Genomic DNA, 72,089 nt, shown 5'->3' on the forward strand with positions numbered 1-72,089 from the left:
TGTTCAACAACTTTAAAAAATTATGAAGTATAGACTCCCTATTTTTCATACAAAATAAATATTATCTTCAATGGACGCGATCGTCACGCCACATCATTGTGATTGACGTTGCTTGTCACACCTTAAACATAACAAAATTCGCAATACATTGCGTCTTAGAATAAACTTTAAAGTGTATTAAAAATCAAACCACAAGTTATTTTTGCAAGTCGCTGAACAAATGTTGGTCAATATGAGGAATACAGCCTACAGTTTAATTTTTTTGCTCATATTACCTACAGGTCACACCCGGTATATAACACTTGACGTAACGTACACTTTACTGTCACTCAAAATAAGTGGTCGTTATCACTTATCAGTTATCATTAGAGGGCGGAGTACCGGTGGCAAATTTCACACTAAATGTATGGAGTCGCCTAAGTATTCTTATGATTAAATAAATGATTAATTTTGCATAATAATTTTTAGGAACTTATATAAATTATCTTACGAGCATACAAATATAATGTAATATGTTGTTAATATCTATAATACATAATAATATGTTTTCTTATCAAAACATTATCATTAGGTACTAAATACTAGACTAAAAAGTTGTACCTGCCAAACGATATATATTATTTTCAAGACCATTCAATTACAATTGAGGACTGGAATTATGTGTTCGAGGTCCTCCTCGAAATCTACACTTAAGTGCGTATCCATGTTATAAAATGACTGGACTATGGCCACATGTTCCTGGTTTTTCGGAGTGAATCGGTTTCTTAATTTATTGAAGATCCATTTATGAGTGGAAAACGATCGCTCTACATCTACCGATGTCATGGTTGCATGTTAAAGGACTTGTTTATAATTTTCCATTGTAATCATATTCCTTAATTCGTCAGCATCTGGGTTTCTATCTAGAACTAATTCGAGTTTATTACCTACGCTACCTCATTGCAGTTCCTCTATGCAGAGAGTTGCTATACATCAAAAAGAGGTACGCCGAGCTCTGCTGAATCTTGACGTGAATAAGGCCAATGGACCAGACGGTATACCTGCACGTGTACTAAAGCAGTGTGCGCCTGAGTTGTCTCCTGTACTGACACGCCTGTACCGCCTCTCTCTCCAAACAAGAACGGTGCCGAAATCCTGGAAGCTTGCAAACGTGCAGCCAGTACCCAAGAAGGGTAGTCGTGCTGATCCCTGCAATTACCGACCAATCGCCATTACCTCCATGCTCTGTAAAGTCATGGAAAGGGTACTTAACGGCAAACTGCTGGCATACCTCGAAGCAAATGATCTGCTCAGTGACCGTCAATATGGCTTTCGCCGAGGTCGGTCTACTGGGGATCTTTTAGCGTATGTCACGCACTGCTGCGGCGAGGCCATCGAGAGGAACGGTGAAGCGCTTGCTGTTTCACTGGACATCTCGAAGGCCTTTGACAGGGTTTGGCACGCAAGTCTCCTTAGCAAGCTTCCTGCTTACGGTATCCCTGCTGATTTTTGTAGCTGGCTATCTGATTTCTTGAGTGAACGGTCGATCAGAGTAGTTATTGATGGCTGCTCTTCGGACCTCATGGCCATTGACGCCGGTGTTCCTCAGGGGTCTGTTCTCTCCGCAACCCTTTTCCTGCTCCACATTAACGACATGCTGCAACCCAGCATTGTAGGTTATGCAGATGACAGTACGGTTGTTGAGAGATATTTGGCTAGTGCAAGGGACAGCAGGGAGGATATACGTTCACAGAGAGAGGCCATGGTTGAGCGAATGAACTTGACCCTTAGTCTCGTTTCCCAGTGGGGTGATGACAATCTGGTCACGTTCAATGCCTCCAAAACGCAGGCGTGTCTATTTTCCGCTAAACGGAGTCCATTCGACCTAACTCCTTCTTTCCGGGGTGCATCTGTACCTATTACCGACAGCCTGGAACTCCTCGGCATGGAGCTGAGTTCAGTCCTCGGCTTCGGCAGCTTCATTGAGTCTAAAGCACAAACTGCGGCCAGAAAGCTGGGCGTCCTAAATAAGGTGAAGCGATACTTCACACCTGGACAGCTTCTAACACTTTACAAAGCTCAAGTCCGGTCGTGTATGGAGTATTGCAGCCACCTGTGGGATGGCTCAGCTAAATACCAACTCGCCGCTTTGGACTCAGTGGAGCGCAGAGCCAGGAGGATGATTGGCGACAAGAAGCTAACGGCTAAGCTTCAGACTTTGGCCCATCGGCGGAAAGTCGCCAGCCTGTCGGTATTCTACAGGTTGCACTTCGGGGAGTGTGCCCAAGAGCTACACGAGCTCATTCCACCGTCCCCATTCTACCATCGGACTTTTAGACGCACGGCCGGTTTCCATCCTTACTTGGTAGATATTCCGCCAATTCGCACTAAGCGCTTTGCTTCTACTTTCCTTATGCGCACTGCCAAGGAATGGAATTCCTTGCCGGCGTCTATATTTCCGTGCTCTTATAACCCGGCAACCTTCAAATCAAGAGTGAACAGGCACCTTCTGGGCGAGCTCGCTCCATCGTAGGCCACGTCTACGCCTCGGCTAGTCTGTGGCCATGAGTAAACCCATGCATAATAAAAAAAAAAAAAAAAAAAAAATATTTCGCACGGTTTCACTTCCTTGGAGGCTTAAAATACTCCTAACTATATCTATTACCAGAAAACTTTCTTCTATCGGAATTTTAGTGCATAGTGTTAAGTACTTACTTCCAATTTACGAGTAGGTACCATACTAAGTACATTAGGTAAATGAATAATTTTATTATTCAAGCCTAAAATAATAATTATAAAAACGACTCCATACCTTTTGTGTGAAATTTGCCACCGGTACTCCGCCCTCTAGTTATCATACATGGCTGGGAAATTACTGAAAATTGCTTGGCATTTGCTGGCGCCTGTTTTAGGAATCGAATTGAACTAGGTGTGGAGACTGGTTGGAATAAGGAGAATAACTTCAACTTCAAGTTACCATCTGTAAATCAGCTAGGCATAATTGACTTCGAGCGTAAATATTTTGGCTGTTTAGACGGCGCCTATATAGGACTTTTAAACACGAGGCAATTCAAAAAAGACTAGGGGCCCGATTCGGATTTTGAAATAGACATCTATTAGATATCTTTTAGACATCACCAAGATGCGATAACGATATGTTTAAGATCTAACCTGTCAAATTTGTCATTAGCGCGATTCTGGAGATACCCTTGAACGATTTCCACAGGATATGACTAAAAGATCCCATTCACATTTAATAGATATCTTACTCTATCTAACGTAAAAGTGACACATGGTTGCCCAAATTGCGCTGCAAAAGAGAACTAGTTGATATCCAAACTATAACGTATCTAGAATGGATCTAGTACGTGTCGTCTCTTGTGAATATCTTGAAGTTCGAATACGGCAGTAGTTGTCAACAGTTAGTGTAGTCAAGTGTAATGGATAACGCTCATTTTGAGCCTTAAAGACTCAAGGCTTAACGCCTCAAAGGCAGCAAAGACGATTTCTTACATCCATACGCGAAAAATAAATACAATTATCAAATATACGGCTCGATTCTGAAAATGAATTAGATCTCTACTAGACCTCAACAAGTTACGATATTAGGTCAGTAAATGAATGCTCAAAAAACGTTGTAGAGGGAAATGCTAGGAACACAATTTTTGACTCCGTAACTTTGTTTAGACTAGTTAGGAGGTGAACATATCAAAAGTCCCCGGCTGTAGCCCCGGTGCTGCGGGGTAGAGAGGGGTAAGAAGGTCGAATTTTTCGGTTTTTCATTGATATCTTGGAAACTTTGCATCTTAGCGACATGACTACTAAGACAAACCGAAAGCTCATAAAATTAGTTACAAGTTTTATCTAGTCAAGTTTTTCGATATCTTAAGTAGTTTTTGAGATACCCGCTCTTGAAAGTTTATTTAGGGATTTTAATTTTATCTTAATATCTACATCAGTGATGCTGTTAGGCCATGTTTGGTATCATTTTCGTATAAATCGGGGGTGCTGAATTCATTTATGGTATCACATTGACACTATTCCGAAAAAAAACCAAAATTAAAAAATATATATTTTTAAAAATCCCTCTTCACGCTTAAACCGCTGAACCAATTTCGTTGAAATTTTGTATAGAAATAGTTTCAGTCTCGACACAGGACATAGGATGGTTTTTATAACCAAAAGCATCTTTTGAGGATGTGAAAAGTGGGGTGGAAGTTTGTATGAGGAGTCAATAACCGCTGAACCGGTTTAGGTGAAATTTAGGATGGTATACATCTGTGATTTAGATGAAAATGATACCTAACATGACTTCAAACTTTACCTTAAGCAGTATTTACCTCAGGAATTCAGTTTCGTCGACGAAGTTGAATTCCCCCCATACTCCATTTCACAACTTTAAAGGATGATTATTGAGATAAAAAGTATCTTATGTCCTGTCTTGGGACTCGAAATATCTGTATACCAAATTACAATTAAATCGGTTGAGCGGTTTAAGCGTGAAGAGGAATTTAAAAAAAAAGGTATTTGTTTAAAGTTTATATGTTTTTTCTAAGGAATGGTGTCAATGTGATACCAAAAATGAATTCAGCACCCCCGATTTATACGAAAATGATACCAAACACGGCCTAGCAGCTTCACTAATGTAGATATCAAGATAAAATTGAAAGCCCTAAATAAACTTTCAAGGGCGAATATCTCAAAAACTATTCAAGATATCGAAAAACTTGACTAAATAAAACTTGTAACAAATTTTATCAGCTTTTGGTTTGTCTCAGTAGTCATGTCGCTAAGACGCAAAGTTTCCAAGATATTAGTGAAAAACCGAAAAATGAGACCTTCTTTCCCCCCTCTCCCCCCCAGCACCGGGGCTACGGCCGGGGACTTTTGATATGTTCACCTCCTAACTAGTCCAAACAAAGTTACGGAGTCAAAAATTATGTTCCTAGCATTTCCCTCTATAACTACTTCTTATTTCTTGGCATATATGGATAATTTAAAGATATTTGTAAGATAGATATGTCAAATTTGACGTTTCCGCGATTCTGGAGGTCCTCTTGAACGATTTCGACAAGATAGATATGTCAAATTTGACGTTTACGCGATTCTGGAGGTCCTCTTGAACGATTTCGACAAGTTATGACTTAGATATCCAAGTCACATCTAGTCGATATCTAATGTAAATCTAGTTGATCTCTATATCGTCTCCAGATCTTGTGATTATCTCGTTTCCCGAATACGCGTGGTAGTCGAGTCTTCAATAGTTACGAGTCTTGAGAGCTCGGCTCGAGTCTTTTCGCCTAAAAACAAGCGTTATTCACAAACAACTGCAACGCAACCGGACGCGTTTGTACCTTTTGCCGTGGAACGTCACATATCTTTACTATTTCATATCTAGTGAATCTCTAATTCATTTCGCGAATCGCGCCGAATGTATTTAAATGACGGCTCTGACAGGACGCAACACGCGACAATTTATCGAAAACTGATTTTCAAGTTGCGTTGGGTTGCCCCGTGTGAAAAGGCCTCAAGTAACCTTTCTCCTACCGCTCTGTAATTTCTTCAATTGAAGATTTCTCGTGAGTTTCATATTGAAGTGCGAACTTGTGAAGATATCGTGTTAAATCGCTAGTCTAGATGACGGTGCGTAATAGTACATTATTGCAGAGGCCGGGAAAGGGCAATTCGTGGATGAGTTTCGATTTTGTCGGACGACGCGAAGCGGAGTCCGACAAAGAAGACGAATCCACGAATTGCTATTCCTGCCGAGGCATATATAGTGCTTTTCTCCAAACATGCGAGGAAATAAACTAAAATAATTATTATTTAAGCATCAAGCATCACTCAAATCAAACCTTCACATCCAAAATGTCAAAAACAATTTCCCTCTTTAATTAATTTTTAAAAGTTAAAGGCACAAACTTATTCTGCCATTCAGTACCATTCAATATTCGTTCATTCAATATAATTGCGCAATATAGTTTGTCAAACCAACTTTTCAGTCAGTAAGAACCAGGAAAACTACACCCATCCTTTTCTTTTGGGTGCTAGTACTAGTGTAAGACAAAGATAGTATGATTCTCTTTGTCTATGTTTGAAATGAGAAAGTCCTTTTACAAACTACGAGTATGTAAGCTTTATGAACACGGATGAGATTTAAAAAAAATATAAAAATAATCTTTGATTTTATTAAGCAGTATTCGCACGATCATACACGTGAAATGATAGCTGATCGGATCGTGTAGAAGCGGCTCGCGGCAATAATAATTGGCTGTTTGCGTTTTTTATTATTAAAAAGTAAAAAACAATACAGTAATAAGTTATTACTGTAGTGTTTTTTTACTTCCCGTCCCCTAGAACAGGACAGCGATAGTTTGATGTTTTTTAGTTAGAGTTTGACATTAACGAAAAACTTCCCGTACTATTTTTGCTACAGTAAGGTGAACATTTCCGAGCATATTGGAGAAAACACTATTATTAACCTCTGGCACACTGTCTGCCTGTCTGGGTCGGGACGGTTTGACTCATCATGATCATAGTGACAGTAACTGATGTTATTCTACTGATAGGTATGTTTTTCAGGAGATATAAGAGTTAATGTATGAAAATTTTAATTTCGCTGTTTTTCTTTAACTATGGTATCTGAAGCTACATAAACAATATAATTTACATGAGGGCGCCGAGGCTTTGGAACGCGTACAGCGAGCCACATACGTCGGATTACACCCGACGCTTTGTTAACCGACTTCCAAATCCCAAAGGAGGAGGTTATCAATTCGGTTGTATGTTTTTTTTTATTTTTATTTTTTTTATTTTTTTTATTTTTATTTTTTTTTATGTTTGTTACTCCATATCTCCGTCATTACTGGACCGATTTTGAAAATTATTTTTTTGGTTGTATGTATATGCATACAGATTGGTCCCGTTTTTGTCAAAATCCAGTTCTGATGATGGGATCTATGAGGAATCGACGGAACTCCTCAAATCTTAAAGGCATACATATGGTGATTTTTGTGTTTTTATCAACAAATCAAGCATATACATTCAAAAACGTGACATTTGATGAAGTGGAACTGCTGATGATGATGAGAACGGAACTCTTCAACGACGCATAGTTCACCTTTGGCGATTTGTCCTCTTCGTTATGTTTGCTAAGCAAGTTAGGTTTTTAAGCCACAATTTTGTCAAGCTTGAGTTCTGATGATGGGACCCATGAGAAATCGAGGGAACTCCTCAAATTTTAAAGGCATGCGTATAGAGATTTTTGTATTTTCATCAGAAAATCAAGCATTTTCATTAAAAACTGTCGCAGTTGATGAAGTGGAACTGCTGATGATGATCAGAACGGAACTCTTCAACGACGCATAGTTCACGTTTGGCGATTTGTCCTTCTCGTTATGTTTGTTAAGCAAGTTTAGTTTTTAAGCCACATTTCTGTCAAGCTCGAGTTCTGATGATGGGATCCATAAGGAATCGAGGGAACTCCTCAAATCTTAAAGGCATACGTATAGAATTTTTTGTGTTTTCATCATAAAATCAAGGATTTACATTAAAAACTGTCGCATTTGATGAAGTAGAACTGCTGATGATGATCAGAACAGAACTCTTCAACGACGCATAGTACATGTTTGGTGATTTCGAATTTCGATTTTGACTTGGACTGGGACCCGGACTCATACCCGGTTCCGGTTCGGACCCGGACTCGGACTCGGACTCGGACTTGGACCCGGACCCGGACTCGGACCCGGACTCGGACCCGGACTCGGACCCGGACTCGGACCCGGACCCGGACCCGGACTCGGACCGGGACTCGGACCCGGACTCTCACTCAGAAACCCGGACCTTGACCCGGAAAACCACTATGATACCTAAACTAAATAAACCACTATGATTACCTACCATAAAATGTGGGTATGATGATGCCAAACCCCTCCCGCTCAAACTCCCGTACACCGCACCGCATGCGCCGTTAAGTGGGTTAGGTTAGGTTTGAACTGCGATCCTCACAGAACCGAACAAAAGTGGGTTAGGTTTGGTTAGAACTGCGAGTCTTACAGAAACGAAATGCTACTAGAAAAGTGGGTTTGATTAGGTTCGAACTGCGATCCTCACAGAACCGAACTGCTATCAGAGAAGTGGGTTAGGTTAGGCTAGAACTACGACCCTTACGGAAACGAAATGCTACTAGAAAGTACTGGTTTTACCTCCTTTTCTACATAGTGCACCATCTACCATAATCTTTCACCGGGCCCCATAGAAGTCGGTTTTTTTTTCTTAAAAATTATTTGAGTATGAGAAGGCGCCCGGCTTTGGTAGGCGTTCAGCGTGGCACGTACGTCGGTCTACTCCCGACTCTTTTAGTATGATACAATTATGTTTTATCTTCCTCTATCCTTTCTTACAAATATATTAGTCAAAATGACATAAGGACAAACGATTATTAGCTAATAATTATTGCGGTTTTTAGCGCGGAATAAGTGATTATGAATAAGGGGGCTAGATTTTAACCTGCAACCGTCCACGGAAGAAATAATAATTAATACCTACTATTTATACGGTACAGAAAGGACCCTTCCTACAAAATCGAAGTTTGACAGCGGTTCAGGGTCGAATCATGCTATCCCTTTCTAATATATGGCACTATCCCTTTCGGCTATTTAGGGTTGTAAAAATTCAAGCGATTATCTTATCTGTGGTCGTGCACGCACAAGGAAATGAAGTGGTGCCAACGCTAATAATTGCTCGGAGCAATGCTGAGCCGAATGGAGCCGAGTTCGGCCGAAGTCAGGAGTGTCTTCCCACTGCTCGCACTGCCTAAAGTTCTTCCACAATACCTATTTACGCAATGTCTAACCACCATACATGTCACCTGCATGAATCACCGCACGTGCCTCGATAAGATACCCGATACGTGTGACTCATCAAATTGCAGATCCGCGAGCCCTGAGGGCACTGAATGCCAGTTTTTGTGCCTGCATTCCTGAGGGCTTACCGCAAACGTTCGACGTGTTACCTCTCTGTCGCACTTGTAAATTGGTAAGTAAGCGTGTCAGGGAGGCAACACGTCGAACGTAGTTCGCGGTAGGCCCTCTGTTGCTAATGCTGCTGTTTCACACGATTCCGTAAGGAGGAAAGTGAGGTATGTGTGTGTACACATATTTTATGTAAGTACACACATGCCTCACTTTCCATGCATACAAATGTACCTATATACGTATGTAGGGGTGCAAAGCTAATATAGTCGCACCAATAATAGTCTGCAGCGGATTTGATAGCCCACGCAGCGTAAGTGTTATTTATACGTCATAATTTCATAGAAGTTTGACGTTTAAAATGACACTTGCACTGCGTGGGCTATCAAAATCGCTGCAGACTTTTACGGTCTGACTCTAGTTTTGCTGATTGTACGTATGAACCATTTGGTTGCCCACATTTGGTTGCGTAAGTATACATATTTTTAAATATGGCACTTTTATAAATTGTAATTAATTAGTTTAGATAAGATATGGTAACGGATGTTTGTATTAGAAACATCCGTATCTGTATCTCAAACAGGATATTTACAAGTTGACTCAGAAGTATATCTTATACCTTTAAACGACCAATTCTTGTATACATATATATTTATTTATTTATAGGTATATATATTTCGGGGATCTCGGAAACGGCTTTAACGATTTCGATGTAATTTCTATATGGGGGTTTTCGGGGGCGAAAATTCGATCTAGCTTAGTCTTATTCTGGGAAGACGTGCATTTTTTAGTTTTTATGTTTTCCGACCCCCAGATATTCTTTAATTAACCTTAAATTTTGAATTACAAGTTAGCTCTAACGTGTCCAAGGGGTTTATTTGTTTTATTTATGTTTATATTAAGTTGATATCACGATTTTTCAAACGATGTTTTTAAGATAACTTCCAGTAAATCTATCTTATCAGAGCGACACGTAGCTGAAACTGAAATTGTATCTAATCTTCTTTTGGCCTCTATCAAAAATAGACCTTACTCACTATAATATAAGGTCTCATTTCCTTTTCGTACAACGAACTGCTATTTGCGTGATATACCTACGCTTAGTTTGAATTTAGATAAGTCACTTATTGTCATTTTTGAGACAATATTAATTTTGTTGTAGTTTCCAAAAACTAAATGATAAGGGATTAAAGGGACCACTGATTAACAGTCCGCCGGACGGCATCGGCCTGTCAGTTAGAACAAAATTTTGACAGTTCCGAACAACTGACAAGCCGATACCGTCCGGCGGACTGTTAATCAGTGGGCCCCTTAATATCTTGATAATCTATAATAAAATAAGGAAAATATAAATAATAATACGATTTGTAGGTATGCAATAAAAAATATATTTCACTCAATCGGATATCTGACTAGATCGCAACAATCCGAATTTACAAATAGGTACAGACTATAATGATTACAATAACACAATTTAATGATAAAAACTGATGACATGTATAATAAAAATAATAATTACAAAATGTATATCCTATCTATGATATGAGTATGTCTAAAATCAGACCTTCGACTTGTCACATCTCTGGAATTGAATTAAAAAAATTAAAATTATGTTAGAAGACTAGCCCCCTTTTTCATAATCGTTTTTCTTTATCTATCATGTTGAGTTATGTATTTGTAAGAAAGGGACAAAACATAATTTAGCTAAAACTGTCCCGTAAAGTTTTATGAATAAGGGGTTAGGTATCTACGACAGAAAGAGCTACACAGAAAAAAATATTGTACAAAAATCATATCAAATCGCCTATAAAAATAAGAAAGAGGTTTAACCTACTTACTTCTTCATAAAAAACATGATACTTAGTGCTCTAGATAGGTATAAAACAATAGAAAAATTGAGTTTCACTCCTCAGTGGCGATATTGTTAAAAAATATTCATATCATGTATACTACTATAGTTAGTAGTAGGTATTTAAAACATATTCTACCAAAAACACACACACATACACACACACATGCATATTCGAATAATGATTTTTATAAAATCAAACATCACTAGGTATAATATTAGTATTGCAGACGTATAAAATAATAATAATTATTATTGCGTACATTAACTAATTGATTTAAATGGGTTCCTAGTTCTCAGATGAGTTGATTATAAAATATCAAAAAATATCAAATATACCAGAATGCACGCTTACATCCTAAAATTGAGCTATTATTTGGTAAAAAGCCAAAATACTTGGGTGAGAGTATTCAAAACATTAAATCCCTCTTAGTAATACAATTCTACTATCTAATTCTAAATTACAGCCGAATCCAATTCAACGATATTATAATTTATAATTGTAAGGCGTGAAAAAAATATGGCTGATTTTTGTACGATAATAAAACATTTGTACAGTTCGTTCAGATCTAGAATTTACAAAAATATAATTTAGACTGCAATTTACAAGCTATTCATAAGAATTTATCACAGAGACATCTATTGACGTGATGTGATACTAATACGTGGCGCCACTACGTTTGTACGGGAAAAAGACTAACTAAAGTATTCAATTTTGATTTAAGCGCCATCTACTGACTTACCGCGGAACTTTTAGCAGCGCCACGGACAAACACGGAATTAAATAAAATTGCCTCGGCTTACGGCGTAATAAAATGAAATCCTAATTAAATTAATCCAAATATGGTAGTAAATAATCGTCAACTATACTAACATTCATGTGCCAGTTGAAATGGTTGATTCCTGGTACAGTGACGACGTGAAGTCTTCCTTTCTTGTCCAGCTCTTTAAGGCCGATTTTGTCCTCTTTGTAGATTGGCTGGTCTCTCATTGTGATCACAGTTTCGTTGGCGTCGTAGTAACCGAATTGACTGTAAAAGTATGAAAATATAATTGAAATAGAAATATGTAACGTTATCTATGAAAAGGGACCTTATTGTCGATGGCGCTTACGCCATTATTAACGATGCTTCGATATAAATTCAATGCCGCGCGACGCTGTGCGATGTAAGCGCCATCGACAATAAGGTCCCTTTTCATAGATAATGCCCCGTATTATCTGTAGGGACGCTTATGTGGGTCAAAATTATTATAGTTGTCTTGTTTCTGACCACTCTGTCACGCTTGTATTTTTGTCTATTATCAAATAAATACATAACGTTGAGTGCTATTGCACGTCTTTCTAGCTGTAGATTATAATTCACATGAGAATAATTAAAAACTAAATTTCACTCCACACAAAAGCTCCACTCCGTCACATTTTATGGGAAAAAAAACTAATTTTGACCCACATACTGACTAAAAAAACTAAGACAAAACGTTTTAAAAAAAGTAACAAAAATATATAATAAGTGTGCATGAATGTGTAGCGAATTGTATCTAATAAAAAAAATAGTAAAATTACCTGCTTTGCCAAGGAGTAATAACATTATCATCAGGTCCTCCGATCAGAACAAATCGTTTTAGCCTCAGCAAATTGTTCTTGAAATCAGTCGTCTTCGCTGACCTAGAATAATAATAAACAAATAATAACTTTGACCTAAATCGTAATTACGCAAAGTATTGAATTGATAAGCTTGTAACTGCGTAGGCAATGGTAAATTGAATATAAGAGAGAAATAAAATTGATTTTTTTTAATTAATATAAAGAAATAAATATTTAACAACCTTAAAAAAACATAAATTCTAAGTAATAGAAAATATAAAAAATACAAAAAGTCAGGTTCCACCGAGATTTGAACTCGGATCGCTGGATTCAGAGTCCAGAGTGCTAACCATTACACCATGGAACCGGCTGACTTGATCGACGAATTTACTCATCACAAGCTCTTACTAGTGAACGTTACCGATTCGCATCTGCAAGTGTAATTTGACCACATTTTACGTCATATTGACTAAATGCCTAAAATATGAAATGCGTGGTGGCGCAACAAAAAATCGTTGATAATGATAACAATGATAACAGCGCGAATCGTGGCAAAATATGACTACAAAACAAAATATTAATCAAAAATCAACTCTATTCTGATACTAATACGGTTCACTATAAATACTATGGCTATGAATTTGTGGTAATTAGTGAGTTTTGGTTGTCTCCTGAACGATTTGTTGACCCAATTTTTTTAGTAACCGTAAATATAAATACTTATGAGGCACGAAGCCACCAGACGAGAGCCTCATTTGCGCACATAGCCAATATGCATAATTAATTTGTTTATAAAACAAATACGTTACTGAAGGCGCATAACCTATTAACGAGATTACCACCAACTAAATTAAATAATACCTACTAAAAATACTAAATATAGCACTAAACAGAGACGAGTGGAAGAAGAGGGGGGAGGCCTTTGCCCAACAGTGGGACACAGTTGCGCCCGGAGGAGTTAAAGTCTCTCAAGATCAAAAAGATCCTGCAGCTGCTTGAAGTTGCAGGTTTGGATCGAGGGTTGTAGTAAGTGGCGATCACAATAGATCAGGCCCCTGTTTCACCAACGTGACAGGTGCGACGAATTGTAAAATCACTGTTGCTGACGTCACAGGCATCCATGGGCTACGGTTACCGCTTACCATCGGGCGGGCCGTATTCCTGTTAGCCACCATCAATTGTATTATTTAAAAAAACTTTATGATATCGGAAAAAAACAGATATTTCTCTTGGCAAGTTTATGACAATTGTCACAAGAAACACTACAATTGTCACGAAATTCCGACATATAACTCATTACCTGTCAAGAATTACCTACAATTCTTCTAAATCTTTGACAATTGTCAGAAACTTCGCAGGAGAAATATCTGTTTTTTTCCGATATAATAAAGTTTTTTTAAATAATACAATGATGGTGGCAAACAGGAATACGGCCCGCCCGATGGTAAGTGGTAATCGTAGCCCATGGTTGCCCGTGACGTCAGCAACAGTGATTTTACAATTCGTCGCACCTGTCACCGATGTGAAATTGGGGCGAGGGATGGTCGCAGTGATACATAGCTTTTGGAGCCTTATATAGCCCCTAACAAGAAGAAGAAAGTAACACAGTGGGCTCTGAATAATAATAAAAAACTCACGCAAGATGGTTGTTGATATAAGGCAGGTACACGCTGTACGTCTCGTACAAGGTCTGGTGGTAGGGGTCGTTCCAATAGTTTCCCACTGACGTGTGCTGGCCCACTCGGGAGTAGAACAGCTCATATGCACTCTCCTTTACCAGGCCGGGGAATACTAGGTGGAGGAAACCGGCTGGAAATGAATATGTAAAAGGTGAATAAAAATTTGTTTGATTTACGATACTTGAAATTACAAGCGTCCATAGGCTGCAGTGTAGGCTTATATCAATAGGGCTGTATACTTGTATGTCACTGTCATGTAAATATTTGTAGGTATATTTTAGTACTAATAAATATACATATAAATTATGAAGAATTGCGTTTTATTGGCAATCAATGAAAATAATAGTAGGCTTAGTCTTTTATAACTATAAAAAGATAACTTTAATAAATATAAAATTGGTACAAAAAATAAAAAGGATTCACTGTACACGTACAGTCGCTATCAGATAGCACTGTACAGTCGATATCAGAGCAGCCAGCACGCTCACAAGTATCTAAACACGCCTCTATTGTCAAGGCGCTAAAGTGCGTGTTCAGATATTTTAAACTTTCAGGATTTGCGCATTGTTATTTACATTAACACATTGAATGGGTAAAATCATACATTTACTTGGGCCAACTCATCTCTATGTCTGATCAAATGCAACAAGAAATGAACAGAAGGGTCACAAATGCATGGAACAGGTTCTGGTCCCTAAAAACCATCATGAAAAATAAAGATTACCGCATCTCAATAAAAAGAAAAGTTTTCAATATGTGTATATTGCCTATACTAACATACGGATGCCAAACCTGGGCCGCAACAGAAAAAATGACACAAAAACTAATAACATGCCAGAGGGGAATGGAGAGAAGCATGTTAGGGTACACAAAAAGAGACAGAAAACGGGCGACGGAAATAAGAGAGATCACAAAATTAGAAGATGTTACTCTAAAATCAAAAACTCTAAAATGGAAGTGGGCGGGCCACATGCTCAGGGAAAAGCAGAAGTGGTCAAACATACTGACTGTGTGGACCCCACGAGACAACACAAAAAGGAAAAGAGGCAGACAATACAAAAGATGGTCAGATGATCTAAGGAAAACTGCGGGTCCACTATGGACACGACTAGCTAGAGACAGAGAGGCATGGAAGGCATTGGAGGAGGCCTTTGTGTCAAAAGGACACGTCGAGCCGACGGTTGCTGCAAACACATGAACAAATAACGAAAACTGTACTAAATATTATTATTAACTGTATGCTCGAAATTAAAGGCTTTGAAATTGAAATTGAAATTGAATTTACATTAACATGTTATTATTTACTAGATTACTAGTGTGCGAAACGTTCAAGTTCATAAATGATAAACAAGTACAAGTGCTATTAGTGCCTACTCGTATGAAGTACGGAAAATACGTGAAGATGTCAACTTTACCCAGTTTATCTCTCCGAGACCACGGGGGAAAAATCGTAATAATAATGTGGCTTGACCGGTAGCTCGGGCCTTGCCCCACTGCTGACGGCACTCTAGGTTAGGTTTTTTATAATGTTTATATGTATTTTACTTTTATATTCATATTATAAATAACCTAATCTAAGAAATTAAATGAATAAAGTAAGAACAATGTGGCTTACCTCCATATTGTCCCGCCTGCGGTGAGCTCAGAGATATGAAGGTGCTGACAGAGACGTTAGGGAATGTCTGGACGATGCCTCGGGCTATCAGGCCGCCTTGGGAATACCCTGTTCAATACGATAGGAAGAAATGTTACACATGCTTAATGCTTTCTGAAATAAAACTTGGTCAACTCATGCAAATAATAATTAATAATAAGACTCTCTCGTTATCACGGCATTTTGCCACGGCTCGTGGAGGCGTGGCGGGTGGGGGCCGCACGACAACTAATCCCAAGAATTGACGTAGGCACTAGTTTTTAGTCCGATTTCCTTACGATGTTTTCCTTCACCGAAAAGCAACTGGTAAATATCAAATGATATTTCGTACACAAATTCCGAAAAACTCAAATAATAATAAGACTATTGAGAAAAAGTGGTCTAACTGTGAGGAGTTATTGACCAAGCGTTGATGAAGGTCTCCATTTCAGCTTAGGGCAAAAATTGTTTCGTATGTCCAGATGTTCTCCTCTACAGTTTCTGATCTGATTATAAAATGAACTAGAAAGTGACTGACCTATAAGGTTAATGCCCTCCGGATGCCACGCCGAGATGTTGGCTACATCCTGGCCTATCTCCAGCACCTGGTGCCACATGTTCTCCAGGCTGGACCAGCTTTCAAACCGGTTGCAGTTGTACACGGTTGTGTTTGGATGTTTCTGAAGGAAAAGGAAAGAAAGCTTGAATACACGGGTTAATATCTAATATCCTCTATAATCAGTCTATTGATAGGTGAAAACTGCATGAAAATCCGTTCAGTAGTTTTTGAATTTAATGCAAAATGTCGCGAACACACACACACTGCAGGGGACTTTGTTTAATAAGGTGTAGTGCCTACCTGAACTGCTCGGTAATGCAGGGCTATAACCGCAAAAACCGAAGTTCGCAAATTGCGGGGATTTTTCTCTGTCACTCTAATTACGCCTTCATTGGAGTAAAAGAGGAACATCTCCGCAATTTGCGAATTTCGGTTTTCGCGGTAGCCGCCCAGGTCACAGAACCATATGCGGCGGTATTTATTGCAGTTTATTATATTATTGTATAAATAATTTCAGTATGTTTCATATTAGACAAGACAGGATTACAAAAATATAAATAAATATTTATTTATTTAATATTTTAAATCAGGCAACAAGGCCCATAAGGATTTACATCTTCATGAACAAGAATTCACTTTTACATGTTAAATTACACATTTTTACGGTTTTGGATATATTTTCGAAAATAAGTGTAAGTAAATAAATATTTTTAATAATATAGTATTTATTATCAGTACCCTATTATATGACTACTATATACCTCATCCTCATGTATCGAATGCTTCAGGTAGCAGAATATGTAAACATTTGCTTGTTTACCTCTTGGATTCTGTGCGCAATCATTTCCATGCTGGCACCGCCCGTCATCACTCCATGTATTAGAACCACCGGCTTATAACTTAAGCATGGGCTTATGAACAAAAACACACCGTATATCCACAAAGCCATTGCTCAGTTTTATAAAAGAACAAAGAACACGAATCGACGCAACTAACGCGAACAAAGTTATGACTGAGACTGAGTATAGTGAGTATGTGTGTAGTATGATATCGTACGACATGTGGTTTACATTCGTCAGCTGCTGTTTATATGTTTTGCTGATAGCGCAGAAGGACGATTATTACGCAAATAAGAACAGAAAATTTAGAGTTCAAAGGCGAATGACGAAATGAAATTATTGACAGTTAAGAGATTTGATAGTTATTGTCAATGTATACTATATGCATTATTATTATATTATTATTTGCGTTATTTGACATCTGTCACTCGCAACAGCAATACAACGTAAAATGTCTTGCACATCGAAATCACAAAGGAAAACAATTGCACTGCGAACGTTTACGTTCTACGTCTTTTTTTTTTAATTTTAGGGTTGGCCGGACACCACTGTTATGAATCGGTAGTTGTCTAAGTAAATCGATATGAATTTTTCATTTTTCTTTTAATAAAAGTAAGGAAAAGGTGGATAATTAACTGTAAATATGGATCCCACCAAAAACATTCTGTAAAAAACTAGCCAAGTCTCGATGGAGCTGCTTGTTTATCTCTAAAAAGTAATGAAATCTAGACAAAGTCGTGCCAAGTCTAAGGTTCCTTACTGCGATTTCTTTATTATTATAGTTAATGTTGTGTGACTTGGCCGTTGAAGGGTACACAAGGGTACAAAACCAGGTGCTCCATGACACCATTGCACCAATCTGTCGCCAGAACCGCTACCCATTGACGATGGAAAATTGCCACTTGGAAAACGTTGATTCAATAACCAGTCAATTGTAGGCTTGATAAAGCTGCGTATTTCAATAATACTTATGTATGGGCGAGCCTAAAACAAACACTTCTTTTTGGTGCAATGGCAGATTGGTGCAATGGTGTCATGGAGCACCTGGTTTTGTACCCTTGTGTACCCTTCAACGGCCAAGTCACACAACATTAACCTATAATAATAAAGAAATCGCAGTAAGGAACCTTAGACTTGGCACGACTTTGTCTAGATTTCATTACTTTTTAGAGATAAACAAGCAGCTCCATCGAGACTTGGCTAGTTTTTTACAGAATGTTTTTGGTGGGATTTCACTTCTTTTTGTAGAAACGTGGGCATATTGATTTATTTTATTAGATTTTCTTATTTAACACATTTTTTTCTTTTTAGGAGTAGTTTTTTTATTATTACAAATATTTCTTTTCTTTTTTTCCGGTTCTGATTCTTGTACAGTAGCAACAGTTTTTCGTATTGCCCATTCATTAAATCTAATAATTAAATAATAATCAGTAATCCGTCACTAATCATCATATAATGACTTGGCAATCGCACATAATGCTTTACTCGTACCGTACTCGTAAATATGTGTAATAGCGGAAGCAGTTATAAAGTTGACCCAAAAAAAATGTATTAAGCTATGAGCTTCATCACATATGTTCCTTGAGTAATTCTAAGCATTTCAAGCCTGGGAGGCAATAAGAAATGTGTGTCTACTCGGATTTGTAATGGATTCAAACTTTCAACCCCTGTTAGGGGATGAATTTTACAAAACGCTGAAATTACTTTTCCTGTCTTTTAATAATATCCCCAAATACAAAGATTCAAGTCCCGCGTTCGAAAAAATTTTTGATATCCATACAAACTTTCAACCCCTTTTTTACCATCTTAGGGGATGAATTTTCAAAAACGCTGAAATTAGTTTTCTTGTATTTTAATAATATATCGTTTTACGAAGTTTCAAATTCCTAGCTTAAAATAAAACTTGAACCCCATACAAACTTTCATCCCCTTTTTAACCCCTTTAGGGGTTGAATTTCTCAAAATCGCTTCTTATCTCTTGTACACTTTATAAATGTAATCTAGTGTGCAAATTTCAACTTTCTATCTTTTGTAGTTTCGGCTCCACGTAGCAAAAATCTCCAACCAAATTTTTCACCTTTTTACGTTTATCTTGTAAAATTACTATGAAACTGAAAAAAACAAATATCAGCAATAAATTCTACGTCTTTGGTTTATACGAAAATGATACCAAACTTGCCCCAGTACCCACCAGGATCAGAATAGATTTTTTTTAAAGATGACGGGTGGCGGTCGTCCTTTTGTCATTATGCAGGGTTTTAACACCCCCTGGCACTGATTAAAATAACCGACTTGGTTTCACATTACATCTAAAAACTTTTTTGTAGTAAAAGCGTTGCGAGACTTGCACCTTTTTACATGTAATGTTTTTGATGGGATCTCATCTCTTTTTGTAGGCAGTCCTTCTTTTCGGGTACTCATACCCATACTATGTATACACATATCATAACTAAACATATCTTCATTCATACTCACATCGTACATCGTATAGTGTACCTTTACTTTACCTACTATTTGTAGGAACTGCAACAGTAACTTTGTAATATCATATATTTATATGGGATTACAAACTTACTTATGCAGTTCTTAGATCTTTAAAACGTGACTGATATTGCAATATTTTTAGGTTTTCCCTTTATGTGGCCATTAAACCCTAACTCTGTACCAAATTTCAGCTCTCTGAGTTTATGGGAAGTACTAACTCTATTCTGATGATCATGAGTGAGTTTCATAAATGCGAAACTTTGCTTTCGCTTAACTTCGGCACTAAATGACCTACAGACTTGAAATTTTGGATTTTAAGTATGTGATTATAGCTTACTGGATGACCAAAATTTCTGCGTTCTGGTCTTATCCAGAGGTTCTCAAATAGGGGCCTGAAAATGAGGCGAAATGGTTCCAGTAAAGGATGGTACGGCAGTGTTTGCTTCGCGCTCGACTTGGCGGGGGCACTGCCGTGCCCCCCGATATATTTATCGTCACCTAACAGACAACAAATTTGACACAGAAATAACATAAATAAACTTTAAAATAGATCCCCAGTTAGTTTAGATTGTGACGATGGGTGCGACCTACTCGGTCGGTGTATTAAATGCATCTACCTTGCGGGAAAACCATATAATTCTAGCTTTATTTAAATCACAAATAAAAATTCATTATACGTCACAATTCGATACCTCAGTCTACGTGCCATCCAATCGTAATCGCTTGCTGTGACAATCGATTTGGGTTAGTTACATCTCTATATACGTCAATCACAATGTGTCAAATAACGCAAATAATAATGCATACAGTTATAATTGTTTCTGTCAACAAAACAACAATAATATTGAAAATATTGAAATTCTAATATTTTGGAACAGTCCCCTATCCAAGTTTAAGGCCAAGCGCGCACCACGACTTTTTGTCGCGCGATAATTTAGTCGCAGAAATGGTAAGCCCCCTCCAGACTATGCGCGTGAATCGCGGGCGAAGCCGCGAACGCGAGTGTGGAGTCGATTTCGCTGTCTGCGAAAATCGACTCCACACTCGCGTTCGCGGCTTCGCCCGCGATTCACGCGCATAGTCTGAAGGGGGCTTAACGTATGTGTTTATATGGCAGTGCGCGCATATTTGACAAAAAAATCGCAGCGATTTTAAAATTGTGATTTGTCACATTTTTCCGCGACTGCTCGCGACGCGATTGTCGCAAAAGTGAATTGCAGCATACGGAGTTGTATGGCCCCGCGCGCACTGCGATAATAAAATCGCACCCGGACCTCAGTCGGCATTTCAAGCGTCAACATATCAGAACCTGCTTCTCCAATGGAGTTACAAGATGAGACGCTAGATGTTGACCGTTAAATTATAGAAATAGAAGGAGATCACCTTTGTGGTATAAATACTCAAAGTCATACAGCGATTGCATATTGCTTCACGACAAGCGACTGGTACGAAATCCAAGTCAAGAATGAACAAATCGTCGACTTTTCATCGCAGTGCGCGCAGTGAATTTTCTGCGATAAATTACAGCGCGATTCTAAAATCGTGTCGCAAAAATTAAAATCGTGGTGCGCGCTTAGCCTAATAGTGTAGTGTAGCGAGTTCGATTCCCGATTCAACCATGTAATTATTTAAAAATCTATGAATGCAGTTTAAATTGTTTTTTAAATTAAAATAATGTCTTCTCTCAGCAAAATATCCTATCTACGCTATTTAAGGTACTTTCCCTTCATGTCCCATAGTCTTGGGACACCCTGTATAGACACTGTGCCTTAAACTGTTTTTTTTTTCAAGTTTTAAGTCCTATCGGGAAACGCGAAATTCGAAATTTAGTTATCTGCCTCTATATCGCTCGAATACGCAAGAGCGATAGAGAAGTTAGATAATGAAGTGAATGATTGATTGATTTTCCTGTTTCGCGGTACACCCCCAGATTGTGACGGATAGTGCTAGTGGCACCTCCTACGCAGAGTTTCGCGTAATATTCCCTATTACCCTATTTCAATAAAATCTGCGAAGCCTGTGTTTTTCATTGTTTCTATATTAACAATCGTACGCGGCGGTGGGTAGTGCAGGTTTTGCAGAACCCAAGAGGCTACTTGGGTGTTGCAGAAAGCCACGCAGTCTGCGACCATTAAATTTACGTATAGAGTCAGACCAAGAAAAGTTTGCAGCGGATTTGATAGCCCACGCAGTGCAAGTGTCATTTCAAACGTTAAACTTCTATGAAATTATGTCGTATAAATAACACTTACACTGCGTGGGCTATCAAATCCGCTGCAGACTTTTCCTGGTCCGACTCTATTAATGAGGCTGTCGGCGAGGCGGACTGCAATGTAGAAGTGTGAAAAAAGCTTTCGCTCTAAGTAGAGATCAGTATCATTTTGGAACATACCTTTTACTTCTGTTTGTCAAAACTGACATTGACAACTTTGACAATTTACATGAGCCAAGGGCCCTGGGCCCTGAGCATGATTGAGATTTTTTCACATCACATGCGTTTCTGCATTGCACGTGTTTAATATTATTACTAAAGTTTTTCTATTTTACTAGCCAAACTGTGGCGTGTCTTTGATTACACTAGTATTTATAACCAATGAATCCTTGGTAAGTTGAATTTGAACTTTTGTTATAGCGCTGCGAAAAAATATTCACTTGTAACTCAAGGTTATGAAACGCCGACTCGACCCTTTTAAGTATTAATTTAAATTGTACTTTGTCAACAGAATAATAACACAATGGCGACAACCTCGCTAGCTGAACAGCTTCAGAAATTAGTAGCTCCTCAAACTGAGATTTACAAAGACGATAAAAAGAAGGCATCTTTACTATTCGACCCTAGAGAAGCCGCGTTAAAGGACCGAAACACTTTCTACGAACTCGGACGCAGTGGTCTGCAGGAACTCATAACATTGGACTCAAAATTTGAGACCTTCGAGGAGACACTATTCAATAAGTCATCAATAGATTTTGAAAGAGCTGTAGAGACTAAAGAAGTTAACAAAGTTTTGAATGTTAATATTGACAAGTTTCTCATAAATTTATCGCCATATTTACAATTGCAGTCGGCTCATAAAGCTCTAGAGTGGCTGGTGAATAGATACAGTATACATTACTATAATGCAAAAGCTTTAGTAGCTTTGATTTTGCCATATCATGAGACATTAATATTTGTCCGTATCGTCCAGATTTTGGATTTGAAAGGACCTGCAGTCCAATGGCTCTTGCCCGTGCAGAAGACCGGAGCACCACTCTCAAAACAGGCTTTACATAATCAGTGTGTTTCTAACCATGCAGTGTTAGAGTTCATATCTACGAACACCTTGAAAGCCGTTGAAGAATTTGGTGAAAGAGCTACACAACTAAATACTGTCTTCGCCTTTTGGTGTTCAACTGTCATTGGCACCCTTAACTCCTCAAAAAAAGTTAAAGAAGAACTTATCGCTCCGATTATGAAAACTATGGTTGTAGGTTTCGTTTCCCCTATACCCGATTTTAAAGCCTCATCTTTGGTGGCTCTTGGCTACATGTCTACCAAAACTACTTTCAAAAATAAAGTACTGGTAAATATTGTGGATAGATTATTAAACTTTGATTTGACATATGATGTGGTTCTGCTTATAAACTTGATTTATAATAATCAGCAGGGTTTATTAAAATTGTTAGATCCTATACTGTACAATATATCAAATGATATTATGAGCACACTCTGCACACATTTGAAGAAGCTTATTGAGAGCAAGATAAAAGTACACAAATTTGTTTGTGCGTTCTTGAGGACCATTCTGGAACATTTGCTGAAGAACTCAGAGGAGTTTATGCTATATAGTGACATGCCACTGATATTATTTGACAGCGTTGATCTGACGAACCAGAATCCGGCAAAAATAATTGAGTAAGTGAATAATTCTATATTTTATTTTGGCAAAACTATGTTGCACATAAAATGATGTTTTGTAACCAAAAGGATTTTAAGGCTTCATTTACTGGTTGGTTTTTTTATATTAATTTATGTTCCACAATAGCTTCAAAATGACTGAGCTAATTTTGATGTATGTGAAGTATAAAGTTGGTTTATATTTGTTGCCCACATGTAAGCTATAGTTAGCTATAGTGATAGTGTAACATAAAATACTAGAAATAAAATAAAATTCCATACTAAATTGTTGCCATATTTAAGCATCTTACGTCAAAAATGTGACAGTTACGTAGGCAGTGGCACCCTTAATAATTTTCTACAATTTCATATCGGACTATATGTTTTTAACGTTAAACAAATAAAATGCAGTCGTGTTACATTTTAAAGTTTTTTTAAATATGAAATTTGTTACATAATATTTAAGGTAGACTTTAATTTCTTCATTGATAGTTTTCTGTACATTTTCTTACTATATTACTTTTGTCTTTCAGAGTTGTAATCACATCTTACAAGGAACCAAAACAAGAAAAAATGAAAGTTGATGACGACATCACCATGGTTGATGAAAGCTCATTTTCATTTAAATTACTCAACTGGTATTCACATTTCCTGAAAAGCATTGAAAGGAAATATCCAGAAGACTTTGATAAAGTGGTGAAAAAACAACTAAGTTTGCCTGAAACTAAGCTTAATAAAAAAATGAATTGGGGTCTTATAAAAGCTCTAGGATTTAATCCTGCTGTAGCTCATCAAGTTGGAGGAGTGTTTCTTTTCCAAAACCTTACTAATGTCAACCCACTATTAAGAGTCCAAGCTGTAGAATATATAGCTAAGGAATTCAAGCGTTTGAAAACAGAAAGCAAAGAGTTTGTCAAAGATGCTCTGTTGGATAGACTTCACGACGGAAATGCTAAAGTAGTTGCCGCTGTTTTGAACATCTCAACTGCCAATTTGAATGAAGTATTTGATAATGCAGAACTTACTGACGCATTTAAATCAATTCTGGAACAAAAACACCGTAATGATTGGAAATCTGTTATAAGTCAAGCTATCAACAAATTATGCGAATTAGATGCATTACCCGTGAATCAGGCTACCATTCTCGCCCTGACGCCATACTTATTTCCGTTTGACGAAGCATCAGCCAAAGTAACCTGGCAAATATTGACTTCAAGGTGGGGAAAGAGGTTCGAGTTAACGAAAAATCTTGACCTGAATGAATCATACAGTGACAATCATGGAGTATTAATACAGATGGTGTACAATGAGTTGTTTGTAAAAAGATCAATGAAATTTGACTTCCTGGATCCATTGCAACTGAAGGAAAGAAACATACTTGACATTTCTATGTATCTGCTGCTAAAATCTTGCTCCTTTGAGACAATGCCTGTCCAAGAGTTGACAGATATCCTAGGCTTAATTCTAGAACCTATTGAGGGCAGAGAAATAGTTCCAGTGACTAAAGGAGAATCTTTTTCAGTGGAAATGATGCCAAGTTTTATAAAAATGTCACGGGAGGATAAAATTGTCTTTGAAGTTATGGAGTACATTTTTAGCAGAATGATTGAAGGCATGCAGATCAAAATACTGACCAAGCCGTGGTGTGATCTTTGCAAAGACGCAGAAACAATCCTTATTAGAAGGTTATACGAGATTTTTATCACTGGATGTTCTCTCGAAGGCTACAGCCAGAATTACTCAAAGTTGCTTCAAAAGCTGCTTGATAAATCCTTTTCTGATGCAAAAGAAAAATTCGAATTTATTGTAAACTTCGGTTGTGGGCATATTCTGTATGCAAATGATCCCAATGATGTGATCAACCCAGAACTTCAGCTGAAAAGTCTCAAACTGCTTTACACCTTCATAGAGATGCAGCAAAACGAGAAATGGCTGTACGATTCTGATGTCATCATGCTCATGATTATTTTTAATCTGAACAACCCCATTTCTGTGATTAGATCTTACACAGTTGACATGATTGAGCTGTTATTGAAAAATAAGTCCAACAAAAACCAAATATATGTCCAGCTTATGAAAGGATTATTTGACCATAGAGAAGAACTAGTAATGGACCCTGAACAAATATCACAAGTTCTTGATACACTCCTAACTGACTCTGCAGATAAAGTTTTCAGGAAGAAGTGCGTGGAAAAACTCCTAGGCATTGTTGTTAAAGACACACCCGCTCATGTATCCAGCGAACTTCTCAAGATCATGGCAAATATCAACAATGTCCAAGCTTTCTCTATAATCATTCCATCCTTCAATATGTTTGAACTAATTCTCAAATTGAACAAAGATAATCCGAAATTCACGTTCGATGTCTATGAATCTAAGATCTTTAGGAACATCTGCAGTCGAATCAATTCTGTCACGATTTCGACATTGACTAAGCAAACTATCTGGGATCCTATAGCATTTGCTTTGAGAGAGTACAGGGAATGCATTATGGAGGAGGATCAGACGTTCAAGAGCCCATCTGTTTTGATAATGAAACAAATTGACGAGGAAGTGTTTAAGAAAGTTCCAGAAGAGAAAACCAAGGATTTGGTCCATCTGATTGCTACTGCTGGTGCTTTCAGTAATAATCCACTCATTTCAAGCGCCGCTTCTAAGGTAATGCGAAAGATCCATTTGAATTTTACCGATTTCCAACCAATACTAGAAAAAATGCTGAATGCGGCTGATCCTGGTGCTCTCAGTCAGAAGAAGAAGACTGTTTCCGTCTCCATGATTTCTTATCAACTGACAGAGACAGACGAATGGCGTTTAGGCGTCACTATGCTTGAATACGTACAGAACAAGAAAAAAATGACTGTGGACAACTCTTTTGTCTCAACCTTGTTCCAAGTTCTAAACAAATGCTTGAGATTCGAAGAACAGTCTTATGTCGAATACCCAAAGCAATTGGTGTTATCATCCCTGTTTTATTACTGCAAGAAGTTTGTTGATGATCAAGACAAAGACCAATTGAAGAACCTTAAATCCATGTTTGATATTGAATTAGTTGTCCAATGTATTAGAGGCACTCAGAACCCTCAAACTCATCATCATGCCTTGATACTTTTGTCTCATGCTGCTTATATGCTTCCAGAACAAGTATTGCACCACACTATGGAAATATTCACATTCATGGGCTCTTCTGTCTTAAGACATGATGATGCTTACAGCTTCCAAATCATCATCAGAATTATTGAAACCCTAATACCAATTTTGGTTAAACTAGACAGACCTGTAGAAGAGTACAGTGAGAAAGAATTGCAGCAATTGCAGAAGCGCGTTGTGCCCGTTCTGCGTATATTTGCTGATGTGGTACTGCACGTACCAGAACACAGGAGGTTGCCACTTTACAAGAAACTGATGGAGACTATTGGACCTAATCAATTCCTGTGGACATTCCTCGCTCTCTTACTAGAGACGCACGTGGCGCACTTCAATGAAGGAAAGGAGAAAGAAGATAAGCGTCCAAAATCTTTAGCTGACAGAGAATCTCCAATGAACAGACTCGATTTTGGACAAAATCTCCTTTTAGAGTTTCCGCCAGAAATCTGCATGGAGACTTTCATCAAATTGATGGCATACGTCAAAACGCTGCCTTTGCAGAAAGATGAAAATGCCATGGACACGAATGTCGACCCAACTGAGATATTCAGCGTGAGCGGACATCGGCCAAATCAGCTCAGACATTACAAATACATCATTATTACCTTCATGAATAGCTTCCTAGCTTCGTCAAGGTTCATCCATCATAGCAGACAGGCGACTGACATCGAGACGATGGAGGGCCACTACAAAACTTACATCATAAATATCTTAACATTCATCCAAAGCAATTCTAAAATCACAGATGAGAAAACCGTCAAGTACTACAGAGTTATGCTGCACCACAGCTATGATTTGTTGGACCATACGAATAATTTGTTATCCGCACCTATGTTCTTGTCTGTTGTCAGAGGCTTACTTAAACATACCCTACAGACAGTTAGAAGAAAGTCGATGGAACTGTTGAATAGTAAAATCCAACATAACCCAGAAATGTTCAACGGTGTTGACAAAACTTTGGTCTATTCCCTACTGCCCGCTTTGCTTGAGATTGTCAAAACTATCGATGTTATTAATGAAGAATCTAATAAATTAGTCGCTCAAGATATGGAGCTGAATCAACAAACTGCTCTGTTATCTCTGAAGTTATTAGCCAAAATGCTCGCAGAAAAAGAACCCGAAGAATTTGGACCTGTACTTGAAACTGTCACAGAATACATATGTAAACCAAGCATTTCCAACAATGTTATGGCTTCAGTTGTCTTAACTTTAGCAGAATTGTGCGCAAACATGAAAGCATACGCTTTACAATACCTTCATAAATTTATGCCGGCGTTGATCAAAGTATTAAAATTGCAGCGTAAGGCAGAAACGCCAGAATTAGTCTTATTAAGTACTGTGACATCGCTAGCAAAGATTATCGAAAGCCTACCTCTGTTTCTCAGTCCGTATTTACAGAAGATTTTATACGAATATGCAATATTGCTAGCGAAATGGCAATCTTATGATCAGGAGTGTACGAAAGTGACAGCGATAGTAACAAAGTTAATGGCGGTTAAAAAGAAGATTGCTAGCTCGATTCCTCCTAGAGTTTTAATTCCTGTTGCTAACGCTACTTACCAACTACTATTGGACAAGGAGAAATATGTTGCTGTTGGTCCAGTGATGTCAGTATTAGCTGAAAGCTTTGCGAATATAACATCAAGTGATTTCACAGCGTTGCAGCAAGATTTGACGGCTTTCTTCTTGGCCGCTCTGCAGTTGAGAAGCGACTCGGTAGATAAAGCAGATGATTCGACTATAGATTTGACGGAGAACGAAGTGGTAAATGCTTTAGTGAGTTTGGTGCTGAAATTGTCGGAGACGAGCTTCAGACCGTTCTATTTTAAGATCTATGACTGGGCGATAAGGACTAATGTTGAAGGGCAGAGGGACCGAGCTATCACTTTCTATAGGTAAGACGATTCAATCTTTGTTTGTTTTCTATATTTTTTAGATATTTAATGTGAATTTTTTTGAGCAATTTGAGTACAAAGAAACTATAGTAAGGACGCTAAGCACGAAATATTTCGTACATTGATCCATCTATTTCTATCTCTAGCGCACTGTCCTGTTGATGATGTCGGCGGTCAATGCCACTGTGCGAGCGGGACAGCAATATCAGATAGGAATATGGCGGGTCAATGTACGACATTCTTCGTGCTTGGCTTCCTTACTTTAACCACATTTTATTTTATTTTATTTATTGAACACAATGTAAGCTTACAGTTACAGACCAAATCACTTACACGCTAGAAAAACAGATACATTGTCAAAATAGTAACAATTAAAAACATACAAAAATATAAAAACATGCGCATAAAAATGTCATACAAATTAAAATTATAATTTTACGTACACTCTAAGAAAACAAGAAATTAAACAGTCACATATGTGACTTACATTCATTTTTTACAATTTCAGAATACTTTTTTTTACTAAAGTTTTTTTCACCAATTTCAGGGTAAGCAGCGCAATCGCTGATAAACTAAAGGGCCTGTTCGTCTTATTCGCGGGTCACTTCATCAAAAACGCAGCAGAACTCCTCGATTCCTGCAACAAAAGCAAAACAGAAGACCTATACTTTGACTCCGAAGAAAAATGCATTACACTAGTCAACTACATTATCAAAACTCTACATATTGTCTTCTTATACGACAGCCAGAATTTCCTGAATAAGGATAGATTTGAAACACTAATGCAGCCAGTGGTGGATCAGTTGGAGAATCAGCTCGGCGGGATTGTGAGCCTTAAGGAGAGGGCCGTAGAGTCGCTAGTGCCTTGTGTGGCGCAGTTTGCGGTGGCGACGGCGGACGATTCACTGTGGAAGCTGTTGAATTACCAGGTGTTGTTGAAGACGAGACATAATGATGCTGAGATAAGGTGAGACTCATTTGTGTAAAGGCCTGTGCACACCGGCTGCGTGTGCGTGACGTGCATGTGTGCGTGCGGCGTTGTAGTATACAGATCCTTATGAGAGACGACACACTGCTTGCGTGACGCGTGCGTGTGCGGCTCCAACATTTTAGCGCACGCGCACGTGCACGTCACGCACACGCCAGCCGGTGTGCACAGGCCTTAAGGGTGGTATTTATTCCACCAATTTCTTTGTCCAATGTGTATTATGTCTCACATTTTTCTTAATGACAGAGTGAGACGCATAGACATTGGAGATAGAAATTGGACAGGTGGAATATCACTTTATAAGTTATTTTATGAAAAATCGTATTAGTCATATTCTTTTAGATACGTAGAAAATTGAAATAAAACAGGGTCAAAATAATATTTTGAGTGTAGGTGTCGATCAAAAACCAAACCAGGTAAAAATAGCGTTTATCTAAGAACCTGACCATGCTAACTCTGTAGCGATTTTGATAATACAGACTCTATTAGTGTTATTTTAAACGTCATAAGTTCATAGAAGTTTGACTTTTTTAAATAACAATTGCACAATCTGTGCTATCAAAATCGCTGCAGAGTTAGTTTCGTCCGACTTTACGTTATAATGTTATTAATGTAATATACCCTTAATTTAGTGTTGATGGTCTTGGCCTTTCGTATTACAGTTACGCCCGTCAGTCAATATTAAAACCAAACTAACTATAAACTAAAAAAAATTAACATCTGTAAATTTTTAGTTGACTCACAAGTATTTGGCTAAATAAAGTCTATATTTTTCTTCCAGGTTGCTGGCCCTTGACTGCCTGGTTGCCATGGCAACGCAGCTCGGCACCAGCTGGTTGCCGCTCCTGGCCGAGAGCGTGCCGTTCCTCGCCGAGCTTCTCGAAGATGGCGACCCCAAGATCGAGGCCACAACGAAAGACGCCATTCGGAAACTGGAGACCATACTCGGAGAGCCGTTAGAAAAATACTTTTAGTTTTTAAGACTAAATAACAAATAAGCAAATGTTTTTGTAAAACTTTGTTAGTAAAAAATACCAATAAATGGAATGCTTTTTTTTATTTAAACGCCATCTAGTGACTTTCCCTCTAACTGTTACCAATATGAGTGGAGTACATAACAGCGATGTGCTTAGGGTTTCAAATAATGCGACGTACAACGCTAGATGGCGTTAACCTCAAATTTACATAGTGCTGCAGCTATTCTTCAGTAGATGGCGATGTTGTTGAATTATTAATTTCTTCTGGATGTCACTGAAATCATATCGTTTTCTGGTGTTTATTTAAAACTTTTATCCCAAAAATACATTAAATAGGAGGCATAAAGAGGATTTAAAGACCATCAACTATGATTTTATAACACTAAAATGAGATTGTGTTAGAGTTTTTATACAGGGTGATTCAGGAGACGTGAGCAGGACTAACACTGCGCATTTCGTAAATTATAAGCAACTGTTTCGTATCAGTATTAGTGAGGATAACGTTAATTTTCTAGTCGTGTTGAAAAAAAAAGTTATTTATTTATTTACGACATGCATGGTCACCCTACAATTAGAATACTAATCTACCGATATTCTGTGTCAAATTGAATGTCATTACGGTCTGGTTACTTTTGAAAACTCGTATCTCACTGAAGTTTGACAGTTTATTTTCTTCGTAATCATAATGCCGTCATTACGGTTAAAGAGGTTTTATGTTTTAATTAGGTCTTGTAGGGCGACCATGATTGTAGAGAATTAAATTTGCTCTCGCCAAAAAGTTAAAAAATATGAAAAAGTGTGGTTGTTTCACCTAAATACGACGGTGATCGATCAATTATTAGTTACTGAGTGTGCAGGATTAGTCCTGCTCACGTCTCATGAATCACCCTGTATACTTATAAAAATTTTTGGAGCACAAATCGCCCAGTGATGAGCAAGGTAGGCACATTTTACGGTAACTATTTCATACCTATTTTATATGACTTGTAATCAATCACACTGTTGTAAATTGTAGCACTCAAATCCCTATATTTTAGCCCCGTTCTAGCTTGGTTCTGGAAACCATCCCGGTAAATTGGGGCATGAATAAAAGATGGCTTGTTCGTTCGAGTTGTTTATGCCAGAACCGAACGCTATTTGATTCGCGAAATTTGATGAAAATGTCAAAGGTAAAATTTTTACCTACCTATAAAAGTTGTAACAGAAATAATTACCTGTCAGGCATTTTATTTTTGTAGGTGTACATTTGATTACATCGAACTAAGGCTGACAAAAATTTTTGAACAGCTCCGCAGTCTGCGTCCATCTGCTAACGCGTGCTCCCGATGATGCTTCTCAGTATGGACTATAGTATGGACTGTAGTATGTCGAGCAGTCTCGACTTAAAATAGGTACGTGAGTGCTTATTTATCGCTTTATCAAAACAGACATTTATTTATCAAAATTTAAAGGGCCATATGTACTGTAAAACGCTGTACAATACACGTGCGAAAAGTATAATTTGCAACTCGTGTCGAAAAAACATTCCCTTCGGTCGTGTTTCAATTTATCGCCACTCGTGCGAATTTCCTACTTTTCGAATTTGTATCGTAATGTACAGTCAGCAGCAGAAGTTGCTAAGCGGGCCAGGTGTTCAATATGATCTTGACGCAACTTTATTGTTAAGAGAATAAGAGCGTGTCAAGGTAATTTTGAACACCTCGCCCGCTTAGCAACTTCTGCTGCCGACTGTACTATTAGAATTTCCTCTATCGACATGGTCCAGCCCAAAACGTCAGAATAACCCCCTAATCTCTATAAGTAACCGTCAACCGTACCGTTCGCAATGCACAATGGTGCCTATTCCGAGCGCCGAACAAAGCAGATTGAATGTTTAGGCAAATGTAGGTTCATTGGATACTTGGAACTCGGGATCTGTGTTTTATCTAGTGATGTGCTTATGGAAATTTTCCCTCCACGGAATTATTTTGTAGTGGACAGAAATGTAAGTAGTAGGTAAGCGTCATGAAGTTGTTATGTTTGTACAAAGACTACGTTAAAAACAATAACATATATGTATATGGAATATCCAGTAAATACTTAGATAATAAGTTCCATATTCTGTAAATAATTATTAATGTTTAGATTATATACCTACTAAATATACTAATACAAAAAATAGCTAATGTTCCGAGTAGTAAGACCGGCAACACTGGGAAACTTTCATAACGGGAAATTTCTCGGTAAAGTAGGTATAGGCAGGCGTGTCTCACTCCGCGATTTCGTCGCTTTGCTACAGGTAAAAGTTCATCCGTTCGGCCCCAATTTTGGGGTTTGCCATAAGCCGCGCGTGGCGCTGTCGCCACCTAGCGGCCATATCTGGATGGTGTTAAGCAAAAATGTGTCAACCCATATTAATTTTTCAATAAAATTTCAACTTTAAGCGTAAATTTTTTGAGTCGACATCTTATTACAAAATTAATGTGGGTTGACACATTTTTGCTTAACACCATCCATCTATGCTGATCGTAACAGACGCGTTTTGTTAGGGAGTGAGTCTTCTGTACTTAGTACTATTATTTATTCTGTGGTATAGGTACCTATACATCACTTTTGAATTGAAATACTTTAACGCACGTACAGCGAGCTGAAAAATTGATTGGTCAAATGGACGCATTTTCAATGAAATTCTTTCATTAAGTGGCCATCATGGACTGTGGCATCCATATGCACTTTTGAACGCCACTGTACCAGGGGTGCGAAACTCCTGAGATCGGTCAAACTCGGCTCCGCTCGGCTCAGCATTGCTCCGAGCAATTATTAGGGTTGGCACCACTTGACTTCCTTCTGCGTGCACGACCACAGATAAGATAATCACTTGAATTTTGACAACCCTAAATAGCCGAAAGGGATAGTGTCATATATTAGAAAGGGATAGCATGATTCGACCCTGAACCGCTGTCAAACTTCGGTTTTGTAGGAAGTTTCCTTTCTGTACGGTAGTACTATTATTTATTCTGCGACTGTACATCAATATTAGGTACCTAGGAAAGTATCCAATATTTCTTTGAACAGAGAATCTGGTCTGGGCCCGATTCGGATTTTCAAATAGACATCTATTAGATTAGATATCTTTTAGACATCACCAAGATACCATAACGATATGTTTAAGATCTAACCTGTCAAATTTGACATTTGCGCGATTCTGGAGATACTCTTGAACGATTTCCACAGGATATGACTTACAGATCCAATTCACATCTATTAGATATCTTACTCTATTTAACGTAAAAGTGACATTGGTTGCCCGAATTGCGCTGCAAAAGAGAACTACTTAGTTGACATCTAAACTATAACGTATCTAGAATGGATCTAGTACGTGTCGTCTCTTGTCAATATCTTTAAGTTCGAACACGGCAGTCTTACACACTACCGGGGATTTACTCATCTTGGGAAAATTCCCAGTAACGACACATCACTACTACCCATTCCCATCGTTAACATGACTGAGCTCGTTCCTAGTATATCTTGACCTTATGATTCCCGCCACCTCATCGTATTCGCAGGTCAAACATTCTGGTTTTTATTGGCCAATAGAAGCCGATGAGCGTTGTGAATGGAAGCATCGAGCCGTATTTGTGCGATAGTGGAAGTGCTTTGTTTTCATCCGTGATACCAGTTGAAACTGATTATTTGGAGAGGAATATTACAAAAGCTCACGAGCACCTATTTGATACATGAGGTGTATTCAGGTGTGAACGTGTTATACAAAGAATATGAAACCAATTTGATGTAAATGTTAGCGAATGACGTCTAGTCCGTTCTCAAAGAAAACAATAGAATTTTCACCACACCAGCTCGGAAAGAATTACTTTGCACTTCAAAAACGAATAGCAAAGTTGCATTTTATCTACATGTGAGGCAAAGTATTCAAATGCAAATTTTGAGTTGTTTTCTTATGTTTATTGGTAGAATTGATTTTTAAATGTTGATTTTGGATGATAAATATTTACTAACATTCATTTGGATTTGATTTGGTTTGATTTTGTTTGATATTTTACATTTAATATTTGCTTCGGGTTGGTGTGGTGAAAATTTTTGTGTTTCACTCGGGGGCAAATTTTGTTTCAATTTTGGAATATTTCGCTTGCTCGGGTATCAATTTTAGCACGAGCGGTTAAACAACAACTTTGCCCCCTTGTAAAACAAATAACTATTACTTCACTCTCCTTTTTTGGACAGTCGAGTAAAAAATAAAAACAAGTGCCTTGTTCTTTCTTTTTGTTGTTTGTTATTACCTACAGCTAGGTACTCATTTCTTTTGCAATGCTAGTAGAGTATTTTCCAAAAGGAAGTAAATATTACTGTCATACTGTCTTACATTTTATGAAAGCATACCTAGGAATACTTGTTTATTAAAAAGCTGAATTACAAGAGAGGAAAATAATAATTCGACACAATGTATTTGTAAAGTTTCCGAGCATCCTTGAAAGTTTTCTGTTTCATTGTTAAATATTCTTTCATTTGAGCGGCCACAAAACATTTTGTAAAGGCTTTTTTGCTGGAACCTACGGAACATTTTATTTTTATTAGGCTACCTAAAACGCTTTGAAATATATTGCCTATTTTAAACTTGATAGAATGTTTTTTCTGCTCAGTTGGTTTTTAAATTACGCCTTGGTTAAACGCTAAAAATGTTATAAGCAACTTTTGAAAGAGGATTGGGTTTTTAATTCTTCGGGATTGTATTTTTTAAGTATTATTTTCCCGATTTCTCGACCCCTTGTACTGATGACCAATTCAGAAAACCTTTTGCTTTAAAGATACTTAACTGTTGGTCCCTTTTCCACCACAAAATGGTGAAATGAAATCGTTGAAATTCTTCGAATATTAAAGGCACGTTTTTAGCGTGATTAGGATATTTGTAATAGGTAACTCGGCGAAGCGAAACTTCTGATGAAAGCCATACAATTATGGCCTACCTGTGGAATGCTGTGTTATGCTGTGTTATGGTTACCTGTGGAGACTTGTAATTGGCTTACTGTTTCTATGTTATTACCTAACTTGTTACTTAAGCTGTAAGTTTTCCTAATAAATAAAATAAAATATTATACTATAGGTACTATATACATACATATTTTGTGGGGTTATTCTACTCTATATGATCGCGACGAAGCCAAAAACAGGTATACTTGGGTATATACGTATATATGTCCGTCCTTAAATCTTGAGTACAAATCTGAATATTCCTGTCTACATCTGTCTACAACTTTTGCTGCCGACCGTACTTTGAAAGCATCAAAGGTAGCTGTCCTACATAAAATGAAAGGCAAGCTAGCCAAGCGTAAAAAAGTAAATTAGCGCAAATTAAACATGTGTTACTTTAGGTAATTACTGCGTAATTACACGGGACGGGTTGAAAGTATCTGAGCGGCTACCGCGAAAACCGAAATTCGCAAATAGCGGGGATCTTTCTCTTTTACTCCAATGAAGACGTAATTAGAGTGACAGAGAAAAATGCCCGCAATTTGCGAACTTCGATTTTCGCGGTTATAGCCCTGACGCGGGGAAAAAGTTTAGGCTACGTAGATTACATGGAACATTCGGTAGGATGGTATCCCAACTGTCCAATGGGTATTGCGTCTCACATTTTGCTTAATGAGAGAGTGAGACGCAACATTGGACAAAGAAATTGGACGCGTCCAATACCACTCTAAGATACGAGGGAATGATAACCAAGAGTGATGTGCTTTTTATCCGACTGAAGAAGGAGGGATAATGTTTTCCGAGTCTATTTGTACCTATAATATTTACTCGTATACATGTAAGTATGTATAGCCTGTCCGATTTCTAAGATCAAGTTCGCCATACATTTACTATGGCGTACTTTGATCTTAGCAATACGGACAAAATATACTTACCAATCGCTTTTCGGTGAGGAAATCGGACTAGTTCCAATAAACAAAATAGGGTAGGGTAGTTATGTAAATAAATAGGGATAGATGAATGTTTGTTTTGAAAAAAAAAAATGTTTGTAACAATACCAAGTGAGCAAATGCCAGGACAAAACTAGGAGGATGAGGTAAAATTATGAACAGTCAGCAATTCACAACTGTTACCTCAGAAACCCAGCATAGGTACATTTTTATATGCAGAGGTGTGAAACTAATAGTTTTGCTCAAAGTATATCTTACAATGAAGTTAACGCGTATGTTAATTTTTTCCATAATATGCGTAAGAGATCAGATTTTTCATTAAGTATCTAAAGTATCTTATAGTCTATCCCCTACCTCTCGTGTTTGAGAGGAGGCCCTTGCACAGCAGTGGGACGCATATAGAGACCGTGCGCGTTGGAGGGTCTGCCATCTTGTGGCCTAAACCGGAAACATATGTGCACATGTACATTGCCAAAACAAGTGCTACCATCTACCGTTCTCGTAGGTACGTTTTCTTGTGCATATTTGGTTCTGCCATCTTATGAGCTACATCTGAAGCATACCTATACGTCGCATTTACACCGCGCGCCAAAAATCTGACGGCTCCTATGCTGTAAATTTCATGCACGCCCCCTATAGGCTAAATTATTTATTTATCTTATCTATACGTTTATTGGCAGTTGGCAAACCCTATATGAAAGCAGTTCCTTCAACTTTGTTTCCAAACACCCGTAAGATGGAGTTGCGAAGTGTCAAGCAGATAACTAGAAGATTGATCTATGGGACACTTGATTCTATTTCCTCGCCTCACCATCATCTGTCTTCGAGAACTTTCTTTTCCATCTAATTGACAACTGAGGATTGTGAAATAAATATCTGTAGATATTTATGGTCACGTGAACATTAGAGGAAAATCACACCTATCTAGAGTAAAACCCGCGTAAATAGAATCTGACAAGGAATCTGAAAAATCGTCTTACTTAATCGGGAAAGCGTATTATGTAATTTTGGTGCAAAACACGGGAAATCGTATTAACCTGATCTTATTAAGCGGTTTCTAATGTATAATAATAATAATAATAAGCCCGCAGGGCAGCTTGTGGCGAGCTGTTGGGGAGTAACGACCCCACGGACCCGAGTGCTCCCGAGAGTCGGTCAGGGTCTCCGTCTCCGGCGTGTCTTCGTCGGTCGGAGTGGACCCCAAGGGGACCCGCAGGACTCTCAGCTCTGGCTTGCCTTAATTGGCCGTCCAGAGAGGAGTCGCTAGAGCTATATGCTCCAGGGGTGGAAGTGAAAGATGCATAAGACGCGAGTTGGCACAGTGGCTGGTAACAGCCACTGGGTAGAAAGCGGCGCACACCTCTCGACACCCCTGAGCCGCTCACACCGATGTTGCCCCTGGTCGTCTTCACGACGGCAGTTTCAGGGGCCCATCTAGTCAGCGGCAAGTCACCACCTGCCTCGATAACGTGTGTTAGCATTGTTATGGCAGGTGTCCGAACTCTTTACAATAGCCCAGTCTCATAGTCCACCCAAACTTCAATCCATAGACCGGTATACTATTCACTTTTGCTACAATAGTCCCAATGCCTGCTGAGACCGGTTCATGGGTGTCTATTGTTGCACCTGTGAACGGGTTCCAGCAGGCGTTCTACATGACATTAAAGCTCTCCAAGGGGCCTCTACGTGTTGGATCTGTGTCCCCACGCAAGCCTATCAAAAAACCGGGATTATAGGCCCGTGATATCGAAGGAGATACAAATAATAATAATAATAATAAGCCCGCAGGGCAGCTTGTGGCGAGCTGTTGGGGAGTAACGACCCCACGGACCCGAGTGCTCCCGAGAGTCGGTCAGGGTCTCCGTCTCCGGCGTGTCTTCGTCGGCCGGAGTGGACCCCAAGGGGACCCGCAGGACTCTCAGCTCTGGCTTGCCTTAATTGGCCGTCCAGAGAGGAGTCGTTAGAGCTATATGCTCCAGGGGTGGAAGTGAAAGATGCATAAGACGCGAGTTGGCACAGTGGCTGTTAACAGCCACTGGGTAGAAAGCGGCGCACACCTCTCGACACCCCTGAGCCGCTCACACCGATGTTGCTCCTGGTCGTCTTTACGACGGCAGTTTCAGGGGCCCATCTAGTAAGCGGCGAGTCACCGCCTGCCTCGATGACGGTGTTTACATTGTTATGGCAGGTGTCCGGACCTCTTTTACAATAGCCCAGTCTCATTGTCCACCCAAACATCAATTCATAAACCGGTATACTGTTCACTTCTTCTACAATAGTCCCAATGCCTGCTGCAACCGGTTCACGGGTGTCTATTGTTGCGCCTGTGAACGGGTTCCAGCAGGCGTTCTACATGACATTAAAACTCTCCAAAGGGCCTCTACGTGTTGGATCTATATCCCCACGCAAGCCTATCAAAAGACCGGGATTTATAGGCCCGTGAAGTCCAAAAAGGAGAAATAATAATAATAATAATATATTCTTTATTGTGCACCACATAATGAAAAAGAATACAGAAAAAGAACAGATATTACATTAGGTAACAACAGGCGGTCTTATCGCTCAAAAGCGATCTCTTCCAGACAACCTTTGGGTAGCAGGAAACCAATAACTTACAACAGTGAACGGGTAGTGCAGATACGAGATTACGTAGAATACTAATAGAATAGCCTCACATATCAAGAATAAATATAAAAGATATATTAAAGAATTATTCTAAGTAAATACAATAAATATATAAAATACATATATATATATATACATATATACATACATAAATAAATAAAGGCAAATTAAGACAGTGACAGATAATGGGATTTTAAAAGGTTTTTAAATATGGAAAGCGATTTGGCGCATCTTATATCCGACGGCAAAGCATTCCACAATCGAACAGCCCGAAAAGTGAAGGAGGTATTATAAAATTTTGAACAAGAAGAAGGAGGAGCAAGGAGATGCTTCTCCGCACACCGCGCAGAAGAGAGATATTTAAAACGTTCTTTAAGGTAAGGGGGGGTAGTGGGGTTGAAGAGAATGTTATAAAGAAGGGTGAGAATGTGAGAGTTGCGACGCAGACGAATAGGCAACCACTTGAGCTTGGTTCGAAATTCCGAGACGTGGTCAAATTTGCGCAGGCCATATATGAATCTAATACAAGCATTTTGTAGTCGTTCTAGTTTGTTTAGCTGGTCCTCCGTAATATCCAGGTAACAAATGTCGGCGTAATCTAGTATGGGAAGAAGAAGAGATTGTGCAAGCGCAATTTTGGTGGCAAGCGGTAAAAAGTTACGAACTCTACGAAGTGACCCCAAGGAAGCAAACAATTTCCTACTGATCTCACTAATCTGTGGTATCCACGAAAGTGTACGATCTATTAGAATACCAAGATTCTTTACTTGACTCGAATAAGGAACCTGGACGCCATCAAACACTATGGCTGGTAAGCTGTGCAAGTCAATCCGAGAGGTGAGTTGAGGACTACCTAAAATTATGGCCTGCGTTTTAGCCGGATTCACTTTCAGTCCATAGCGTTTACTCCAACTGGAGATGCATTCCAAGTCCCGGTTCGTGGAGCTAACAGTTTGAAAGAGATCACTAATTGCACACTGCGAGTAAATTTGGAGGTCGTCGGCATAGAGGTGGTATGAAGAGGAAATATCACTAGTAATTTTATTAATAAATATTGAAAATAGGAGAGGAGACAACACGCCGCCTTGCGGTACACCGGCCAACGTGCTGCACCACGAAGAACAAGAGGAATCTATTTTCACGCGTTGCCGACGGCCTTCAAGATAGCTATGAAACCAATCAATGACTGAAGGGGAAATGTTAAGAGAACGCATTACGCCAAGTAAGACATCAAAATCAACTGTGTTAAATGCATTGCTAAAATCTAACAGCGATAGTACAGTGAGTCTACGGTTGTCCATTCCGGCCCGAATATCATCAGTAATCTTGACAAGGGCTGTGACTGTACTGTGACCGGAACGAAAACCAGACTGGTAAGGATTCATGAGCTCATACCTGTTTAAGAAGGACGTAAGCTGCTGATGTACTAGCCGTTCAAGAACCTTAGAGAGAAAAGGAAGAATAGATATGGGTCTATAGTCTGAGAAAGAAGATGGATTAGACTTTTTGGGAAGGGGGATGATATCAGCATCTTTCCAAGCAGAAGGAAAAATGCCAGAGGAAATGGAGCTATTAAGGATATGAGTAATGATAGGGACCAAGAGATCAAGAAGAGGAAGAATCATTTTCCGGCTAATACTGTCAACTCCTACGGCATTGGACGAAATGGCTAATACGTTTTTCTTAACATCTCCCTCAGTCAATTGAGTAAGTGCAAAAGCAGGATAGTCAGGAGCAGAGAAACTCGAAAGATGGTCGAGAGTTTTAGTTTTAACAGGCCCGGATTATTTTCTATAGAATCTTGGTTTTTCAATAAAGCATTTTTGATGATTATAAACACATTCGATTTTTTTTAATTTTAAGTAACATTACAACCCTATAAGGACGAGTTGCCCTTTAGAAGATCCCAGATGGCTCCCCAGATGGCAGTCGCTTTCATAAAAACAAGTGCAATTTTTGGGTTTGGTTGCCGAGGCGACTGCAGGCTTCCCTAGTGAGACCAGGGGGGTGTCACTGCGCAGTTTAGGTACATTTGGCCGGCGCGCCGCCCGGGCCGGCATATTGCAGTGGGCTGCCGCTCGGCTCGCACGATAGTCATGTCACGTGGCGCTCGCGCAAATTTGAAAATACACAATGGCTTCGAAACTTAAATTTCGATCTGTATAAAAGATATTGTTCTGTTTACGGATGTCTGAATAAACGAAGAACAAGGAAGCAGAAATAACATTTTATTAAATTCCGGACGATATTGTAAGGTGGATTTAAACTTTAAGACGTAACATAAATACTAAGTAATCGAATTCGATAACTTATTGATTCGTTTTGTTTGCATAAAAATAAAGCGCTTTAGACCATTTTAAAATGATTATTGGTTGCCCAGAAACAATATTAGGAACTAACCGACATATTTTTAAGGAATACGGCTGCGACATACCTACCTACTTCCGCGAGAATCAGACATACTAATGTTATGTTTACAGAATCAACGTTTGTAATTCCTACATATTTATTATATTAACAATCCCGTGTTGTGACTGTACTTACCTTGTCCTCACTTGTTAATGACATACATACAACCTTATCACACCAACACCGCGCACATTAAAGGTGCGGATGATGACTCACTTGTGTGAATATTTCAGCAGCTTTCAGGACTCTTAACGAGTAAGGAGAACTCGCTTAATAATGTAAAGAACCTCTACTCGCCCATCTTGTAAGCTCTATGGCTAGTCTAGTCTGCTTATATGTACTAACGAAACTCATTTACTATATAATAAAGTGTTATAAAATGAATATAAAACTCCACGAAACGTTCCACGGCAAAAGGTACCTTATGTCGGCCGCAATAATATTGGAGCGGCGTTAATAATAGCGTAAGCGCCACCCGCCATAAGTTAGCTTTTGCCGTAGAACGTCACATATCTTTACTATTTCATAACTAGTTAATCTCTAATCATAGGCGTACCCAGCATTTTTAAAGGGTGGGACAGAAGTAGGGGAGGCTGGGTACGTTGTAACAGGGTACGGTTGAAACTGAAATTCTTAGCTTATGGTCAGAGACCAGGGTGGGGCAACTGCCCCACCTTGCCCTACCGTGGGTACGCCTATGTCTCTAATTCATTTCCCGAATCGCGCCCCTATCTGCTTAATTGTCTCCGCCGGCTGAAATACGAATCCCAACTTTAGAAAGCTTCTGAAAGTAAACGAAGGCTTTGATTGAAAAGCCGAGGCTTTACTTTAAATGCACGTTTAAGCCGATGAGACATTAATCAAAAAAATAATTAAATCTGCAACAGATACAATATGCGTTTGCTAAGGCTCGCCATCCACTAAATATTTTAGCTCGCCCTCTATGATATTCTTTTAGTTTGTTAATTCTTGTATTATCTATCAACAATATATGTAGTTAATGTTTTGTTAGGGCAATTTTATTTATTTATAAGTTTTAGTGTTTTGTTATAAAATTGTAAAAATGTTATTAAATAAATTAATAAAGGTAGTGTTTATTTACATATTTATTCTAACACAAAAGTACCATTGACTAGCCCTAGGCATTGTCTTCAAGAAAGTGCCGTAATACTTATTCTGTATCCGTTAGTTTACAATCTAAGGTAGGTTACGTTAGATTGTAAACCCGTGCGAACCCGAACGCTAGTCGAAGTAATGGTTCTATCGTATGAATACTACCTATAGTACCTATATAGAGATGCAACGGATAGTTGTTTGGCCGTATACCGGATATTCGGCCTGAGCATCGGCCGAATATCCGGTATCCGGCCGCCGAATACTCGACCGGCGGAACTATACCTTCATTTCGGTTTATGAGGTGCTGTTTCGTAGTGAACGTTCGCGCGTACTCATTTCTAGGTTCAAAATGAGTGCGCGTGCAAGTCAGTGGAATGTTTAAATTGTTTTAAAATAATAAACTAGTACGATTATGACCGTGACTGCTTCTTAAATCCAATTTGTATACTCCGAAATTAAGCAATATTAATATCCGGTATCCGGCCGGATAGTAACCGAATATCCGGTGCAGCTCTAATGAATACCATCGCGGTCGCGCATTGCATCGTACCCATTCGTTGTATAAAACTTGATAAAACTAAGCTAAATTACAGTTTTTCATTGCAGCTCGCACATCCAATGACACTTGTAATTAGATACGTGAACTGTTAAAATTGCTTTGCATCGCGGAAATGGAATACTAATTACACTTTGTGCGCGTAGAGAAATTTCGTTACATAGAACGGGTGTGTTAGTATTTTCACGTAGTAATGTATCAGAGCTTTAATAATTACAACTACTATACATATAGGTAACTTCCACAGCCAAATTTAAACCGATGTTATACGAAAATTTACCGAGTTAAATTTACTATGTCACGGGCATTTTTTTTCAGGGTTAGTTAGATAGTTGTTAGTTTGCCGTCCGCGTAATAACATTTATTTACGGTGAAATCCTAAAAACTTTCAGAGCTACGTGTTTTACAACTTGGCCTTGTTTATAACAACAATTATTAACCTATATATAGTTTGTTTTTAGCATTAGAAAGAAGGTAAGCGATCTTGGCATGTCTTTTAATTGAAAAACACCTTTTAAAAATTAGTTACTTATTACGTGAAAGCAGAAGTATATTAATGATCGTGTTAGATTCATAATTGTTACATATTTGCCGTGACTTACTTTTAAACGTGTTTTTCAATTAAAATACACGTCAAGATTGTTTACCTTTTCTCTAATACAAAAAAAAAAAACTATAGAGTTCTTCATTCGTACCTTCTTTTATGCATTTAAATTCGTATATAATGCAACACAAGAATTACTTAGGTAAGTACCTACTACATTTTTGTAGAAAGCTAAATTGTCAGTAAATGTGCCTTTTCACGTGTAGATAATATAGTTACCGGACTGTGAAGAGCAAATGTTTGCGTACCTTTCCAGCGCGCGAGTAGTTGGGAAGGGTTACCAGATATAAATTCGTATAGTAGACCGAATAAAATACAAATCCATATAGGCCCCGTGCATAAACTATAGGGGGCAGCATGGGAGCCGTCAGATTTTTGGCGCGTGGCGTAAATGTGTCGTTTTGTAGTTTATGCTTCCGATGTAGCCCACAAGATGGCAGAACCTACTATGCACAAGGTTCCGACGAGAACGGTAGATGGTAGCACTTCTTTGGCAATGAACCTGTACACATATGTTTCCTATTCAGACCACAAGATGGCAGACCCTCCAACGCGCAAGGTCCCTATAGAACTGGTAATATTCTTGCATGATAAAATGAATGTCCAAAAGGATTATCTACACTAAAAACACATTCAGTCATATATAAACATGCATGTAATGCATTTTCTATAATGTTCAATGTTGTTAAAAAAGACGAATACTTAATAATTGAATTTGGTGGATTCATTTTTATTGATCCTATGTGTTGTATTTTTTATTGAGTTTCTGGGGCCCGTTTCTCAAAAGCTTCTAACTTGTAATACAAGTGGATGCATAATTTATATGGATCCATCTTATATACATCCATGTAATACAAGACGGACTGATCCTTGGGGTCGCATCTATATAAGTATTACACAACTTATTCCCGACTTATCTGGAAAAGACCTAACGATTGGTGCCCCTAGTCGGAATGGTCATAGCATTGCACTTTGCTTGAATATTTGCTTAGGCGGACTAGCCCTGCATAATGTAGCAGCCTAATGCCCCCTCTTTTGTTTGCGACGTAAATTGGAGTTAGTTTATCATTCGGTATTTTGAGTGTGATGAAAAATGTTGGAAATTACTAGTGATGTACCGACTATTGATTTGGCCGGCTAGCCGACTAATCGGCGAACGGATGGCCGATTAGTCGGCTAGTCAGCCAGATCATTAATTTCGCCTAAGTTCGGTTAAGATGCACTTAAAAAAACAATGGTTTTTTACCTTTCGTCGCGCTATTCATCGTAATTTTTTAAGTACCTATATTAGGTAATTAGGGAAAAATAAAATAATTCTAAGGCTATATTTTATACCACAACCGGACAATCAGATAAGAAAGCGATCTCACGGTCAATAATTCGAAAAGTTTTCCTACGAACCATAAATAGGAATTTGAATAAAATATGTGAAAAGCTATGGTAAATATTTGTATGTATGTATGTATGTATAAACTCTTTATTGTACAAAACACAAAACACAAATTACTTAATTATTAATTATTAATTTATTTGCTGTTTACTTCTTTTTGTCCTGTTTTTCTGTCACTTATAAAGTGCCGACTAATCGGCCATTTTTGCTGACTAGTTGCCGACTAATCGCCGACTGCAAATGAGGCCGGATAGTCAGCTTTCCCGACTAGTCGGTACATCCCTATAAATTACCTTTTTACACCAAAGGATGACTCACGTTAGACCGGGCCGTGGCCCGCGGCGTGGAGCTTCCAGGGCTTCGTTTTCCATGGAAAGCACCACGTGACAACCGCGTTTCTGCTTAATACAAAATTAAGCCATAAATTCCATATTTTGCAATATCCTACCAGTAATGGACGGTCGGCTTACGTCGGGTTTTAATTAAATTTGACGCAGGTACGGCCCGGCAGGCAGGATCCAATCTCCTTAATGCATCGCTAGTATCGCTACAAAGCCGCAGGATGCATGCAATTGATCTACCATAGGGGTACTCGGGTTAACAGGGGTTTAGCTCAATAATGGAGGTATACCGGGTGTGGTCTGTAATATGCGCAAAAAATTAAACTGTAGGCTGTACTCCTCATACTGACTAACATTTGTTCAGCGACTTTTAAAAATAACTTGTGGTTTAATTTTTATACACTTTAAAGTTTATTCTAAGACGCAATGTATTGCCAATTTTGTTTTGTTTAAGGCGTGACAAGCAACGTCAATCACAATGATATGGCGTGGCGATGGCGTCCATTGAAGATAATATTTATTTTGTATGAAAAATAGGGAGTCTAAATAATTCATAATTTTTAAAAGTCATAGAACAAAAGTGTCACCGTTTGAGGAGTACAATCTATGTTTTAATTATTTGCTCATATTACAGGCCACACCCGGTATATTCTGTCTAGGAAATAATCTGATTTAACACATTTGAAAACACGACCTACAAACCTGGCGTCGAAACATCGGAAATAAAGGTAATAATACAGTAAAATTATTCATTTTGCGTTTGCGTCAAATCCGGTAGTTCTGATTTTTTGCTGGCTTGTTTATGATGTTGGCCCAATGAATAATCCAAGTTTGTGACCTCGAGCGCCGAACGCAACTTTGTCAAAAATCGAATAAACCGCATTTTTTTTTAGATTTGGGCGATTATAACCCTAAAGTACTAGTTTTTGGTAGTAACTTCCTAGGGCGTTTTTAAAGTAGACTAAATTTGCTACAATATGACACTAGAATTGTCTCTGTACATCTAATATTTTCCGAGATAAAGTCTTTTAAAATTTTATAATTTTACATCAGTTCTTAGCTATAAGGTAATTTATATGGAATTCATCACCGGCACGTTCTTCAAAATATTTATATTCCATAAAAAAATATATGAGTGCCTATTATGAAAAAAAAATTTATTGTAAATAAATATTTTGTAGAACGTGGCGGTGATGAATTCCATATAAATTACCTACCTAACCCTTATATTGTTGCTAAGAACTGATGTAAAATTAAAAAAAATTAAAAGGCTTTATCTCGGATAATATTAGATGTACAGAGACAATTCTAGTGTCTTATTGTAGCAAATTTAGTCTACTTTAAAAACGCCCTAGGAAGTTACTACCAAAAACTAGTACTTTAGGGTTATAATCGCCCAAATCTAAAAAAATTGCGGTTTATTCGATTTTTGACAAAGTTGCGCTCGGCGCTCGAAGTCACAAACTTGGATTATTCATTGGGCCAACATCATAAACAAGCCTGCAAAAAATCAGAACTACCGGATTTGACGCAAAATAGCCAGGTTACAAAATTCGACAAAGTTACTGGATTATAAGAAATAAGGTAACTAAATAAATTCGCGATAGTCCCGATTTCAAATGTTTAAATATGTGTTCAAAATACCTATCTATAGTCTGTCGGATTTCGTTCTAAAATTAGTTATAAGTTATAAGGCTTTAAAATTGTTTGAATATACATAATATATTTACTAAGGAATATCCATTAACACGCGAAGCTTAGGCAAACTAACGCAGAAAGGTCGTAGGTAAACAATACATATTAAATTTTCCCAAAGCTGCCTAAATAGGCTTTGTCAATAACTTAATTAACCCAATTCACTTAACGTTTTCGGAGACAGCCAAATTCAGAGTTTCCTACGTGGAAACCAACGGGAAATCAATAGGTGTTTGTTTATTAAGTTACTTGTTTAGAGTGCATGTTACCTATTTGTTTTTATCATCTTTAACTTATGTAAAAGGGCCTATGTTCAGCAGTGGACGTCTTATGGCTGAGATGATGATGATGATGATGAACTTATGTAATAGTCTAATAGTGCTGGATACAGCGAGTAAACGTACTACTATGTGCTACAGTGAGCCAATGCATGTCGCCGTGTGCCTGCTATACTGCCACAATTCAAAATTTTAGATTTTCTGGATTATTGCAGATTCGTATTCAAAATTGTTCAATTTACGACCTTATTTCGAGAGCCATAGCAAAAAAGGTCTTTAAGAGCCTTTTTCTCACAAGTGGCCTTATGCATTTGACCATAAATTGTCAGACAATTCCCTGCAATACAGCCACTTTTGAGTTGTGGCTATAAAGCACACGTTTTAAATGAAGCTTTTGAGTTGCGTCCTAGAAAATAATAATTAGCTGAGTTACACATATTATTATTATCGCGTACAGTGATCTTGTTCCTATCAAAGTTGATATAAGTTCAAAAACTAAAACCCGACTACTGCAAATCGCGCTCTAAAAAGTATGAAACAAGATAGAATTCTTATCTGAAGTTATCAAACAGGAAATATTATAAATATTATAATTTTTTTAATAAAAAAATACAACGTAATAAAATGTATTACATTTTTAATATATTTACAGAGATATTCAAAGGATCGCCGTAATATAACATTTATAATATTTCCTGTTTGATAACTTCAGATAAGAATTCTTCTTGTTTCATACTTTTAGAGCGCGATTTGCAGTAGTCGGGTTTTAGTTTTTGAACTTATTTTTTATTTAATTAATTTTGGGGTCATGACTTCGTTACTAACTACCTATTCGAAGTCACTTTATATTACTTTTTCGAGGGCATCCCCAGTACAGAAATACACGCAGAACGCCACATATATCGCGCTGCGCTATCCTTTGGCATGGAGGCGCTTTCGGCGCCCAGCTTTGGAACGTGTACAGTGCGCCTCCTACGTCGGGCTACGCCCGACTCTATTACTATGAGGGCGCCGAAGGCGCCCGGCTTTGGAACGCGTAGAGCGTGTCTTGTACGTCGGGCTACGCCTGACTCTTTTAGTATAAGGGCGCCAAAGGCGCCCGGCTTTGGAACGCGTAGAGCGAGCTTCGTACGTCGGGCTACGCCCGACTCTTTTAGTATAAGAGCGCCCAAGGCGCCCGGCTTTGAACGCATACAGTGCGCCTCGTACGACGACGGGCTACGCCCGACGCGTTGAGTATGAGGGCGCCGAAGGCGCCCGGCTTTGGAACACGTACAGCGTGCCCGCACGACTTTTGTACGGCTGTTTCATGCATTTGCCCGGATTTGGTAAGCGTCCGGCGTGTCACGTATGTCGACACTTTTAGTATGAGAAAGTCGAAGTCGCCTGGCTTTGGACTGCTTGCAGCGCGCCAGGTACGTCAGGCTACGCCCGACTCCTCTAGTATGAGGGCGCCGAAGGCGCCCGGCTTTGGAACGCGTACAGCGAGCTTCCTACGTCTCTTGTACTACTGTTTCATACATTTTGGCTGATCTGGACTTCTATACCTATTCACGTTATAAAATATTGCAGGTCATTAAAAAAAACACTATGTTTATAGCGGCCAAGCAAAGCAAATTTATTTTGCAAATACCTTCTTGTATCGCCGTAGTCGGGTAATACGCGGATAGAATCCAGAGCGCTTGTAGATTCGTAATTCGAATTAATTACCTACCCGATAAATTAATGTTTCATCGGGTGCATGCAAGCAAAGCCGGTCGCAAAAGCTAACAATATTTATATATTTGAAATGAGCTAACTGAGCTCTTTCAAATGATATACATCACGTAATCATTACTTATTTTTATTTTTTCGTTCGTGACTTTATGACCTCTAGAGGACGCCTTGTTCATTTTTTTGTGACTTCATATAGCCTATAACCAGCGGACGATTAAGATAATTCGAATGACATATCGTTTGTCAAATTATAATGTGTACTTTAGAAGTTATGAGGGAACAAATGAACATACATACATACATACCCACATACATACCGGTCAAAATCATAACCCTCCTTTTGCGTTGCCGTAGTCGGGTAAAAATAAAGGGATTTTAACTATTTTGGTGTTTTTATTTATATTTGCATGGTAACCTTTATCCAATAATTTTGTGTTTAAATTTGGCCGCATCTCAAAATCTTTAAAAAACGTTTCTGCAATACGGCCACAACTCTAAATACCTGTCTTTCGGGCCTTGTGTCTTAAAAAATATACATTTCTTTTAAAAAGTGGCATGGTCATAAGGAGGGTTATATCATTCCGAGTAAAAAAAGCTAAATTTTAAATTCATAGACCTAAAACTAAAGGAGTAAGATCCTATTAAACACCCTGAACTATACTCTCAAAACTTTGAGACGCGATTTCTCGAAAAAACGGTTTTTTGAGATGTGGCAGTGTAGCAGGCACACGGCGATGTATGTGTCAAATTCAGTCGCAAATAAATCTTTAAACGGTGCACAGCACACGTCTATTATCTCTAAGATCATCGCCTAGTAGGTACCCACAGTACAAGATTTGCTTAGTTTGGGGTTAGGTCGATCTGTGTAAGAGTATAGGGGGATACCCCTATAATATGTATTTAATAGTTGGAATGCGTGTAGCTAAAACAGCAGACATTTGGTAAGCGAATAAAGACAATAAATAAAGCCATATTTTAGGTTATTCCAGGCAGAAATAAATCAAGAGAGAGGTAAATCAAGGTAATTGAATATAATTCGCGTTAGACCCGTCTATAATGTGAGTTAATATGTATTCAAAACGCGAAAGTATAAAATATTATATTCCAGGCAGTATCCGAACTTCCGTTCTGAATTCAAGAATAAACATTAATCTACAGTTTAAAATACATCCCTACCTGTCGGCAAATCATCCCGAAAGTTGGCAACCCGTTAATTGTTCGGCTCGGGGTCAACTTTCATTTGTTTTTGCCCTAAACTGGGATTTTCACGTGAATTCCAAAAGGTTTTGTTTTAAAATTTTCTCTGTTACTAGCTACACATACCTACAGGTAATATAGGTTTTCTAAAAAAAACTCTTGTACATACCTATTGTATAGATAGATACCTCTAGCAAGCATGGTAAAACGGCCAAGGTGCTCCAATATATCTAAAGATGCACCTTGACATGTACATAATAGAGGTTTGTTCAAATCAGGGATGTTGCGGATGCAGATTTTTCTACATCCGCGGATGTGAATGCGGATATTTCAAAATTTTAAAAGCTCACACCGTACCGACCTGTTGCACGTCCGCATCAAGCTCCGCATCAATTTTATGCGGATGCGGATGCAGATGCGGATGTTGAAAATAATGCGGAAGGTCCGCGGTTGCGGATGCGGATGCGAATAGTCACAACATCCCTGGTCCAAATATTTGTGAACATCTTGGCCGCACCGATATATTTGATGGCGATGGTACCTAGCACTTCTACTAATGCTACCACTAACCACTAACTAATACTATTACGCTACTTAGTTTCACAGGCTTTATTTGAGTACAGTCACCCGCAATAATATGTTACTCTTCGAACGCCGCAAAAATATGTGACACGCTCTTATGGCTCTACGAATAAGATCGTGTCAGATATTTTTGCGGCCTTCATTGTGTAACATATTATTTCAGGTGACTGTACCTAGCACTTCTAATGCTACCACTACTAATACTATTACGCTACTTAGTTTCACAGGCTTTATTTGAGTAGTACATACATGCGAGTATCGAGACTATCTGCCGTATTCGAACTCCAAGATATTCACAAGAGACGACACGTACAAGATCCATTCTAGATACGTTATAGTTTAGATATCAACTAGTTCTCTTTTGCAGCGCAATTCGGGCAACCAATTTCACTTTTACGTTAGATAGAGTAAGATATCTATTAGATGTGAATTGGATCTCTAAGTCATATCCTGTGGAAATCGTTCAAGAGTATCTCCAGAATCGCGCAAATGTCAAATTTGACAGGTTAGATCTTAAACATATCGTTATCGTAATCTTGGTGATGTCTAAAAGATATCTAATAGATGTCTATTTCAAACTCCGAATCGGACCCTTACACGCATATCGAGACTATGTATAATAAGGCACGTTTGCACGATCCAGCCACAAGACAGACTAAATTGTTTCCGAGATCTAAGAATAGTCCGTACCATGGAGAAAACATCACAACAGTACCCTGACTCATTATTATAGCCGTTGATCGAGTTGTATTATACGAGAGTAGAGGGATGTAACCAAAACCAAGTGCGAGTCAGACTCGCGCACGAGGGGTTCCGTACCATCACGCAATGATCGGCAAAATATCACGTTTGTTGTTTGCGCTCCCACTTAAATATTTATTTTATTTTGTTTTTAGTAGTTGTTGTTATAGCGGCAATTGAAATACATCATCTGTGAAAATTTCAACTGTCTATCTATCACGGTTCATGAGTTACAGCCTGGGCCTGGTGACAGACAGACAGACGGACGGACAGCGGAGTCTTAGTAAGAGGGTCCCGTATTTAACCCTTTAGGTACGGAATCCTAACAATGTCGTGCTTATAATTCGCGATATTTGCTGAATGTAGAGCCCGTCCTTTTGTTTCGCTTATCAATTAAAACATGACTTTGGGAAAAGGGAGGCTTAAGTATCAATCAATCAAATATTTGTCAATACAATAGCGGAAGCAGTTATAAAGTTGACCCAAAATTTTTTTATTAAGCTATGAGCTTCATCACATATGTTCCTTGAGTAATTCTAAGCATTTCAAGCCTGGGAGGCAATAAGAAATGTGTGTCTACTCGGATTTGTAATGGATTCAAACTTTCAACCCCTTTTTAACCCTGTTAGGGGATGAATTTTACAAAACGCTGAAATTACTTTTCCTGTCTTTTAATAATATCCCCAAATACAAAGATTCAAGTCCCGCGTTCGAAAATTTTTTTGATATCCATACAAACTTTCAACTCCTTTTTCACCACCTTAGGGGATGAATTTTCAAAAACGCTGAAATTAGTTTTCTTGTATTTTAATAATATATCGTTTTACGAAGTTTCAAATTCCTAGCTTAAAATAAAACTTGAACCCCATACAAACTTTCATCCCCTTTTTAACCCCCTTAGGGGTTGAATTTCTCAAAATCGCTTCTTATCTCTTGTACACTTTATAAATGTAATCTAGTGTGCAAATTTCAACTTTCTATCTTTTGTAGTTTCGGCTCCGCGTAGCAAAAATGTCCAACCAAATTTTTCACCTTTTTACGTTTTTCTTGTAAAATTACTATGAAATTGAAAAAACAAATATCAGCAATGAATTCTACGTCTTTGGTTTATACGAAAATGATACCAAACTTGCCCTAGTACCCACCAGGATCAGAGTAGATTTTTTTTAAAGATGACGGATGGCGGCCGTCTTTGTACCCCACCCTCCCCCCCACTTCAGGCTAGAAATGCTTAGAATTACTCAAATATCAGATGTGATGAAGCTCATAGCTTAATAAAAAATTTTTGGGTCATGTATGGCAGCGTTACATAACTGACTCCAGTACAAGGGTTGATTGGTTTTATAAAAAGGACGCGTCATGTTCAACTTCACTGTGCTCCAATTTCACTGAGAGAGATTTTTAACCGACTTCCAAATCTCAAAGAAGGAGGTTATCAATTCGGTTGTATGTTTTTTTTTGTTTTTTTTTATGTTTGTTACTCCATATCTCCGTCATTACTAGATCGATTTTGTAAATTCTTTTTTTGATCGAATGTATATGCATACAGATTGGTCCCGTTTTTGTCAAAACCCAGTTCTGATGATGGGATCCATGAGGAATCGAGGGAACTCCTCAAATCTTAAAGGCATACATATAGTGATTTTTGGGTTTTTATCAACAAATCAAGCATATACACCCAAAAAAGTGACATTTGATGAAGTGGAACTGCTGATGATGATCAGAACGGAACTCTTTAACGACGCATAGTTCACGGTTGGTGATTTGTCCTCTTCGTTATGTTTGTTAAGCAAGTTAAGTTTTTAAGCCACATTTTTGTCAAGCTCGAGTTCTGATGATGGGATCCATGAGGAATCAAGGGAACTCCTCAAATCTTAAAGGCATGCGTATAGAGATTTTTGTATTTACATCAGAAAATCAAGCATTTTCATTAAAAACTGTTGCATTTGATGAAGTGGAACTGCTGATGATGATCAGAACAGAACTCTTCAACGACGCATAGTTCACGGTTGGCGATTTGTCCTCGTCGTTATGTTTGTTAAGCAAGTTAAGTTTTTAAGCCACATTTTTGTCAAGCTCTAGTTCTGATGATGGGATCCATGAGGAATCAAGGGAATTCCTCAAATCTTAAAGACATGCGTATAGAGATTTTTGTATTTACATCAGAAAATCAAGCATTTTCATTAAAAACTGTTGCATTTGATGAAGTGGAACTGCTGATGATGATCAGAACAGAACTCTTAAACGACGCATAGTTCACGTTTGGTGATTTTTCCTTTTCGTTATGTTCGTTAAGCAAGTTAAGTTTTTAAGCCACATTTTTGTCAAGCTCGAGTTCTAATGATGGGACCCAGCAAACATTTTAAGTATTTTTTCCTAGGCTCGAAGAAGATTTTACCAATTTAAGTGAAAATTACGTCCTAAGTCACCAATTATTTTACGTATTGTACACTTTTACTTCCAAGTCAAAATATAGGGATAATAAAACGTAAATTTCACTTCATAAATACACCATGAAGTCAGGGACTTAGGGGTTGAAAATAAGGCAAAATATTAGGTAAAATTAACCTTAAACCCTGACCAATAGGTCAAATTTACTAATAAGGTATTTTAGGTGTATTTGCGACGTAATTATTACTTATACGGGGACTATGAAGTCACGGACTTAATGGTTGAAAATAAGTCGTATTACTAGGTTAAATTAACTTCGTACCCTGACCAATAGGTCAAATATACTAATAAGGCCTTTTAGGTGTATATGCGACGTAATTATTTCTTATACGGAGACCATGAAGTCAGGGACTTAATGGTTGAAAATCTGTCGAAATATTAGGTAATATTAACTTCGAACCCTGACCAATAGGTCAAATGTACTAATAAGGCATTTTAGGTGTATATGCGACGTAATTATTTCTTATACGGGGACCATGTAGTCAGGGACTTAATGGTTGAAAATAAGTCGAAATATTAGGTAAAATTAACTGCAAAGGCTGACCAATAGGTCAAATGTACTAATAAGACATTTTAGGTGTATTTGCGACGTAATTATTTCTTATACGGAGACCTTTAGGTCGTCGATTTTATGTCGATTTAGCTACTAATTTTAGGTAAATGTTACTTAAAATAGATACCAAATTGCGACCATATAGTTAAAATCACTTCTAAAGTACTATCAATACCATAAGGTTGTGCCGCCATTTTCTTTCATTATAACGAGATGCTAAATACGAAATTGCATAATTTAAGTTGTTATATCTTGAATGGTGCCATCGCACGGTACTTCATTGTGCTAATATTCAAAATAAAACAATATTTTTGATCAAGTCAATACACTCACACACACAAATATTCAATTACAACACTCAATTACAAGCAAATATATGCATTTTGATTTTATAAAATGTTGAAAACTTAAATATTTCAAAAGCCCATCGATAGTTTTGTATGTAAACCTAACATACTGCACGAAAAAATTTTCTGTGCACTAGATTTCATCGTTCTTCATCAGCGTAATCGGCCTAAATTATTTTACATGACTTAATGGCCGCCATTATCATTGCACAACTTAAAGTTGTTTTCTTGTTAGACATTTTGTTTCTGAGTGAAAAGAATATATAAGCGTAATGTTTGTGTCTCTTTTTCTCTTCATCGCGTCTCATCTAAATATTGCCTCGCAGAGTAATTATATGGATAAAAATATGTCGCCATCACGTCTAAAGGTGGTAAAGAATACCAAATTAGTACATTTTCACTACGCGGCACGTCGTGGCGACGTCGAATCCACGTCGGAAACATGACCTAGTGTTGACCTAATGGTTGTAATCACTAATTTACCGTCAATAAATACGTCGCCGGCACGTGCGTTTTTTCCCCATTTATGTCGACTCGACGTGCCCACGACGTCGATTCGACGTGCCTCATTTTGGTCTCCTAAATTGTGCGACCTAAAATAGGTGCCTTTTTCGGAATATCGACCAAAAATGTTTGCTGGGGATCCATAAGGAATCGAGTCCTCAAATATTAAAGGCATACGTATAGATTTTTTTGTATTTTCATCATAAAATCAAGCATTTACATTAAAAACTGTCGCATTTGATGAAGTGGAACTGCTGATGATGACCAGAACAGAACTCTTCAATGACGCATGGTACACGTTTGGTGATTACGAATTTCGATTTTGACTTGGACTGGGACCCGGACTCGGACTCATACCCGGATCCGGTTCGGACCCGGATCCGGTTCAGACCCGGACCTGGACTCGGATCCGGATTCGGACCCGGACTCGGACCCGGACTCGGATCCGGACTCGGACCCGGTCTCGGACCCGGACACGGACCCGGACTCGGACCCGGACTCGGACCCGGACTCGGACCCGGACTCGGACCCGGACTCGGACCCGGACTTGGACCCGGACTCGGACCCGGACTCGGCCCCGGACACGGACCCAGAAAACCACTATGATACCTTAACTAAATAAACAACTATGATTACCTACCATAAAATTAATGTAGGTATAAAGTACGATGATGCCAATCTTACTAGCCCCTCCCGCTTAAACCCCCGTACACCGCACGGCATGCGCCATTAAGTGGGTTAGGTTAAGTTGGAACTGCGATCCTCACAGAACCGAACAAGGATTAGGTTAGGTTAGAACTGCGAGCCTTACAGAAACGAAATGCTACTTGAAAAGTGGGTTTGATTAGGTTCGAACTGCGATCCGCACAGAACCATACTGCTATCTGAGGAGTGGGTTAGGTTAGGCTAGAACTACGACCATCATGGCTCCTCTTCACGATGGGCCAACGCCGGCCACTCCAAGGGACGCATTTATGCGTTAGAGGGAGCAAGTGGTATTGCTATCTCATTCTGCCGCATGGCTGCGTCCCTTGGAGTGGCCGGCGTTGGCCCATCCTGTAGAGGAGCCATTATACAGAAGCGAAATGCTAGTACAAAAGTGGGTGGTTTTACCTCCTTTTCTACATAGTGTACCATCTACAGTAATCTTTCATCGGCCCCCATGGAAGTCGGTTTTTTTTTTCTTAAAAATTATTATATTTTCATTTTCACATCATGCGCAGCGCCTCATGATATTATAGGTATGTATACCGGGTGTGGCCTGTAACACGAGCAAATAATCAAAACATAGATTTTACTCCTCAAACGGTGACACTTTTGTTCAACAACTTTTAAAAATTATGAAGTATTTAGACTCTCTATTTTTCATACAAAATAAATATTATCTTCAATGGACGCCATCGCCACGCCATTATCATTGTGATTGACGTTGCTTGTCACGCCTTAAACATAACAAAATTCGCAATACATTGCGTCTTAGAATGAAATTTAAAGTGTATTAAAAATCAAACTAAAAGTTATTTTTAAAAGTCGCTGAACAAATGTTGGTCAGTATATGAGGAGTACAGCCTACGGTTTAATTTTTTGCTCATATTATAGGCCACACCCGGTATGTACGGGTCAAGTGTTCTGCGAGTGTTGTCAAAATGAGATCAAGTTGTAAATCTTAAATACTCCCAACCTCTTTTATTTGAAAGAAATATGAATAATATAATATATAATAAAATAAAAAATACAACATTAATTAACTTAATATTTACACGCCTACATTACTTCATGTCACTTTTCGGCTATTAGCTAATAGCCATGTAATAGTTGTTTTTAGGGTTCCGTACCCAAACGGTAAAACGGGACCCTATTACTAAGACTTCGCTGTCCGTCCGTCCGTCCGTCCGTCCGTCTGTCTGTCACCAGGCTGTATCTCACGAACCGTGATAGCTAAAACAACAGTTAAAATTTTCACAGATGATGTATTTCTGTTGCCGCTATAACAACAAATACTAAAAACAGAATAAAATAAAGATTTTTGACCAAAGTTAAGCAACGTCGGGCGTGGTCAGTACTTGGATGGGTGACCGTTTTCTTTTTTAATTTTTTCCGTTTTTTTCACTTCACATTCTTCACAAGCTTTTTGTCATAAATCACTTTCGTTACTTTCACTTCACGTTGAAAGAGGATAATAGCGCGACCATGTTAATTATGCACCAATTTGTAGTTTAAAATATTAACGCTCAATTTACTAAATATTGCATATTTTACGACTACATATGAAAGCTTTCTACGAATTTCTCAATAACATTAAAGCTGAACTACTGTATGTTTACCTCGTATATTAGGATCAAGACGTTCAGTCGGACTACATATAAAACTGTTTAACAAAAATGTATTCTATCTCCTTTATATTAGGTATAAAATTGATCGTAGATAGTTTGATAGATTCAAGACATCTTTCTAGATGGAATAGAGACACGGGTACTTGAAAAATGTATTCTAATGTAATGGTACAGAGAAGATATTTGAGTGGAGATGTCAGGAAGGCTTATTGAAAACCATCACGACGAACCTATTTGTACCGCCGTCTTGTTTTGCGGTATTATCATTTCATACCGTAAATATATCTGTTGGTGATATAAATGGTAATGCAATATATATGTTCCGATGATTTGATGAAAGTTTATATGTCAGGTTGGGTGACATATTGGATTAGGTAATGATCTTGAGTACGAATAAAAATGTGTTTGTTATATTATTTTTCACATCGCCTATTTGAAAAAAGGGCTTTTTCTTCTCTGCTAGGAGGGATCAAAAGGCAGTTTCATGTTCCAGTACGGATATGATGGTCGTATTTGTCTACGTGACAGCGTGATAAAACGGTGTCCGTCTCTTTCTATCCCGCAGAGTTAAAAAGTGACAGTTGTTTTATCACGTGGATAAATGTGGATAAATAAAGCGATCCATAATAGGCTTGCAGGAGTTCCAGGACACATTTTTTTACTTTTTTGTATACTATTTTTTTGAAACAATAATTTTGTTACAGGCGATGTGTAAAGTAGTAGTTTTTTGTCACATTATTAATGTGCAATATTAATTCCACCGTGTGCATTAACAGTTGAATCCAGCTACGCTCAGGATTCTATTTTAGAATAGAATGATTGAGAACAAAAGTGAAAAATAAGTTTGTTTTTACATATATTTTTCAAAAGATAATATTAGGTAATCCACCTTTAATTTGACGCTTTAAAAACAAAGCAGGTAGGTAAGTAGAAGTCAATAAAATATTGAAATGAACTGCATATCTACCTAGATATTTACTCACAAAACACTTTTAGACATAAATGTGTTATGGTAATGACTTCGGGGACTAGTTTTCCAAGTAAATTCAAGTGGGACTGTTTTATCGACATTTTCCTTTGAAATATTTGGCAAAAGTAATAAAATATGCTCTAAACAATTTCATCATCATCATCATTTCAGCCTATATACGTCCCACTGCTGAGCACAGGCCTCCTCTCATGCGCGAGAGGGTTTGGGCTATAGTCCCCACGCTAGCCCAATGCGGATTGGGGACTTCACATACACCTATGAATTTCTTCGCAGATTTATGCAGGTTTCCTCACGATGTTTTCCTTCACCGAAAAGCTAGTGGTAAATATCAAATGATATTTCGTACATAAGTTCCGAAAAACTCATTGGTACGAGCCAGGATTTGAACCCGCGACCTCCGGATTGAAAGTCAGACGTCATATCCATTCGGCCACCACTGCTTTTTAAACAATTTACCTTTTATAATAAAATAAATTTAAACATTCAATAAACTTTTAAGTACTTCTTCAATAAAATGCTTTAACCATGACATTTGTGTCTAGTAAGGTAAACGTACTGGTGTTCGACGCGGTCCCAGTAGATATCATCTTGAAACAAGTCATTGTCAATAGAGGTGACAGCAAGGTAAACGTACTAGTGCTCGACATGCTAATGCCCAATAGATGACACCTCGCTGTCACCTCTATTGACAATGACTTAAGTTTCAAGTTGACATGTAGATGGGACCTCCTCGAGCACCAGTACGTTTATCTTAGTTCAGTTTGAAAATGATAATGAAAATGGAAAATGACTTTTTTAGGTATTAAAAATTTAGGATGTTTAGGAACTTTAGGATAAGTAAGTAAGATAAGTTTAGGATAGCCCCGTCGCAAAAAAGCTACAATATAATATATCCCGTATATCCAAAAGTCTTTACGCTTAGATAAAGCCATTTGTCTCTGTCACGCACGGCGGGAATGCCAAGTGAGAGCGAGACGTGGCATAAATCAGCACGTGGGAGTAGCGAATAAATTACGGTACAGTAAACTTTTACAAGCCTTTATTTTTTCTATCTTCAATTCTTCATGCAAACCAGTTATCGACTGCGCGTTAGAACGGTCCGGATCAGGGCCGAGGCGTCCGATATTTCATTTTTATAGACTGCATCGGTGATCACGTGATTTTTTTAAATGAAAGTGTCGGACGCCTCGGTCTGAACTTGGACCGTTCAAGCGTTCTAGCGGTTTTTTAAGTTCTGGCCCCTATTTCACCAACGTGACGGGTTCGACAATTCTCGACATCACTGTTACTGACATCACAGGCTTCCATAGGCTACGGTAACCGCTTACCATCAGACGGGCGGTGTGGTTGTTTGCCACCAACATGTTAGTTAAAAAAAACTCCACTATATCGCCAGTTAATAAGTACATATTTCGCGAAGCTAATGACAATTGTCACAAGAAATACGACAATTGTCACGAAATTCCGACACATTTGCTGTGAAGAATTCCCGAAAGTTCTTTGAAATCTTGTGACAATTGTCATCATTATCTTCATAAACATCGCAAGGGAAATACCTGTTTTTTGCCGATATAATAAAGTATTTTTAAATAATACAATGATGGTGACAAACAGGAATACGACCGCCTGATGGTAATCGATAACCTTAGCCCATGGATGCCTGTGACGTCAGCAACAATGAGACTTGTCGAATTGTCGCACCTGTCACGTTGGTGAAATAGGGGCCTGGTGTTCATGATTCGATCGAGTTGTGTTCTAGTGTATGGGGAAGACAAACAAATTATAGCCAGCATTCAATGAATAGAATAGAATAGAATAGAATAGAATAATTTATTGAGAAAACCTTATTGCTAATGTTACATTATGCGTGAACTTTTACATTTTACGTATATTTTTACGTGCGCCTGAACTAGGAATATCCTGTATCTCAGGCAAAGAGATAATATACTAATTTAAAGAACAATAAACAATGAAACAAAATAAAATCATGAACATAGAGACATAAAATAGGTATTGAATTATCTTACACTTAGTAACCAAGTATTGCTGTGTCAGTGTCTGTAATGTCTATAAAGTAGGTCAGTCGTGTTTATTTTATTATTAAATACGTTGTTATTTTATTAGTTTACCTTAAAAATAGTTACAAGGCAAGAATTGCATTTCGATAGGTTTACAGGTTAGTAGGGCAAGTTAAACATAAGGTTCATGGGTAAATAAAGCACTTATTGATGACAGTTTTATACAAACATTAAATACTAAGGTATAAAAAACATTATCGATCTATACGTCGATTACTAATGATAATAACTACAAACCAGCTAATTAGGTATACTTAGACAAACAATTAAAATTAACAGATAATCTTTTAACATGTACTTATTAGTCCTCCCCATAATCAATCGAGTTTATGTACCGTCGTTCGGCCATTTTCCTGACGGGACAGTCAGGGTCCCCAGTTATATGGCCATTGGGTTTTTTGAAGAGACTACATGATGCGCATTTGGGATATTCTGATTTAAATAGGCAATCCTTGTCCGAGTGCCCTAGATTACTGCAATGTCCACAGGTGGGCTCCGATTGTTTGCATGTTTTGGCAGCATGGCCGTAAAGATGGCACTTGAAACACTTTGTAACAGTTGTGAAGTCTCTGACAGGACACGATGACCAGTTGATGAATGCTCGGTTCTGAGATATGAGAGCTCGTCGTATGTAGGCTGGAACTTCTATCACGTAGTTACAGGACTCTGCATCTTTCTTACCCGACTTATGGCTTAATTTGATAGACGCTAAGAAATTTTCCCGAGTTAGGTCTGGAAACTTGTCGGCTATATTCTGTTCATATATACAACTGTAGAGCTCTTGTTCCCGTAGTGCCGATGGTACGCCTATTATTACAACTCTGGGCCTGCGCTTGAAGGGTTCATCGATGGTGAGATTCGGGGATGTGTTTTTAAATGTCAATTTCAATTTTTCTATGTCGTCCTTAGTATCAGTGCTGATGATAACACCGCCATTTTTAACTTTACGCAGCGCTCTTACGTGCAGTTTCATTTCTTCAGGATTAATAATTTTTTGTACTAGGTTTTTCGTTTCCTCGCTTGACTTCGACTGATCTTTAGGATAAATTGCGACTGAGCTCAAATTATTAGGACGAATTTCGTTTTTGTTACTAGTTTTCACCATATCGGCAAAAGAAAGTGCGTTTGTGGCCGGTCTGTTACTGTTATCGATACTATCCTTTAGGGCTCGTAAACTGTCTGATAGGTCTTGTTTTCCTTGAAGCGTCTGAAGAGTGCAGTGGTTAACGAGTGCCTTTGCTTTAAGGCCTTGGTAAAGAACTGCCAAGTTTGCGGAACCGTGGGAAACCTTTCGGCAAAGATTGTGGATCCTGAGTTTTTGGTCGGAGTTCAATTTGCCTTCCGTCGATATGCTGCAGATTTCACTAAGAGATTTATCTATAGTGCTCATCCAGTTCTGAATTTCTGATGTTGGTACCGGGTCTAGACTGGTCTGGTCTTTTGCGCTCGTTGGTTGTGCATTTTCATTTCCGGTATTCGGTGGTACTGGTGTTGATGGCGGGGAACGCTGAATCTTGGAACTTCTTCCAAACGGGCTGTTATTAGCACTCATATTGATTGAAGTTGTTTAAACACTTTGACGTCATAACTACTTGCACTACACAAGCAAAGAACATCGCATGACACAGTTTGTCAGTATCGAGGTCAATGCATATTGCACACGATTTTAATTTGTATATTATTTAATTATAATTTCAACACGTCTGTTCGCATCGGCGGTCGAATGCTTCCGTATATAGTTATGATACCTTTGGGTATGCTTTACGCACACATGATTTCATAAATAAAATTATTTACTGCTCATTCCTTCCACATATGCTTCCATGAACATTTTTTCGAAAATATTATAAGTTATATTCCTTTCGAATCGGCCTTAATTTAGGCGAGAAGGTTGCCAACAATAACGCAAATCAACTTTACGCCAATTTGGCCCACGGCCGGAAATTCACCAATCAGAACGGGCCAATCACATCGGCAAATATACGGAATATATTTTGTATTCACATTCAATTTTATGATATTCAAATCAAGAAGTTGATTCGATTCCCTTGGCTACTTCCTGCATACAGTTGCTCATACAAACTGTCATGCAGTTTGGTGAAAAAATATGTGTAATGATAATGATTCATTACACATAATATATTCATTACTAAATAAATATTGCTGTGTTTTACTGGTGCTCAACGCGGTCCCAGTACATGTCATCTTTAAGTGTTACGAGGATTGGTGTGAAAGTTGTCAGTAAAAAAAATTTTAAGTACCTACTCGTGTACCTAGTGTAGAGGAAAACCACTCTCCAAGTCCAAGCGAATACCATATACATATTTTTAACGTACTTAACTTGGGAACTTAAATAATATAAAATACTTAAAGATTTTTTCTATTCTATTCTATCTAGTGTACAACAAAAATAGCCTCCTCCGATTTCACGGGAAGGGAAAATTTCCAAACATCACTACCCGTTACAAGTGTTATGGCTCCTCTACACGATGGGCCAACGCCGGCCACTCCAAGGGACGCATTTATGCGTTGGAGGGAGCAAGTGATATTGCTATCTCATTCTACCGCATGGCTGCGTCCCTTGGAGTGGCCGGCGCTGGCCCATCGTGTAGAGGAGCCATTACAGCCTGTTCACATAGTCCGCACACACAACGGGTAAATGTATCAGTTATGAACTAACGCACATAAATCAGGGGACAAACAAACAAACTTCCCCCCCTCTCGCTCTTTATATTTATTGCCCAAGTTATTTAAAAGATCGATGTTTAGGATAAATGCGGTACCTTGCCTTTCAGTGACTGGTTGTTAGTGTAATAAATTATTGTATAAATTGTTTGTATTGTACACAGACAAAATTGGGTACTTTGCTTTTGTAAGGTGTTTGGCGAACGGAGTTAAATATGTTGAAGCTACTTTACCGCCATATGTATAAAGATAAGATAAGATAAAAAATAGTTTATTCAAGTAGGCATATTACAATGCGTTTATGAACGTCAAATAAATTTACCGGCTCCAACCGTACACCTCTGCCCCGAGAAGATTTAAATCCCCCCTCAATTGGAGGAGGGTATCCCAATATGGGACAGGCAACAAACTCGGCGGGACACATCTTTTCAAAACATTATTACATCTTATAATTAACATGCATTACGAGTAATTAATACAATTTAAATTACTATAGAATTCATGCAATTATACTCAGTGAGTACATAACTTTATAGAATTTGATATAAAAAATAAACATATATGCACATGAAATCACAAATACGTAGCTCTTTCAGAAAACAAATCAAATCTTACAAAAGGAAAAGAAAATAAAATCAATAAAAGAAATGAGAATACATATTATATGAATCTAACTGATTGTTATGAGATGCTTTCATACAATTTGATGTGCTTTCTTACCTGAGCTGAGTCACCTTTAACTCTACACATAATACAATGTTTTTAATTGCTACTTGTCGTTATTACAGTTTCTGGTTTGGACCATGCATGTTTGTCTGTCAAGTAGTCCTCGACTCTGTAATAAGCCTTCAACATCAATGACTTTTTTAAGTAATTCTTAAGAGCTGGAAAGGGTAATCTTAAAGCATCCTCAGGTAACTTGTTATAAAAATGAATGCATTGCCCAACGAATGACTTCTGTACTTTACGAACACGAAACTTTCTGATAGCAAGCTTATTTTTATTTCTAGTATTATAGTTATGGACATCAGAATTCTTAGTGAAGGAGTCTAGATTCTTAACAACATAAATAATACTATCATATATGTATTGGGAAGCTACAGTTAAAATATTAATTTCTTTAAAAAGTTCTCTTAATGATTCACGCACCCTTAAATTATATATAGAACGAATGGCTCTCTTTTGTAAGACAAATATAGTCTGTATGTCAGCTGCTTTGCCCCAAACCAGAATACCATATGACATTACACTATGAAAATAACTATAATAAACAAGGCGAGCTGTCTCAACATTAGTCAATTGTCTAATTCTCCTCACAGCGTAAGCGGCCGAACTTAATTTGTTTGCTAGTGTTCTTATATGAGGACTCCATTGTAGATTTTTGTCCAATGTTAAACCAAGAAACAGTGCTTTATCTACCATCTCTAAGCATTCATTATTCAAAAGTATCTTAGTATCGACTGGTTTAACATTCGGCAAAGAAAATCGAATGCATTTAGTTTTCTTAGCATTAAGAAGCAAATTGTTCATAGTAAACCAGTTTAGTACATTAACGAGTGTGCTGTTAATTACACTGTAATCGGTAGATTTACGATCAACCTTAAAAAGTAATGATGTGTCATCAGCAAAAAGAACAATTTCACAAAGATTTTCTACTACACATGGCAAATCATTTATATAAACCAAAAACAGGAATGGACCCAAAATAGAACCTTGTGGCACTCCTAATTGGACTACAGTACCGCTAGACCGGGTTTTGTTTACAACAACTGTTTGTGTTCTGTTGCTAAGGTAAGAAGACATAAAGTTTAGGGCATTTACTGACAGACCATAGTGTTCTAATTTCAAAATGAGCGTTCCATGATCCACACAATCAAATGCTTTAGAAAGATCACAAAATATGCCAATTGCATCACAAGAATTTTCCCAAATATCATAAATATGTTTAATAAGTACCGAAGCAGCATCGGTCGTGGAACGGCCCTTTGTGAAACCAAACTGATTGCTTGTGAGTAAAGTATGTCTGTTGACCCAGTAGATCATTTAACATTAACTTTTCAAAAACTTTACTTAGTACAGGAAGTATTGATATTGGACGGTAATTAGCCATATCACTCGAATCACCCGATTCAAAAAGAGGTATGACTTTGCTATATTTCATAAGATCTGGAAAGACTCCTTGTGAAATTGAAATATTATAAATTACGGCTAAGTAAGGCGCTATTACGTCCAAGACATGACTAATGACTCTAACGGATGTTCCCCATAAGTCTTCCGTTTTCTTTAAATTGAGTGACTTGAATGTTTTAACAATAATTGCTGAATCTACTAGACTAAACTCAAAGTTAATATTACATTTCTTAACATTAGCACAAAGTAAGGAAGGAGCTCGAGACGAAGATGAATGTAGACATTTCGTGGTATTAATAGCTATTTTAGAAAAATAATCTTCGAATGCCGAGGCAACATCGTTGTTTGACATGGTCTGTTGTTTATCCGAGACAATGTTGACTTGACAATCGCGTGATTTACATTTACCAGCTTCCTTATTTATAATATTCCATGTTGTCTTCACTTTGTTGTCCGACACTTTCAGTTTAGAACTTGTATAGTTTGCTTTGGCTGTTAAACACACTCTCTTGAAGATTTTTGAGTAGTTCCTCACATAGTCCAGGAAATCTGTATTTTTGTTCAGCTCTCTCTCACTATAAAGTTCATAAAGCCTTTTTCTACTTTTATAAATGCCTGCAGTAGCCCATTCACTAAACTTTGTTCTAGTTTTTGACCCACTAATAGTTTTCATACTGAAATTTTGATTAAAATGATAAAGAATTACGTTAAAAACATCTTCATACAAATTATTACAGTTGTAATGTGAAAATGGTAACCTACAATAGTACATTTCGATGCTAGTGCGGAAGGTATGTCATTACTTCACGAGCACCGAGATATCTTGCCACGAGCCGCAGGCGAGTGGCAAGACTCGGGACGAGTGAAGAATGACATTTCCGCACGTGTATCGAACGACGTTTTTTAATACAGTTGCGAAAAAATAAGAAAAACATTGTTAATCGTACACTAAACAAAAGTGGTAACAGTGACAGCTCGGTTAGACGCCGTCTTTAAGTATATTATATCTATGGGCGTTTGACAGCTATTCCGTTCCATTCAGTCAACTTATTAAGAACGGAATTTTCAATATTGAATATTAAAAAATAAACGTGTTATAATGATGAAGAGGTAAGTAATTAAATATGAAATATGTAATATTTTTCGTATTCTTACATTAACGGTAGGTTTTTATGCTGATTACGACGTTTAAAGGAAACTAATATTAACACTCATCAATAAGTTGTCGTGAATTGGAACAAGTATAAATTTAAAAAAATTGGAAAAGTAAAAAGCACTAGTTCGAGATAACCAACTTTCCGCACGCTAAACAGATACGTAAATTAGCACTTTTTGAGCAACTGTATTAAAAAGACTTTTTTGAATTTCATTTTTGAATAATTCCAAGCGACTACTAGTAATGGGTCTATATGTTATTGTTTGTGGAGTATCATGAATATCGCTTAAGAAAACAGCCCTTTGACCGCTATGATCAGAATAAAAACAGTTAAATATTTGCTTATCTATACATTCACAATTACAAAATATATTATCCAGACATGTTGCACTAGTTACACCTACCCGAGTAGGTTCAAGAAACAAGTTAAATAAATTGAATGATTTAAACAAACACAGCATTTTAACAGTATTACTAGAGGACTCGAGCAAGTTAACATTAAAATCTCCACAGACTATAACATGTTTTTGGCCCTTACATACTAATTTCAGCACACTTTCCATTGTAGTTTCAAATGTGCTGAAGTCAGCTGATGGTGGTCTGTAAACACATACAATAATATATTTTTCTAATTCTACACAGGAAATTTCGATAATTCTTTCTATGGAATAATTTACAAAATCTTTACGCTCTTTAGATTTCATGCAATTTTTAACAATTATCAGGGAACCACCATGAACAGCAGACTTTCTAGCAAAAAAACTGACTAACTTAAAGTTAACAAAATCAAATAAAAACTGCCCATCTTTCAGCCAATGTTCAGTGATACACATAACTTCAACATTATTATTATCTAAAAATAAACCTATTTCTAATTCTTTGCTGGAAAAACCCTGAATATTCTGGTGAATAATATTCATACTCAGGCGTTTTTCCGCTGTCTTACAATCTAGTTTAAATTTGGCATGGGGTCCTTGACTTTGTCAGCTGACTGAGAATTAGCTATAACACTACTAAATCTATTTGGCTCAATATTATAGGCCAATAAATCCACTAGGTATACAAAATATTTCTTTGGCAGAAATACCTTCCTTGGAGCTAGCATGAAGCGCTCAATGAATTTATTTAAGTCAAAGAAATGGTACTTTTTATTGACAGATATGGCATGGTACATCAAAGAATTGTAGTGTGCTACTTTACTATTATAGTCATAAGACATATTCTCTGCATAAGGCAGTGCACATAAAATGATTTTCCCCGCACCAGAATTTTCAATAATACTTAAAGTGGACATCAACTTATCTATGCTAGGCTTATCTACATTAAGGCTATTTCCTAATAAAATTACAAGTGTAGTACTGCTATCATAACATCCCTTTGAAATAAGGTCACACAAGTGAGACAAAGTAATGTTTTGATAACAGTAATTTGAGACTTTCTGCTCTAATCTGTAGCTTAATAATGGGCCCATTCCTAGCCCAATCTGATCTGAAAAAACAACAGTCTTACTGACTGCTCTAGGGGGCTGTGTGACTACTGGTACAGCTGGCCTAGAAGTGTTGAGGGCCACATCGGCTTCAACAACTTTTGCTGGTGGCATTTGGCCACAATTACAAATATTTCCATTAAGTAATGACTTGCATCGCTCCTCTAAATTTTGATTTTCTTGCAGCAATTTATTAAAAGCCTTGATGTGCTCCTCAACTTGTTTTTTGGTGGTTTCATACATGGTGGTTATTACCAGAAGCTCATCTTTTAACCTATTTATATCGGCATGTAACTTCTGGAAATTTGATTCCTTGGTTTCAAGCTCCAAATGACAATTTTGAACCCTATTTTTCATAACCGATAATGCATGTTTTAATTTACTATATTTTTTAATGCATGCCTGGCCTTTGATAAGCTTCTGGGTTCTCCTAATATACCTATTAATCTTGATATACTTTTTTAACTTATTGCTACTATTAAAATATACTAAATATCTAGAGTCCTTACTAATTTGAGTTTCACCGCTTGCCAACTCTTGGTACACATTTTGTAGTTCCGAAGCATCATAGTGCTCCCGCTCTCTCCTAAACAAATTAAGTTCATCATTAGCCGCACCCAGTTCCTCTTCCAAATGTGTGATGCGGGTTAAGGCCACTTCATGCGTAGAAGCGCACTGATTGAATGAGTCTACTGCCTCTTGCAAACGGTCCACTTCACCACGGGCATCAGTCAACTGCACATCATTGTCTGCCAGGTCCCGTCTTAAATCTGAGTTTGTGTCGACCAATTTCTTGAACTGTAGTTCGCTCTCCTCCCTATCCTGCAACAACTGCTTGGACAAGGCCCTCGACTCCTGTAGATCTTGTGTAGTAGTCTTAAGTTGCATCTCTAGTTGGCGCGCAGTTGCCTTGCGAGTGTTGGCAGCGCTTTTGGTGGTCATTGTCACTTGTCACGAGTTCTGAAAGGTGTAAATAATAAAGGATGAGTACTTATCTCAATAAAATTGAGAGTGGAATTTTGCCAGGACAAGAGAGATGAAAGCTAGAACATATGAACTATGAACGATGTATGCAGTGTGTCAGTAGTGGGCTGTGTCTGTGGCGAATGTGCCTTGTCTCAACTTTTACTTCCACTAGTTCGTCAAGCAAAGAGAAACTGCACTGAGCCAATGTATTTGGGGTTTGACGTTGCTCACGGCTGTACAATGAGCTTTGTACAAATGTAATACTAAGTAATATATGGTATAATATAATAATAACAGTGTGGTAACAGTAAGATAGAACAAAATACTCTCCCGGTTTCAAACACGAAAATCCAACGGCGATCACTCCGTATTATGTATTATGTATTATAAAATGCAATACACGCGCGAATAGGTAATTCGCAACTCGTGTCGATTTAAAACACTCCCACTTACAACAACAGCCCAGAATTCTTTAAATACTTACTTTAATTCAGTTAAAAGTAAAAAAAAATGAAAACTTTAATTTTTCCAATAAGTAGATAAAGTTGAAAGTAGCAAACTCATATTCAGTGATATAAATGAGACTATACAAGGACACACAAGTAGCTGTAAGTTTTTTCATAACGCCCCGCCACATGTCCCACGGGCTTATTGCCTTCGCCATTTATGGGGTTCCGTAGCCACACACATTACAAACCTTGTTAAAGAGGACTCGCGTTACGTTTTCAAGGGTTTCTCTGTCTACCGCCAGTCGCCTCATACTACGGAGTACAGGGTTTCTAGCAAAGATGACAATTGTTGATGACATTCAACCAAAAACGTCACTTTTGACACTTACAGACCGATCCTTAACTAATCCAGCAGGCGTATTATGATCACTTTATCCACATTTATTCAAGTGATAAAATAACTGTCACTTTTTATCTCTGCGGGATAGAAAGAGACGGAAACCGTTTTATCAGTTTTATCACGCTGTCACGTAGAAAAACGGCCATCATACCCGTACTGATCTAATTCACTATATGTGACGTTATCTATGAAAAGGGACCTAATTGTTGATGGCGCTTACGCCATTATTAACACATTCATTACCACTAAGTGCTACGGGTTACGCTCGTAGCGCGTAGCCACGGTTTCGCCGTATGTAGCGCGTAGTCGCTACGAACAGTGTACCCGAGAGTCGGGTTCTTGGTGTTGAATGTGTTAACGATGCTCCGCTGTATATACAATGCCGTGCCACGTTAAAATGCGGTGTAAGCGCCATCGACAATAAGGTCCCTTTTCATAGATAATGCCCCATATGTCATTAAAATCTGAATATACGCCTCCAAGTAGTGATAAAAGACTAAATTACTTACATTTTTAAATTCCATTCTCGAATGTTTCCTTCTCCTTCAAAATTGAATACACAATTATACCTAATAACAAAATATAGAGAAGTAAAAGTACCTAGAAGTATAGTGTGTAGCTTTCAAATAGAGCTCGACGGCTAATCCTATTGTCTATTGTTAAGTAAAACCTTACGTGCTACTTACCTGCAAAAAAGGGTCTTCATTATTCTATTTGGCACCTGAGCGCGGGCTAGTCCAACTCTCAAAAAACCAGTGTAGCTGCGCTCTCTGATAACGCGCCTTTGTTACGCATCTCTATGACACAATTTAGACTGGTTCTGTAGCGTTCGACTCGCCGGCACTCAGTAACCGAATAAGTACTGTACTTTTTATGCAGGTGGTTGTGGCACGTGGCACAAGGTTTTACTTAACAATAGAGAATAGGATTAGTCTTCGAGCTCTATTTGAAAGCTACACACTATAAGTAAAAATATCTACATTTCTGATCGGTTTTGCTTACACAGCCAACTTGCAAACCAGACCGACAAAGATGTTTTATATTATTGTATACCAATAGGTAATTACCTACTTCCTATTACCCGTGTGCTTAGGCTAGTCTTAGTAGGTATATATTTAAGTACCTACCTATTAGGAAACAGCAACTAAAATGGAACCGCTTCCCCTTAAATCGTCGCGGTAAAAGATAATCTTGACGTAATGACCTGAAATGAAGTTCTTTTGAAACGAGCAAGTTTGGTTAAATTCATATGAGAATTTTTCTGCGTACTTATTAACTTCGAGGAAACACGACTATATTGCTTGGCAATTTTATAGACTACCTACCTATGCAAAAGTTCTGCTGGAACGTTGTGCACAATGTTCCCTATTCTTAAACAACTGTTCCCTACCGATTTTGATCAATTCTTCATTATATATGGTCGACAGCATTACCGGCAGACATATGGTACCTATATATGGCTGCAGGGAGGCATCGAGTGCACCGAAGGTTGTCGTGTTTCGGAGGTTCCGGGGCAAACTGCCGAATCCGACACTAAGTAGACGATTCAACGGAGCCACGCCGTTTTGTTGCCAAAATAGTCTTTAGTTTTAAGTTTATGAAATGTATAGGTATGTATGTTACATTGTAAGGTATGTAGCCTTTGTTGCCTAATAATAAACGGTTTCAGTTTTTTTTTTTTGATTTGATATTTTAGTCTTTGTTTCTTGTTTAGTTTTAGCTTCTTGCGAGGAGCTTGGTTCTGCGCACAGTCCACGAAATACGGAGCATCTTCTAGTGGTCCGGTACGTTCCAGCTGTGTTTGAACATTTTTGCCCTAGCAGTTATCGGTTCGCTAATCCCACAAAAATCACGGATGCGGAAACTGCGGGAATGCAAATTGACTATTGCTAATGCGTTTAATTTGATGCATTTTGCTTAATGTGCACATAATTTATC

General features: G+C 38.1%; 3 protein-coding genes and 1 non-coding gene across 4 annotated transcripts; 1 reads left to right on the forward strand and 3 right to left on the reverse strand.

Moving 5' to 3' along the window:
- Positions 1 to 10,399: 10,399 nt before the first annotated feature.
- LOC134663486 (lysosomal thioesterase PPT2 homolog) lies at positions 10,400 to 17,432 on the reverse strand. The gene is made up of 6 exons (XM_063519857.1): positions 17,077 to 17,432; positions 16,236 to 16,377; positions 15,680 to 15,787; positions 14,023 to 14,194; positions 12,365 to 12,466; positions 10,400 to 11,831 (listed from the first exon to the last, which is right to left on the reverse strand). The coding sequence occupies exons 1-6, from the start codon at positions 17,203 to 17,205 to the stop codon at positions 11,633 to 11,635; spliced, it is 852 nt and encodes a 283-aa protein (XP_063375927.1). The 5' UTR covers positions 17,206 to 17,432; the 3' UTR covers positions 10,400 to 11,632.
- Trnaq-cug (transfer RNA glutamine (anticodon CUG)) lies at positions 12,681 to 12,752 on the reverse strand. Its single transcript has one exon. It is a non-coding gene; the product is annotated as a tRNA-Gln (tRNA).
- A 4,624-nt stretch (positions 17,433 to 22,056) lies between the features above and the next one.
- On the forward strand, positions 22,057 to 30,495 carry LOC134663487 (HEAT repeat-containing protein 1). Its single transcript, XM_063519858.1, has 5 exons — positions 22,057 to 22,183; positions 22,303 to 23,471; positions 23,987 to 28,492; positions 29,040 to 29,459; positions 30,262 to 30,495. The coding sequence occupies exons 2-5, from the start codon at positions 22,315 to 22,317 to the stop codon at positions 30,452 to 30,454; spliced, it is 6,276 nt and encodes a 2,091-aa protein (XP_063375928.1). The 5' UTR covers positions 22,057 to 22,183; positions 22,303 to 22,314; the 3' UTR covers positions 30,455 to 30,495.
- Positions 30,496 to 61,136: 30,641 nt separating this feature from the next.
- LOC134664121 (uncharacterized) lies at positions 61,137 to 62,587 on the reverse strand. The gene has a single exon (XM_063520711.1). It carries the CDS (start codon positions 62,429 to 62,431, stop codon positions 61,181 to 61,183), a length of 1,251 nt encoding a protein of 416 aa, XP_063376781.1. The 5' UTR covers positions 62,432 to 62,587; the 3' UTR covers positions 61,137 to 61,180.
- Positions 62,588 to 72,089: the final 9,502 nt, after the last annotated feature.

Source organism: Cydia fagiglandana, chromosome 4 (genome assembly GCF_963556715.1).
Source record: "Cydia fagiglandana chromosome 4, ilCydFagi1.1, whole genome shotgun sequence".
NCBI classification, from domain to species: domain Eukaryota; kingdom Metazoa; phylum Arthropoda; class Insecta; order Lepidoptera; family Tortricidae; genus Cydia; species Cydia fagiglandana.

Excerpts from the sequence above, each read along its gene's own strand:
- LOC134664121 (XM_063520711.1), bottom strand. The coding sequence starts at position 62,431 with ATGAGTGCTAATAACAGCCCGTTTGGAAGAAGTTCCAAGATTCAGCGT.
- LOC134663487 (XM_063519858.1), top strand. The coding sequence starts at position 22,315 with ATGGCGACAACCTCGCTAGCTGAACAGCTTCAGAAATTAGTAGCTCCT. Across the intron at positions 23,472-23,986 it reads AATCCGGCAAAAATAATTGA|AGTTGTAATCACATCTTACA; the intron begins GTAAGTGAATAA and ends TTTGTCTTTCAG. Across the intron at positions 29,460-30,261 it reads CATAATGATGCTGAGATAAG|GTTGCTGGCCCTTGACTGCC; the intron begins GTGAGACTCATT and ends TTTTTCTTCCAG.
- LOC134663486 (XM_063519857.1), bottom strand. The coding sequence starts at position 17,205 with ATGGCTTTGTGGATATACGGTGTGTTTTTGTTCATAAGCCCATGCTTA. Across the intron at positions 12,467-14,022 it reads TATATCAACAACCATCTTGC|GTCAGCGAAGACGACTGATT; the intron begins GTGAGTTTTTTA and ends TTATTATTCTAG. Across the intron at positions 11,832-12,364 it reads ATTACTCCTTGGCAAAGCAG|TCAATTCGGTTACTACGACG; the intron begins GTAATTTTACTA and ends ATACTTTTACAG.